The sequence below is a fragment of the Pseudorasbora parva genome, chromosome 6 (genome assembly GCF_024679245.1).
Source record: "Pseudorasbora parva isolate DD20220531a chromosome 6, ASM2467924v1, whole genome shotgun sequence".
Classification (NCBI taxonomy): domain Eukaryota; kingdom Metazoa; phylum Chordata; class Actinopteri; order Cypriniformes; family Gobionidae; genus Pseudorasbora; species Pseudorasbora parva.
This window is the reverse complement of record NC_090177.1, coordinates 35,022,491-35,094,579: the sequence shown is the minus strand read 5'-3', so window position 1 is coordinate 35,094,579 and position 72,089 is coordinate 35,022,491. Positions and strand designations below refer to the sequence as shown.

General features: G+C 40.1%; 2 protein-coding genes across 7 annotated transcripts in view; both read left to right on the top strand.

Annotated features, from left to right (window-relative positions):
- Positions 1-8,980, top strand: part of LOC137078940 (complement C1q tumor necrosis factor-related protein 7) — a 13,939-nt gene extending 4,959 nt beyond the window's left edge. For both annotated transcript variants that reach the window (XM_067446792.1, XM_067446791.1), the window contains exons 2-3: positions 2,090-2,329; positions 8,158-8,980. In XM_067446792.1, the coding sequence (XP_067302893.1) occupies positions 2,098-2,329; positions 8,158-8,786 (861 nt within the window). In that variant the 5' untranslated portion in view covers positions 2,090-2,097 and the 3' untranslated portion in view covers positions 8,787-8,980. The remainder of the gene's footprint in view (positions 1-2,089; positions 2,330-8,157) is intronic.
- Positions 8,981-31,276: 22,296 nt separating this feature from the next.
- On the top strand, positions 31,277-69,612 carry cc2d2a (coiled-coil and C2 domain containing 2A). Of its 5 annotated transcripts, XM_067446778.1 has the most exons (41): positions 31,277-31,437; positions 31,643-31,735; positions 31,821-31,896; positions 34,923-34,973; positions 36,538-36,618; positions 37,092-37,209; positions 37,368-37,459; positions 37,547-37,648; positions 38,278-38,370; positions 38,625-38,855; positions 39,574-39,733; positions 39,810-39,946; positions 40,075-40,206; positions 44,697-44,906; positions 44,995-45,101; positions 45,193-45,333; positions 47,421-47,577; positions 48,087-48,334; positions 50,072-50,249; positions 50,331-50,484; positions 50,602-50,749; positions 50,840-50,978; positions 52,459-52,662; positions 53,124-53,216; positions 53,688-53,779; positions 54,160-54,174; positions 56,954-57,121; positions 57,208-57,313; positions 58,427-58,536; positions 60,284-60,380; positions 60,478-60,576; positions 62,660-62,836; positions 63,030-63,044; positions 64,692-64,895; positions 64,980-65,069; positions 65,155-65,268; positions 66,302-66,436; positions 66,673-66,795; positions 66,883-66,941; positions 67,179-67,356; positions 69,071-69,612. In XM_067446778.1, the coding sequence occupies exons 2-41, from the start codon at positions 31,710-31,712 to the stop codon at positions 69,257-69,259; spliced, it is 5,049 nt and encodes a 1,682-aa protein (XP_067302879.1). In that variant the 5' UTR covers positions 31,277-31,437; positions 31,643-31,709; the 3' UTR covers positions 69,260-69,612. The 5 variants fall into 5 exon arrangements, with proteins under 5 accessions (XP_067302879.1, XP_067302882.1, XP_067302880.1 ...); XM_067446781.1 differs by lacking the exon at positions 34,923-34,973; XM_067446779.1 differs by lacking the exon at positions 54,160-54,174.
- The last annotated feature ends 2,477 nt before the right edge of the window (positions 69,613-72,089 follow it).

Here is a 72,089-nt window from a genome sequence, read left to right as displayed (position 1 = left end):
AAAGTTGGGGTCAGGTGTGGTGGTATGGGTAAGTTTAAGGGTAAAGTTAGGGACAGGTGTGGTGGTATTGGTAAGTTTAAGGGTAAAGTTAGGGTCAGGTGTGGTGGTGTGGGTAAGTTTAAGGGTAAAGTTAGGGTCAGGTGTGGTGGTGTGGGTAAGTATAAGGGTAAAGTTAGGGACAGGTGTGGTGGTGTGGGTGAGTTTAAGGGTAAAGTTAGGGACAGGTGTGGTGGTGTGGGTAAGTTTAAGGGTAAAGTTGGGGTCAGGTGTGGTGGTGTGGGTGAGTTTAAGGGTAAAGTTGGGGTCAGGTGTGGTGGTATGGGTAAGTTTAAGGGTAAAGTTAGGGTCAGGTGTGGTGGTATGGGTAAGTATAAGGGTAAAGTTAGGTGTAAGGGAAGTGTCAACTGTGTAATTATGAATGTAACTACAGAAATTAATTAAAGATGTAATTACATGCAGGTCATTTTTTTAAATGTAAGTTCATTATATCCAATTATGAATTAAAATGTTAGTACAGGTTAAGGTTAGTTAAGGTCACCTAATATAAAGTGGGTCAACATTTTTTTTTAATAAATAGGGTAAAACGGGGCTAAAGACAAATCTTAAGAAAAATTTGCTGTTCACTTCTCCCATAGTGTATGATTGTAGAAAAATATAAGTTTTATTGAGTATTGATGGAGCACAGATTTTATGTGAAAATAAATCATACATTTTTTTTATTTTGTTTAAAAATCTTATAAATGTATGGGGTGGCGAGCTGGGCCTTTTAAACCAGCAAGTGACATACATAACATCATATTTTTAAATATGATAGTTTCCTTATAAATATGCTTGACTTAACTTAACACATACATATGTGACCTGTTCTGGCAAAATGAGTCGCAATGAGCAAATAAAAAAAATAATTCTCTATTTTAAAAATAAACTCCAAAGTTGCGTATGATTGGATTTCTGTTTGATTTCGGTGTATGATTTCTTTGAATCTGACAAAAGATGACTGAGCAACACCTGTTTAAAGTTGATAGAGTCAGCAAAGTAAATTTTGAGATTTACTTAAGTAAATTTACTTAAGACATAACAGATCATGTTTGCGTGAATACTCTCCAAGACAGATTTTATAAAGTACTGTAATTCTGTGTATATGTGTATATCGGGATCGCTGTCTGATGCGTCTTTGTGCTCTCGCGTTGGATTAGTCAGCACGAGTGAGATCATTTTCATGGACAAAGGAAAGGTTTTGCCTGTTTTTCGACATTAACCCATGTGCATTCCGGGTCGGGAATGCAACTTTTGCCCTTTTAGAAAGTGCGGAGGCAAGTTTTTGTGCCATCTAGTGGTTTAGAGAAAAATAAAAGAATTTAAAGATTTCTTGTAGGCTATATTTTCGCTGCTAAACAAGACACTTTTTTTTTGTAAGAGAAAAAAATTGTAGTATTTAGCAGGGTCTTGCAGTCATGTTGCTTGCCAACACAGTTCAGTGATGTTATGGCTCTGGAATGAGCTGGATCAGAGCCTCAGACTTCTTACATATCATTCAGAGAGGTCTATAAGATCACTCCTGTTACATGCCATGCATCTGTCAAAACACACAGCCCTGCAATAGTTCAGAGTTTATATGTGCATACTTGTGTTTGGATAAACGCACGGTTTCGGCTACTCACATGCCCGTGCACATCTGAATTAGTTAGCACACATTGTGTGATCTTATTGGAATACTTGGCAGGGTTACATGTATAATCATAATCAAGTGCTCATGCCGTTGTTTCCCATAGAAAACACGTGCTGAAAAGCCGTGCAGTTTGTTTTTCTCTCCTTTATAACTTACCGTTCTTCCTTTTTAAGAGTTTTGGAATTGTGTTTTTATTTCTATTATTTAGCATGCACACATGGCCTTCGGTAAGTTTCCCCTTTGGATCTGTATCTCTTTATAGATGTTTCAATTTAATACCATTCTCTTTTGTTTTATTTTTACTGATATGAGCCAATAAAAAGCTACATTACAATGGTTGCATAAAATGTGTATTTTTGTTTAAAAAAAAATTGCATTCATTTAATTCACTTTACTCCCTTGCTTCTATTTTTTTCTTAGGTCTAAGGATGTGGACAATTGTGGGTGTGATCTGTCTCTCTCGGTGCATTATGGGTCAGCTGTTGGAGGCCAGGTCCAAAGGAGCCCTGCCTCAATTCATTTGCAGCATTCCAGGGTTGCCAGGGCCACCAGGAAAGTCCGGCCCTCCTGGGCCTCATGGGGAGGATGGCCATGTCGGAATCCCTGGAAGAGATGGGAGGGATGGACGGAAGGGAGAAAAGGGAGAAAAGGGAGATCCAGGTAGAGGAACTACCTAACCCAGGGGCGTCCAATCCTGCTCCACTGTTCACTGTCCTACAGGGCCACTTTCCTGCAGAGTTTGATCACTCGTCTTGCAAATGTTTTGAAGCTAAACTCTGCTGAGCAATGGCTCTTTGGGATCAGGACTGGACTCCCCTGACTTAACCAATGAAATGGTTCCTCAGGCAAAGCTAGCCAAGGGTAGTGTGAAAGATCACCAATTGTTTGCAGCTGAAAATGGTTCTAGGTTCTCAGTCTGCCCTTTGGTGCAATTTTAGTCTCAGTCCTAGACAGGCCACAATCTGATGCATATTGCAAAATTATTATAACATTATACATAATAACATGGGGCTCAACCAATAATGGCGTCAATAGAGGAAACCATGAAAATAGGGATAAAATAAATGATATTACCTACCATGCATTTAGACTAGACCAGTGGTCTCAAACTTAGTTCCTGGAGGTCCTTAGTCCTGCACAGTTTAGCTCCAACCAACAAATGCCTCCTTGGAAGCTTCTAGTAATCCTGAAGACCTTTATTAGCTGGATCAGGAGTTTGATACCAGTTGACTAGACAGTGATCCTTTTAAAATACCAAAGAGCCAGTGCTCCATATTGACATTTTTCCAGGAATTACATTTCCTTACAGTTATTTGTACCTGAATCCCATGCCAGGAAAATAAAAGCAGAGGCTTGGAGCTTCATCTACTTGGCAAAACAATATATACAATATAGCTAGACCTAAATCCAGAGGATCGCTTGTATATCTATTAAATATTATACCATCATTATAATGGCCCGGTTTCACAGACAGGGCTTATATCAAGTCAGGATTAGGTTCAATAGGTTCTTAGTTCAATTAGGACATTTTAGGAAGAAACAAAAACAAACACATTCCATAGAAAAAAACATTACAGGTGTGCACATTGAGATGAAAATGGCACTGATTTATTTTAAGATACAGCTCAAACATGCTTTTTAGTCTGGGACTAGCTTAAGCCTAATCTGTGACTTTTTGTAAATCTGCTTTAAAACAAAGTGTATTGTGAAGCACTGTACAAATAAATTTGACTTGATACTTCATAATTCAAGATGGGATTTGTTGGTGAAATCTAGTTAAACTTGCTTTGAGTACCTATCCTCTTGTTCGAACATTTGGGTTTGCCTTAGCTAACACTATCTAATCGTCCCACTTTAATAAATGATGACAAAAACTTTACAGTTGAGCTTGCTGTTTCTCGAGGTGGCAAGAACAAGAAGAAAGTTCGTTCTGGCCGAGATATTTCATACTTAATGAGAAAAGCAGGTGCTGAACATGTCTGTATCTCTGCATTAACCTCGCCCACTTAAAATTTCTGACCAATCACATAATAGTTCTCGGACACCCACAAGAAAAACAGTTCTGCTGTGTCAAGAACAAGCTGCGAGAACTCCCCAAACCAGGGCTATGAGAACAAACTGAGGTCATTTTGTTCTCACAGCCCTGGCAGCGAGAACTTTTTTTCTCTGTTCTTGTAGAGTATGTAATGGCCTTTACACAAAATATAAGATGCCAAATATTTAATTGATGAGTAGTCATTTAAATCTGCTCCTGGTGAGCTACTGTCCTGCAGATTTGAACACTACCTGAACCAGCTAATCAAGGTGTTTAGAGTTATTTGGAAATTGCAGGCAGGTGTTTTGGAACTGAAGTTTGGATCTGAAGCCTGCAGGAAGGTAGCATGGTTGAGCATGGTTGAGATCCCTTACCTAGGGTGTGGTTTTACCCCAAAATTCAACATGCATGACACAAAACGGCAAATGCAAACCCACATTCGTTGTTACTGCTAATAGTAGTGACCCATTTGCTTGTATTTTCTGTAGCTTTTGATAGTCTGTAAACAGATTGAAAGGCTGATTTCTTGTTGAACTTATTTGTATAGTCAATCACACAACTAACAACTCTTTCATGTTTTGGATGTGTTTTTGTGACATTCAAACTAAACATCTGTCTAAACGCTGTCATCACTCACTCTTTCTGCACTCATTTGGTGTAACCACAGTGACTCCCACCTATCCTTGATGTCACATGCATAAGATCAGTCTAATTGCATGAACAAGATTGTAAAAGTTCAGAAACTTTCAGGGGTGGGACTTGGCCGCTGAACATGCTGATTGGTTCAGTTCATGCAGCATTTTATTTCAACCTAAAAATCAGTTGTTTTGCGTGCAGTAAGAGTTGTTTGATAATCAAATCAACAATGGAGTTTTAAAATACGACCGATGGACCGAAAATGAGGTTCAGGCGTTAAGTTTATTTGCGGATGACGAAATCCAGAAAAACATGCGCACAGTCCTACGTCACCGGACTACACTTCACGGTACTTTAGACTGCAATGGAAACGCAGACAGGAGCAGGTCTGAGAAAAAAAGAGTTCCTGGGATAAAAGTTTCTGGGAAAAATTGTTCTGTGTAATTTCGGTGGAAACGGGGCTGTTGATTAGCTGGATCAGTTTAGGGGGAATCCAAAAGGAAGCCAAACTCTGTATGGGCCCTGTCCCAAATGGCACACTTCATGTGCACTTTTGGTCTTGTGGACTTACAATGGCCACTACGTCTGCGTGTCCGTTAAAGGGATAGTTTATTTAATGTAATAAACTATGTACACATATCTATGATCACGCCGGATTTTGACCTTCTCCGGCGGAAGTAATGGCGTTGGGAATACTAGATGAGTTTCGCCCACTATGAGGTAAAAAAAAATAATAATACTGAAACTACAGAAACCAATTGTTTCATATTTTAAGACATCAATGTATCATCACAAGCCACAGGGTTTAATATTGATTTGTATGTATATGTTTTTTACTCTCATAGTGGCTCTCATATAAAAAAAAAACCATTGACATGCATTATACGGCAATGGTTAGATTTAAATATCTTAATTTGTGTTCTACTAAAGAAACAAACACACCTACATCTTGGATGCCCTGGGGGTAAGCAGATAACCCTTTAAGTCTAAGAGACCGCAGGGTGTCTCATTTGTAATTCTAGGTCTCAGAAGGGTGCTCGTGAGCGCTCCTTTTGAGGTCGATATGAGCCCTCGATGCGCACTTCTGCCGAGTCCGCACTGCTGCGGGCTACAGTGGACTTCTTCCCGGCAGTCAAAGAGGCATTACGTCGTGAAAATACGGATTTAAGAGGAACACAGTGAGGGTTTAGTGTGCCATTTGGGACAGGGCCATAGTGGCCCTCCAAGAGCTGGATTGGACAGCCCTGCTCTAAATGTAATCCCAGAGGACATTGTTTGGATGTTTCCTTCAGTAAACTTTGATGACAGCTTATTGCATTGTGATAAAGCACACATAGATACATATTCTTTTACGGATGAGAAATAACTTGTAGAATAATACATTGAAGATATTTGTATATGATATGAATGAAATATTTCTGGTCATGTGAGTTCCAGAAACATTTTCAACCTTATTCACATTAAAATATTATGTGACATTCTGAGTATGTGTAACAGTTATGTTTAGTTATTTGGACTCTGTTTCCCTTAGTTCATGTATTTCCTTTCTATTTATTAGTTTTGGTTTTCAATGGTTTCTGATTATGTCCCTGTTTGTTTCTATGGTTACTTATAATTTTCACCTGTATCTTTTTTAGCTCCTTATCTCTTGCATATATATACTCCACGTTCAGTCCTCTGTCGGTTAACGCCTTTATTTCATGTGTTGTTTATCGCCTGCACTCTGTACTCCTAGCGATCTCCTGCATTTATTATTAAGGACTATTTTAAGTATTCCTTTTTCATAAGTGTTGCCTATGCTACAATCCTTATAGAATAACGGATCAACAAATGAGTATAAGTATAAAAAGAAAGATAGATTTACCAGCGACCTTCAGAAACCTCCACTACAAAGGACTCACTCTATGGGAATATTCGCTCCAATTTTGTGAGTTGGATAAATTATTTAATTTGGATTACACAATCCATCTATTGGGTCAGTCTGCAGAGTGGCCAGTTGGTTGATTTGCCAGAGATGGAAGCTACACTGTGTGGAGTCTGCTTACCTGCGTGTAAGAGGTTTCTCTGATTCCATGCCAGTGCCCATGCCCATAATGGAACCAAAGACAGAGCCCATGCCCGCTATGAACCTAGTGCTTGTATCCACTCCTACCAGAGCCTGCCACCAGGGCTGTCCCAGAGCTTGCGGCAACTGCCCAGTCCATCCTGGAGCTGAGAATAGATTACAGCTTGATAGATTGGTGGTCTGTGGATCCAGGTCCCACCCTAGTCCCCACCCTCAATCTTTCTACTTTTCCGTCAGTCCTGTCTGGATATCTAGATGGTTTAGCCCCGTCCAGAGTATTTGCTGGTCCATTGTTCCTATCCTTTCTGCAGGCCCTGTCCGGTCCCCTAGATCCGCCGCCTCCACGGGTGTCGTCCAGCTCCTCAGCTCTGCCCTCTATGCAAGCTCAGTCCAGCTCTTTGGCTCTGCATTGCACCTCCTGATCCCTGGGCTCCCTCGTCCCTCAAGCTCAGCTTCAGTCAATCATTGCTCTGCCTCCGCCATGATCTTCCGGGTCTCCGGCTGCACCTCAATTCTGCACCTTTTCAGCTCCATCGGGCTCCCCTTCCCTGTTGTCCTCACTCCCTCTGTTGCCCTGGTTTGCCAAGCCCTCATCTTCACCTCGATCCGACAAGCCGGTGGCTCCACCTTGGGCTTCCAGGCCATGGATGTCATCCTAGTCTGTCTGCTCCACCTGGGTCTCTACACATTCCGGCCCTGTCTCCGTCGGCTCCTCCCCCATGGCGTTTCCTTCTGCCAGCTCTTCCAGTTACATGTACTGGTTTCCCACTGAAGCTAAGCAGGGCTGACCCTGGTGAGTACCTGGATGGGAGACCAACTGGGAAAACCACGTAGCTGCTGGTAGAGGTGTTAGTAGAGGTGTATGGGTCCTAACACGCCAGTATAGTGATGGGGACACTGTATTGTCAAAGAGCACCGTCCTTCAGATGAGACGTTAAACCGAGGTCCTGACTCTTTGTGGTCGTTAAAAATCCCAGGATGTCCTTCGATAAAGAGTAGGGGTGTAACCCCGGCATCCTGGCCAAATTTTCCCATTGCCCCCTGTCCATCATGGCCTTCCAATAATCCCCATATAATGATTGGCTTAATCACTCCTCTCCACCAATCAGCCAGTGTGTGGTGAGCGTTCTGGAGCAATATGGCTACCCTCACATCATCCAGGTGGATGCTCCACATTGGTGGTGGTTGAGGAGATTCCCTCTTCTATGTAAAGCGCTTTGAATGCCTTGAAAAGCGCTATATAAATGTAACACAGCCATGGTTTCTGACTATATCCCTGCTTGTTTCTATGGTTACTTATAATTATCACCTGTATCAAATTTAGTTCCTTGTTATTTCTTACTTGTATATTCCCTGTTCCGTTCAGTCCTCTGTCAGTTATCATCTATATTTCGTGTTGTTTATCTCCTGTGTACTCTTACACTGTGAAAAAAATCTCCAATTGAAAATTTTCTGTGAATTAAATTGAATAAACTCACAGAATTTCAATTCTGAAACTAAAATTTAGGTGTGATCAGTCACTAGAAAATGTTCAATCGGAAACATTTTTTTTGTACAGTGTAGTAATCTCCTGCTGTTATTATTAAAGACTATTTAAAGTTTTATTTTTTGTTCATAAGTGTTGCCTGCATTAAAGAATGTTGGTTTTTACGATTAATGGGAATCGTTTCAGACTGGCCCAGTGCATGTGCAATGTTGTTTGAGAGGGTTTTGGCTAAAACAGCATCTTTAAGAGGCTTGTGCTTGTTTCAGGACTCAGAGGTCGAGTCGGGCCGACAGGAAAACTCGGAGAGCGCGGAGAGAGAGGTTTCATTGGGAAGCGTGGACCTGACGGTGATCCTGGAGATTTAGGGCCTCCTGGTCCTACAGGACGTCTTGGAGGGAAGGGTGACAAGGGCCAACGTGGGCCTCCGGGAGAACCTGGTATCTGCAGATGTGGAAGTTTGGTTCCCAAATCCGCTTTCTCCGTAGGCATCACAAGTAGCTACCCTGTTGAACAAGCACCGATCAAGTTCAACAAAGTCCTGTTCAATGAAGGTAACCACTACAACCCTGAGACGGGAAAATTCATCTGTGCTTACCCAGGAATATACTATTTTTCTTATGACATCACTCTGGCCGACAAGCACCTGGCCATTGGGCTGGTCCAGAACGGAGAGTACCGGATAAAGACTTTTGATGCCAACACCGGAAACCATGACGTGGCGTCTGGCTCAACCGTGATGTTTCTCAACCCAGAGGATGAGGTATGGCTGGAGATCTTCTACAAGGACCAGAATGGCCTGTTTGCTGACCCCGGCTGGGCTGACAGTCTGTTCTCTGGGTTTTTAATTTATGCAGATACAAACTATATGGATACATTGGCAGAAGACTACAAATAGCAGCTACGGTAACGTAAATAAATGGTGCTACTTATGTCCAGTCCATCCCTGTCTGTGTATTTGTGTCGTACTGTTTTTTTCGCACCTCAGATAGATTGATGCTGACAATGTTGCATCTCCAGACACTGTTTTAATATATAAAAATAAATTTATAAAAAGCAGTTGTTAAGTAATCCTTAAGAACTTCTTCAGAAAGTCTTGAAGTCTTGAGTCTAAATTCTGTTCCGTCAGCTGTTTTTGCACCATGTACATTGCTGACACAAAATACTTTCTGATGAAAATTATGCTGTTGCCAATTGTACAAACAAGAATGAGATCTCTTTTGATAGTATTGTATATACTGATTACCAGTGCTTTAAGTGGTCCAAAAGAAGTGCCGGTACTCTAATATTTTTATTTAAATTTTTTTGCTGACTTCCCTCCTCCCCTGAGGTAACAACAACTATATTGAAGGGGTTTTATATACAACGTAGAGTTGGCAACTTCTGGAAAAGAAAATAAGGGACACTCAAAATATGTGTACTGTACCACACAGTGTATGCCATTTCAGTGTCTGCAGTTAAGTGTGTGTATAAAGGCTCTCAGACAAACACATTCTAGTGATTACTGGTATGTGTGAAAAAGCCAATCATGCAATTATGATCACTAATGTCACACTTTTTGATTGAACATTTTTTTATTCTAATGCTAACGGCTTCAACTGGGAATTTAACAGTTTTCAGGCTGAAAATGACATTTATTTGGAATTAACATTTTTTATATTTTGTATATATATGCAATATATGGCCCACAACATATTCAAACTCATATAGATCCCACGTAAAAACTGTTTGTATAGATCAAGCGCAGCATTAGTTCTGGCAGGTCATGTTACACTGCAAAAAAATGCTTTTCTTACTTAGTATTTTTGTCTTGTTTCTAGTCAAAATTTCAAAAAAATTCTTACATTAAGAAACATTTACTAGACAAGTAAAAAAATATTGTCTTGTTTTGGGGAAAAATAACTTAAAATTAAGAGTTTTTGCCTAAAATAAACAAAATAGTCTGCCAGTGGGGTAAGCACAATAATCTTGTTTTAACATTCTTTTGCTTAACCCACTGGCAGATTATTTTGCTTATTTTAAGCAAAAACTCCCTTAATTTTGAGTCATTTTTTCCCAAAAGAAGACAATAATTTGTACTTGTTTTTCGCATGAGCTGACTCTCAGCTGTTCACACCTAGTAATACAACACCTATTGCCCGCAACCAAACTACCAGTCCAAACTGTATGCTATAATTGTCAATTATCTTTGATGATAGTGGTCCTGATTTTAAGTGAGGATTATGTAGTTACTATATAAAAAGATTTTACGAAATATTCCTTCATTTCGTTTTTGCGAAGTGTTCATGTGACATATATTGTTAAATAGTATATTATAAAAGAGTATATTCATTTGTGTCAAATGAATAAAAAGATTTAAACAGAAACTCCCTTGTTTTTATTGTGTCAATGAGCCACTTTCAGCTTAATTTGTCATGAGAGAGTTCATCTGCTGTCAGAAGAGAAAACAGCTCAACATTGTTTTGTTTTATAAGAAGAAGAAAAAAATCAAACATTTGTTTCAAGGTTGGTTTCAAAGATAATAAATTAATTTAATAAATGGGAAGATTGGACGAATATATCCCTGTTATTTTGCACTTGTATGAGCATCAGTGTATTGTTTTTTTGTTAAATTTGTTATGGCCAGACAGATGATTTTCTCAAAGCATTAAAACGTAAAAATATTTCACACTAAATATCAGTGTGCTCTATTACTGCCTTCATATGAGGAATGCAAAGCAGTGTTTTCCATTTGGAGGGAAAAAATAAGCTCTGATTATAAAAACCCCTTTCTGAATTCTGATTACAACCATCTGAGCAGGATCCAATAACATACAGAACAAAAATTGCCAATTTATTATGTATGTACACCAATCAGGCATAACATTATGACCCAATGTGTTGGCTCCTCTTTCACTGGCAAAACAGCCCTGACCCGTCGAGGCATGGATCCAGTAAAACCCCTGAAGGTATGCTGTGGACGTGGTAACTGCAGTGGTGGAGGAAGTACTGAATCTCAGTACTTAAGTAAAAGTACAAATAACCAGAGCCATATTTACTTAAGTAAAAGTAGAAGTACTACAACGACAATCCTACTTAAGTAAAAGTAAAAAAGTACTTGATTTTAAATGTACTTTTAGTATTAAAAGTAAAAGTAGTTGCATAACAATTTATTCCCTTAATGTCTATATTCTAATAATTAAAAAGAAGAAAACAGTATGGGCTGTGGCGTTTTAATTAAGTTAGTTTTGGATTAATGTAGGCTAATTGTGCGTATCTTCTGTCGCCCAGTTTACATTCTGACTCACAATATCACGGTGATCTGCAGAGTTAAATATCAATATTCAAAAGTAACATTTTCATCAGCTTTGATGTATGTAAATCTTCATATTTATGAGGATTAATCTTAAATATAGGATATGCTTCAGCTTTCCTTTTATATTCTTACATTTGATCAATAAATTAAATTAGAATAACGCTATAGGGTTGTTAAATTAAATAATTTACACTGACAAATTACAACTGCATTAAATAATGTTATGAGATTGTTTTAACTATATTTTTAATACAATAAGAAATGTTGGAAAGAATGTTTAAACATGAAACTAAACTACCAGTAGGTGGCGGCAGGTCTTAATGAGTGAGTCATTGAGTCGGTTCGTTCAAACGGCTGATTCGTTCATGAATGAAGTCGTTTACGAACAGGTCATTGAATCTTTGATTCAACCGATTCATTCAAACGCTGAATCATTCATTACCACACTATTGCTGTGAGATGCGTTGTGGTTCTGATGTGGAAATATGATCTGATCTTGGAAATATTTTGGCTGCTGTAATAGAACAATAGCAGTTTATATTGCATCTAAAATGTAAGTGACTAAATTTAATTAATTGTTTTTGGAACTGTCATGAAATCAGTGTCACATTTTCAGTCGTGATGGTATTCAGGAAAACAGCACTCTTGGTCGTATAATGTGATGTTTTTTAACTGTATTATACGTTGTAAAATATAAAAACCTTCACATTTTGAATATTTACTGCAGTATGTTACTGGCATTCTCTTTACGAGCGGCATTGGCTTGTTTCCATTTCTCCTCAAGAGGCTCAGTTCATACATTAGCCTATTATTATCCATTAATTATCCGAACAAACCTTAATCTCGAGTCCTGAAACTGATCAGAAAATGTAACGAAAATGTAACGAAACGTTGTAGAAATATAGCGGAGTAGAAAGTAAAATATTTGCTACAAAATGTAACGAAGTAAAAGTAAAAAGTATATACACTGTAACAACAACGACTGTGAGCTTAATGTCTCGGGGAATAATTAACTCAAAAGGGATTTAATATTCAATATTCATGAATTTATGAATATAATTTGCTAGTCGTTCATTACGTATTAAAATTTTCCGATAGGGAAAAATGTTTAATTAAATACAAGTAACCCTTTGCGGAATTGCTTGAAATTATCTTACTAAGTTTGTCCTGCAAATTAGTTACAGACTTTCAAATCAATTCTCAATAAGGGATTACTGCTTTACGAGCGCATAAGAAACATTAACTTTACTGATCAGGACAAAGTCAATATTTCAAATGGTCGTACAAGTTACTTTTAGAGCTGCAACTAACGATTATTTTTTCTGTCGACTAATCTAACGATTATTTTTTCGATTAGTCGACTAATCTAACGATTTATTTTTTTACCCTTTGAAATTTTTCCAAATTCTGTGGCACCCCCTCACATAAGTTACGCTAGAGGTGTAACAGTACAGACTGCTCACGGTTCGCTCTGTATCACAGTTTTGGGTTCACGTTTCAGTACAGTTCGGTATTTGCTATGTTCAGGGGAAAAAGGACTACTGTCAAATGAAAATAAAGAAAATAAGAACAGATAACTTAAATAGAAGCAGCAGCACAAATAAATACTATTGAGCAAAGATGAGAATAAAATAAACAATGCTTTTCAGGTAGGTCCAACATTAGTTTTTAGGTAGAGAAATGGAATGAAGTAATCAAAAGTAAATAAATAACCACACATTTAACTGTTTAAAATTAAAAAAAATAATCCTTTTTAAACTTACAAAAGCTATTCAGTCAGGAGCAGTGAGTGATGTCTATCTTTTGTTTGACATTAAACAGACAGCAGTAACGGCTACTGCCCCTTTAAGACCCACGGATAGTCGTCGTATTTTTTTTATAAAGTTCACTTAAGGCATAGAGTAGGCTATGACATTTTGACATACTTTTTGTGAGTTTGTCCGTTTTTAGCACAGGATTTGAAAGATAACTCAATATTTTTTATGCGCGCTTTGGGACGAGTGCACAAAGACAGATCTTCTCATTCGAGTCTCCTGGCTACACGGGGGTGATGACGGTGAAAATGACTGCTCATATTCGGACGTACAGCAGCACTCGTATGCGTTTTATAAAGTTTACAAAGAGAGACCGGTTTGCCCACGTTTTTCTTTTATTATCGCTGTTGTTGTAGTGCATACCTGAGGAGTCAGCACGTGTATCCATCGACAGAAACATACATACAGCATTATTTTCAAGTTACAACCCATATTAAAGAAGCGTGATCAGATGTGAGATGAACCGAAGTGTAAGTGCGTCCCCGCAACTTTTGCTCGGGATCCCGGTTGGGAAACACTGGTCTGTATTGATTGACACCGCGCTGGTTTGTTTAGAATTATATGAGCGCCGTGACCGCGCGCTGCCTTGTTTTACGGTCGAATGCAACGCGTGTGAGTGAGTGAGTGAGTAAGAGACGCGCAAAAGGGCGGAGAGAGAACTTAAGGAAATGCAGTTAAACGAATATGCGTGCGTCTTTTAAATAGCGTAAAAATGAATGAGTGACGAATGTGGCGGCCGTTATTGATTATGTGGCAGTCCGCCACAAATTAGTCTATGTGTGGGATACACTGTTTGGCCTCTGTTTTAAGTATTCCCATACTTTTGATATTCGCGGTCTAGGTTTTTGTGATAGAACCAGGAGCAGAAGCCAACATTACGCGAGATGAACGTCTGACACGACGACGCGTCGACGCATTTCAGGAACGTCGACGTATTTCCGTAGTCGACGTCATCGATGACGTCGACGCGTCGTTGCAGCACTAGTTACTTTACTAAAATAGTAGCATGAGCAGTTAGGTAACTTTAGATCGCAAGTTTCATTGACTTCGTGTATGTGGCAGAATAACAGATTCAACTCATTAAATGTCTTTTGGAGGTTTAATAAACACAGACTAAAAATAACACTACAATTCACACAGAAAGTACACACTAAATATGCATCAAGAGAGTAGAAATATAGATAGTAACGAAAGAATACATAAACGAGAATAATGAATAGACGAGAGAGAGAGAGAGAGAGAGAGAGAGAGAGAGAGAGAGAGAGAGAGAGAGAGAGAGAGAGAGAGAGAGAGAGAGAGAGAGAGAGAGAGAGAGAGAGAGAGAGAGAGAGAGAGAGAGGGTGGGTGGGGGAACAGCTTCCTTCAGTTCATCAAATACAACCTTCACGGAGTTAACTTGTCCCAACGGGAAAATAACACACCCTCTTAACAGCAGTTTGAATTTGGAAATAAGAATACTTGCTTTAGTTTTGGCTTCTCGCGTGTGCGTGTGTTCCGAGTTCAAATGTCCTGCGTGTCCGGCGGTTCTTTCCGAGGTCGGGGTGGGGCGGGTGGTTGCTCTAGAGATGCTCTGTGTTCTCCCTGAAGAAATGCCCTCAGGGGTAGGAATTTGATGCGATGCAAAAGCAAAGCGAGGAGGGAAGAGGAGGAAGAGACGAGGGGAAGAGAGAGCGTTGGGGCCTGCTTGGGGGGCCTGCATTGGTGGCCTGGCTCAAGGGCCAGCCACGATGACGTGTTGGTTCAGCCAGAGAGAGAAGAGAGAGAGAGCGGGGGAGGGCATCCGAGCACCTCTTTTTAAGGTCTGGGAGTAGTCCTGCCCTCCTGGGGTAGACTTAACTAATGAGATTGTTGGGATTTTCAAGCGGGAAATGCCTCTGGAGATTTTATGGCTTAAATTAGTATTGATCAACATGCAAAGTCATTGATAATCATGTGCTTGAGCGAGCAACAAAAGGCAGTTGGTAGTAACCCTTGCTGCAGGTAGAGAAGTTAGTCTAGAGCCCAGAATGGAGTGAGTATATATATATATATATATATATATATATATATATATATATATATATATATATATATATATATATATATATATATATATATATATATATATATATATATATATGGACACATTACTATGTGTAATGTTTTTGAAAGAAGTTTCTTCTGCTCATCAAGCCTGCATTTATTTGATCAAAAATACAGAAAAAAATGTAATATTGTGATCTTATTACAATTTAAATATTTGGTTTTCAATTTATTATATGTTAAATTACAATTTATTTCTGTGAAAAGCTGAATTTTCAGTATCATTCCTTCACCGTCACATGATCCTTCAGCAATCATTCTAATATTCTGATTTATTATGAGTGTTGGAAACAGTTCTGCTGCTTAATATATTTGATGAATAAAAGGTTTAAAAGAACTGCATTTATTCAAAATAAAAACATATTTTTTAAATAATATAAATCTCCTTTACTATCAATTTAACACAGTGTTTCTCAAACTTTTTCAGCCCAAGGACCACTTTATCTTCCAATTTTTTTTCTGAGGACCAGCTACAGAATCCCACTCTAACACGCCCCCCAAAACCAACAAAATAGGAAGGATAAGCTAAATTTAAGTTTAATATGCAACTGTTTTAAGTCAAAAACGAATCATTCAAACATAAATGCAATAATTTGATCAGAAATTATTATATACATTTTATATATAAAAAGTCTTCCACATAAACCTGTATTTAAATTTTACAAAAATGTAACAAAAAAAAGTTAAGGGTTAGTTACTTTCAGATTCAAATAGATGGTTGGGTTAGGTATGGGGACAACTTACCGTTAAAGGAGACTTTCAGGTCCAAATCTCTGGAAAAAAGAAGAAAGAAGAATGTGACGTGCTAAAGATGTATAGATATTCTTATGCCTCTCCCTGATTGGGTAACGGTAGTACAAGACAAAAACATTCAAACTGATCTAATATGTATAACGTTAGCTTCATGGAGCGTACACACATACACGCCGGTGGAACGACGGACTAACGGCAGTTCGCGGTTAAACTAGTGTCACAGGCCGGAGCGGACCGCCACATCGGCGCGAGTCCCGCTCCTCCCCTAGTTTCCACCCCGAGGAGGTCCCAGAAACACCCCAATGACCAGACGGACGAGGAACAGGGTAAGTTAAGAACCAATATTTATTTATCTTTAAAAGAGATTTATGAAGAGGGGAAGGGGGAGGGGATACTAAAAAGGGGAACACCAGTCCTCCAGGACTGGGGCCTTGGTTTCTCGAGTCGCTCCTGGTTTTCGACAGATCTTCCCAGCTCTCTCTCTCTCGTCGTCGTTCACGCCTAGGTTTACAGGTGAGTGTACAGGCGGTACACTGGGCTCTTAGCTTTGGGCATGCAGGTGAGTATACAGGACCATACACTGGGCTCTTAGCTTTGGACGTGCAGGTGAGTATACAGGACAGTACACTGGGCTCTTAGCTCTGGGCATACAGGTGAGTATACAGGACAGTACACTGGGCTCTTAGCTCTGGGCATACAGGTGAGTATACAGGCGGTACACTGGGCTCTTAGCTCTGGGCATACAGGTGAGTATACAGGCGGTACACTGGGCTCTTAGCTTTGGGCATACAGGTGAGTATACAGGACAGTACACTGGGCTCTTAGCTCTGGGCATACAGGTGAGTATACAGGCGGTACACTGGGCTCTTAGCTCTGGGCATACAGGTGAGTATACAGGCGGTACACTGGGCTCTTAGCTTTGGGCATACAGGTGAGTATACAGGCGGTACACTGGGCTCTTAGCTCTGGGCATACAGGTGAGTATACAGGCGGTACACTGGGCTCTTAGCTCTGGGCACACAGGTGAGTATACAGACGGTACACTGGGCTCTTAGCTCTGGGCACACAGGTGAGTATACAGGCGGTACACTGGGCTCTTAGCTCTGGGCATACAGGTGAGTATACAGGCGGTACACTGGGCTCTTAGCTTTGGGCATACAGGTGAGTATACAGGCGGTACACTGGGCTCTTAGCTCTGGGCATACAGGTGAGTATACAGGCGGTACACTGGGCTCTTAGCTCTGGGCATACAGGTGAGTATACAGGCGGTACACTGGGCTCTTAGCTCTGGGCATACAGGTGAGTATACAGACGGTACACTGGGCTCTTAGCTCTGGGCATACAGGTGAGTATACAGACGGTACACTGGGCTCTTAGCTCTGGGCATACAGGTGAGTATACAGGCGGTACACTGGGCTCTTAGCTCTGGGCATACAGGTGAGTATACAGGCGGTACACTGGGCTCTTAGCTTTGGGCATACAGGTGAGTATACAGGACAGTACACTGGGCTCTTAGCTTTGGGCATACAGGTGAGTATACAGGCGGTACACTGGGCTCTTAGCTTTGGGCATACAGGTGAGTATACAGGCGGTACACTGAGCTCTTAGCTTTGGGCATACAGGTGAGTATACAGGCGGTAGTACAAGACAAAAACATTCAAACTGATCTAATATGTATAACGTTAGCTTCATGGAGCGTACACACATACACGCCGGTGGAACGACGGACTAACGGCAGTTCGCGGTTAAACTAGTGTCACAGGCCGGAGCGGACCGCCACATCGGCACGAGTCCCGCTCCTCCCCTAGTTTCCACCCCGAGGAGGTCCCAGAAACACCCCAATGACCAGACGGACGAGGAACAGGGTAAGTTAAGAACCAATATTTATTTATCTTTAAAAGAGATTTATGAAGAGGGGAAGGGGGAGGGGATACTAAAAAGGGGAACACCAGTCCTCCAGGACTGGGGCCTTGGTTTCTCGAGTCGCTCCTGGTTTTCGACAGATCTTCCCAGCTCTCTCTCTCTCGTCGTCGTTCACGCCTAGGTTTACAGGTGAGTGTACAGGCGGTACACTGGGCTCTTAGCTTTGGGCATGCAGGTGAGTATACAGGACCATACACTGGGCTCTTAGCTTTGGACGTGCAGGTGAGTATACAGGACAGTACACTGGGCTCTTAGCTCTGGGCATACAGGTGAGTATACAGGACAGTACACTGGGCTCTTAGCTCTGGGCATACAGGTGAGTATACAGGCGGTACACTGGGCTCTTAGCTCTGGGCTTACAGGTGAGTATACAGGCGGTACACTGGGCTCTTAGCTCTGGGCATACAGGTGAGTATACAGGCGGTACACTGGGCTCTTAGCTTTGGGCATACAGGTGAGTATACAGGACAGTACACTGGGCTCTTAGCTCTGGGCATACAGGTGAGTATACAGGCGGTACACTGGGCTCTTAGCTCTGGGCTTACAGGTGAGTATACAGGCGGTACACTGGGCTCTTAGCTCTGGGCATACAGGTGAGTATACAGGCGGTACACTGGGCTCTTAGCTCTGGGCATACAGGTGAGTATACAGGCGGTACACTGGGCTCTTAGCTTTGGGCATACAGGTGAGTATACAGGCGGTACACTGGGCTCTTAGCTCTGGGCATACAGGTGAGTATACAGGCGGTACACTGAGCTCTTAGCTTTGGGCATACAGGTGAGTATACAGACGGTACACTGGGCTCTTAGCTCTGGGCACACAGGTGAGTATACAGGCGGTACACTGGGCTCTTAGCTCTGGGCATACAGGTGAGTATACAGGCGGTACACTGGGCTCTTAGCTTTGGGCATACAGGTGAGTATACAGGCGGTACACTGGGCTCTTAGCTCTGGGCATACAGGTGAGTATACAGGCGGTACACTGGGCTCTTAGCTCTGGGCATACAGGTGAGTATACAGACGGTACACTGGGCTCTTAGCTCTGGGCATACAGGTGAGTATACAGACGGTACACTGGGCTCTTAGCTCTGGGCATACAGGTGAGTATACAGGCGGTACACTGGGCTCTTAGCTCTGGGCATACAGGTGAGTATACAGGCGGTACACTGGGCTCTTAGCTTTGGGCATACAGGTGAGTATACAGGACAGTACACTGGGCTCTTAGCTTTGGGCATACAGGTGAGTATACAGGCGGTACACTGGGCTCTTAGCTTTGGGCATACAGGTGAGTATACAGGCGGTACACTGAGCTCTTAGCTTTGGGCATACAGGTGAGTATACAGGCGGTACACTGGACTCTTAGCTTTGGGCATACAGGTGAGTATACAGGCGGTACACTGGGCTCTTAGCTCTGGGCATACAGGTGAGTATACAGGCGGTACACTGGGCTCTTAGCTTTGGGCATACAGGTGAGTATACAGGACAGTACACTGGGCTCTTTGTTTCAACTCACAGATCCGTAGTCAGGCAGAAGTCGGCCTTAGTGCTTCCTCTGATACAGGGCTTTCTCTTCGACCTAGGGAGGGATCGCTGACAACGTTTGATAATTCTTCGGTGGACACACATCAAAGGAAAGACTCACCCACTGCACTCCACACACACTCACGGTGAATTAGGGTCAGGATCACCACATTGGGCCGGGAGACAAGTCCTGGGTAGTAGAACGGATCAGTGCAAAAGATGACCATATGAAAACGTCAAGACCACAATCTTTCCACACGCTCCTTCCTCTTTTCAATACATTCCCAATGCCTTCTTAATGTAAACAATTTCTCCAAGGCAGTAACAATACATATCAACACAGTGGTTTCAACCATGAACGCTTCCAACACTTAGCTCATGTTTTCTTCAGCCCAATACTTCATTCTCGCTTCGCCCGGTCTGTATCATCCGCCTCGGGACGTCCCTCTGATCCACCGGTCGCTTCGTCTCACCCACCGCGATCGCCCAAATCAACTGCGCTCACCCTGCAGCGTTGGCCCGAATCAACTTCACCCCCCGCCCCCGTTTGCCGGGATCACTCCACCCTTTGCAGGGATCAACTCCCTCCTTGCCCGAATCAACTCTCTACTCCTGTTCTCCCAGTGCCTTCTTTATATGCCTCCTTTGCTCTGATTTGTCCACCCATCGATCGCCACGTCCAATACACACACCTGTTCCCAATAACACGCTCTTTTCGTTGCCCGGAGTTACCGGAACTGATCGTGTGTTCCCTGTGCAATGGTCCGGGCGGACAATTTCCGCCATTTTAGGTTCCGCCATTTTAAGTTCCGCCATTTAAAGTCACTCCGTGACACTAGTCTGCCCGTAACGTTACACTTAACGGCGGTTCGCGGTTAAACTAGTCTGCCCATACGTCTACACACACAAATAAGAACGGCGTTTGACGGTTAGCTAGCACTAACTCCGGTTCGCGGTTAAACTACGTTAGTCTGCCCATAACACATAATTAATTAACACAATACGTATATGGACCAGAGTCAGGCACACTCAACATTTATTTAGGAATTTTCTAGTTATAAAATGTGACTTCAAAAACTTTGCTTACCGTCTGAGCTGTTATGCCCAAATTCAGTCGAATCGGTCCAGGTCAGAACCATAGACAGTAAAAGAAATGGACACAGCGACCCCATTGACGTCTACGGCGAAATAATGAAGTCAACCTAGGGGCACTCACTTCCTGATGGCTGAGCGAACCGCGCCGGCTCAGACTGAGCTTGAGGACGTAGATGTGACGTGAGCCTCCTGTCTGACAGCTGTGAGTCTTCTAGTAGATGTGGAAAGGGAAAGCTGAATCACGTTGTTTAAATATTTTCTCCCGTTGCTTTTGGCTCACTATGGGCTTCTACCCATTCTTCCCCCTTGACTTTATCAGACTAGTCTCCAGGACATGTCTCCACGTCCCCCCGACCTTCTCATAGACAGTAAAAGATTGCCTGCGAGCGTCTCCTCTGGTCTATACGGTAATTTCTCAACTGTGCGACAGGGTCGCGTTGGTTATGACGCAATCGTTAGCCTATTTTTACAAAAACAGCTTCTGCGGGGCGATAGTGTAAGAGGTAATGGAGCCTTTTATACATTGTCGTGTTTCTTTAGAAATAAACAATGGACAAATGGAGTCTTTAAACGTCTCAGATGTAAAGTTATTCACTGTCAAAGTGACTCAAAAATGAATGGGAGTCAATGGGATGCTAACAGCAGGTGATGGCTTGGTTAGCAATGGCAGCCTCTAGGGGTGGAACGCTTTCCGAGCGCTAGATTACCCCCTTGGTCAGAACCATAGACCGTAAAAAAATATGGACGACTCGACATCATCCGTTTCCGCTTGCCATAATTGAAGCTTTCAGGCAGCCTTGCACGGCGCGGACATCTTGGGACCGAGTCTGCGCAGTAGCGATTTCGGGACCGGAGTTGCGCAGTAGAGCGCAGGAAGTAGAGCAGGAAGTACAGTCGCGATATCAAAAGCCCGCCCACACTCTCGCAGATGCAGATGTCAGAACCTGCGAGGCTGACGATGACGACACAGACCCACTTCGCGCACGCGCAAGCAGGTGTTGTGTGGAACCGTCAGAGCCTATTGGCCTTTGTGTGATGGACAGTCGCCATCCTCCAATCAAGCCATACATCTTGTATTCGTGTGTGTGTGTGTGTGTGTGTGTCCATATATATATATATATATATATATATATATATATATATATATATATATATATATGTGTGTGTGTGTGTGTGTGTGTGTGTGTGTGTGTATGTTTGTGTGTTATTTTTTTAATTTTAAGCGGTCTGTTAATTTTTTTTCCAGAGCTGTGTAGGATATATATATAGCTCTGGAAGAAAAATTAAGAGACCACTTAATATAAAAATTAACTTAATATATACAACTTAATATATAAAAATTAAAATGCACCAGAATGCAGGAAATCACATCTACAAAATTTAAAATTGTATGGGGGAAATGTATATCCCCAGACCCCCACACAAACAGCCCCACATATACACAGCCGCCACTGCATATATTGTTCTTGTATGGAATGACTAACCAAAATGATCAATCGGACTTGCTGTCAAAGTAAGCCATAAGATGTAGAAAGTGCTCAACAAACGTTTAATTCAGAGTTGATATTTCAACGTTGTATCATTATTCATGTATCAACTCTTTTTCAACAGTTAATTGATCAGCATTGTTTGGACGTTGTTCCAACGTTATTTTTCTACTAAGATATTTCAACAAAAATTTTAAAAGTCATGGTTGTAAAAATAATGTTGATTTGACGTACAACTCAAAACTTGTTGATATTTCTATGTTGAATTCTTAGTGAGTTAACAACATCAATTCAACTATTTGGTGTTCAACGTTGTTTTGACGTTGAAACAATTGTAGTAGGTTGTGGGAGTGGCTATGGTTAACTTATGAGCTACTCGTAATTAAATTAATGTGCACAGGTGATGCGGGTGAACCCTGATTATTTATGGAATGGGTGCGGGACGTTCGAGAGGGACGGTGTGATTTGCGTGTGCGAGGAGCTCTCATTTGTGGGGAACGCTAGACGGCCGCTCGGGACAAATAGTGTCTCCGGCGGTGAAGATAGTCAGTTAGTGGGGGGCAAATGAATTAGAGAGTTAGGGGTTCAAGCGCTGGATAGGAGAGCTCTTTAAAGACACAGAATTACCTGCTAAGTGATCTGACCTGCACCCGGACTGTGGAGGATGCTGAACCGGAGAGAATAATTTAAGCCTACTATGATGCAATCGACAAGGGGAACCCCCGAGTGACTTCCCTGCTGACGTGATCCCGTCCCTTACGACTGCACCCATAACCAGGGGGCTAACGTGTTTTATAAAGTGTTGTGTTTTAATTAATAATAAAGCAATTGATTGTAAACTGCCATCCTGGTGTAGTGTTCTCTGCCTCCATCATATTCGGTTGTTACACTGGTGGCAGCGGTGGGATTAATCCCTACTAATAATAAAAAAAAAACGGCTGGATTATGGAGGGTAGAGATGCGCACCGGGATGGGTCAGTGGCTGCCTCATCTACACCAGCAGCTATTGCATCTTCTTCAGTAGCCACAGCTGCGTCTTCAAACTTGTCTATTGCACGTCCGGTATTTATGCCGGAGACCTTTACTGGTACGGGCCGGGAATGGTCCGATTGGAAGGAGCAGTTTGAAATGGCAGCTGTGGTGAACAATTGGAATGATGGAATGAAATTAAAGTTTATGGCACTTTTATTATCAGGGCGCGCTCGAGATATTTATAGTGGCCTTCCATTAGAGGCCAAGCGCAGTTATGTTCTATTGAAAGATGCTTTAGGGAAATGTTTTGAACCATGCGAGACCGCGGAATGGAATCGGGTTAGTTTTTCGTCACGTAAGCGTATGCCGAATGAAACTTTGCGTGAATTTGGTAATGCGCTTCGGAGGTTGGCTACTAAAGCATATCCTTCAGTGGGTTCAGATACGCAAGATCTATTGGCTAGAGATCATTTTATTACACATGTGGGAAATGGGGAAACTCGTATGCGATTACGTAGTGTTAAACCTATCACTTTAGAGGAAGCCATTAATATTGCAGTAGAATTTGAACTTATTCAGGGGTTAGAACAGTGCACGGTCCCTTCTGATGCTAAAATACGAGGCCTGCAAATGTCTGTGGCAGAAAGTAAGGTAGATGCGCTAACGCAGGTGGTGGATGCGCTTCGTAATGAAGTACAGACGCTACAAAAATCTGTGCAGCAGCTCCTAGAGGCGGTCCCATCATTAAAAGCCGCGCCACCTGTAAGTAATGTTGAGCAACCAATTATTAGTAGCGCTGGGAATAGGCAGGTGCAACCCTTAGGGGGTGGTTGTTGGGAATGTGGTTGTAATCGGCATATTAGGAGAGACTGCCCTTATGTGCAGGGAAACGGGAGGGGGCAGGCACGATAGGCCAAATGCCTGCCCCAAGTCAAGAACGTTTTTGTCAGTTGGCCTCATCGTTTCAAGGCAACCCTGGGATTTTCCTTGCGGCTAAATTAGGTGGGTGTGATGTTAAATTGTTACTTGATACAGGCGCACAAGTTTCCATAATACCGAAACAAAAATGGCTTACGATCACAAATGGGGGGGGCCGGCTCGAACCTCATGAGGGCGTGGTGAGTGTAGCTAACGGAGGGAGGATGCTGATTTTGGGGCGTTGGCAAACTGTTTGCCAATTTGATTCTCTTGCTGTCATCGCAGAGTTTCTTGTGGCGGAGTTGGAGCCTCAAGAGATTCTGCTTGGCGCGGACTTTTTGTTAAAATTTGGCGCTGTTATTAATCTGGATCAAAAGAGCTGTCGGTTGATGGGAAAGCAAGTTCCCCTCCTGTGTACAACTAATAATGATATGCAGTCCTGCGATGTGATTGTGCACGCTGATACATCTGTTCCACCCCGTAGCGAGGTTTTGATTACGGGGGCGGTGGACTGTGCGTTTGACAGTTTGCAGGGCATGCTAGAACCGTCGGCCTCTTTGGGTAACCATTGTGACCTTTTAGTTGCAAGGGTGGTATGTAGGGTGGAGCAGGGTTTGTTGCCCGTTCGTGTAATTAATGTCACTGATGATACCCATATTTTAAAACGGGGAATGAAAGTTGGTACGTTATTTTGTGATGCTGTGGTAGAGGGAGGTTGTGTGTCTATGGGTAACGCGCTCTCCGTTGACTTGCTTATAGAACGGCTAAATCTGCACGAAAAGGGGTTTGGTAATGCTGAAATGCGCGCGGTGCGCGAATTATTGTGCAAGAACATGTCGGTGTTTAGCATAAATTATGCAGATTTAGGGAGGACGCAAGTAATAACGCATCAGATTGAGACGGGGGATGCTAAACCCATTAAATTACCTCCGCGTCGTGTTCCTCTCCATTTACAAGCTGAAGTGGCTGACCATATTAAGGATATGCAGGTAAATGGAATTATTCAGCCGTCATGTAGTCCGTGGGGAGCGCCTGTGGTCCCTGTACGGAAGAAAGATGGGACACTTCGTTTTTGTGTCGATTATAGGCGGTTGAACGATGTGACCCAGAAAGACGCGTACCCTTTACCGCGTATCGATGATGCGTTGGATAGCCTTGCTCATGCCCGATGGTTTTCCACTCTTGACCTGGCCAGTGGTTATTGGCAGGTCGAGGTGGACCCTCAAGATAGACATAAGACCGCATTTATAACACGACAGGGGCTATTCGAATTTAATGTCTTAAGTTTCGGATTATGCAACGCACCAAGTACGTTCCAGCGCCTTATGGATTTGGTGTTGGCGGATTTGCAGTGGACAACTTGCCTCGTTTACTTAGATGATATTATTGTCTTTGGCAGGACATTTGGGGAACATCTACAACGGCTTGAGGAGGTCCTCTGTAAATTACGCCACGCTAATCTAAAGGTTAAGCCGTCGAAATGCGCATTGTTTGCCACTCAAGTTAATTATTTAGGACACGTTATATCAGGAGAGGGAGTACGAGCAGATCCAGCTAAAATTGATGCGGTGAGGCAGTGGCCCGTACCGGTAAATCAATCTGAGGTACGAAGTTTTGTGGGGTTGGCATCATATTATCGACGTTTTATTAAGGGGTTTGCTGAACTTGCACGACCATTACATCGCCTTACGGAGAAGGGTCGAAAATTTAAGTGGGACGATGAGTGTCAACAAGCGTTTTTACAGCTTAAAACAGCTCTTGTGACCACCCCAGTTCTCGCATACCCAGACCCACATAAGGCATTCATTCTGGACACTGATGCAAGTGATGTGGGGATTGGTGCAGTTTTATCACAGGAGGTGGATGGCTTGGAGCGGGTTGTGGCGTATGCGAGCCGAGCTTTAACGAAACAGGAACGCAAGTATGCCACTACAAAAAAAGAGTTACTTAGTTTGGTTGTATTTACTAAATACTTCAAACATTATTTGCTCGGGAAAGAGTTTGTATTGCGTACGGACCACAGCTCTTTAAGATGGCTTCATAACTTTCAGGGCCTAGAGGGGCAGCTGGCTAGATGGGTTGAACAGTTGGCCAATTTTCAATATATAATTGTGCATCGGCCTGGGAGAAAGCATGTTAATGCGGATGCGCTTTCACGATTACCATCGTTTGGCCGTAAGCGAAGAGACGTTTTAGATCCGCGTTTGGATGGTAGCGCATCTGTCTGTGCTGTGCGGAGATCGGCTCCTTCTGAGGAAGTCGAGATTGAGGATGAGTTGGTAGGGGCACAGAAGACGGATGACGTTTTACGGCTGGTGGTTCAGTTGTGGTTGCGGGGGGAGGAGGGGCTTGCGGAGGCACAGACTAGAACGGAGGTGAAAGGATTTTTGCCTGTGTGGAGCCAATTGGCGCTTGAGCGAGGGCGGTTGGTGCGTAAACCACCCTTGAATACTGATGCGGCGTCAAAAATTCAAGTGATCCTTCCAAAGGTAATGGTCCCAGATGTATTGCAAATGTTGCATAATTCGGCAACAGGTGGCCATCTAGGAGTGCAAAAACTACAGCCAAAGGTAAAAGATCGGTTTTATTGGCCTGGGTGGTTTGGGGATGTAAAGAAATGGTGCAGAGATTGTACCGAGTGTGCTTCTCGTAAGTCCTCAGGTCTAAATGTCCGTGCTCCCTTACAGCTTTCTTACGTTTCTCGGCCTTTTGAACGGGTAGCGGTAGATATTTTGGGGCCTCTGCCTATGTCTGAGGGGAAGAATAAGTATATCCTGGTTATTGGGGATTACTTTTCGAAATGGACAGAAGCGTTTGCACTCCCAAATCAAGAGGCAGTATCTATAGCTAAGGTTTTTGTGCAGGAGTGGGTGTGTAGATTTGGGGTCCCACGCAGTATTCATTCCGATCAAGGTCGTAATTTTGAGTCAACATTAATGACGGAATTATGTCGTCTATTGCAGATGCATAAAACGAGAACGACAGCGTACCATCCGCAATCGAATGGCATGATTGAACGTTTTAATCGGACCTTGCTTTCTATGCTGTCGCTGTTCATAGATAGTAATCAAATGAATTGGGACATACTCCTGCCCTATGTTATGATGGCCTATAGGAGCAGTACGCATGCTACTACAAAGTTTTCACCGTATAGGGTTCTTTTTGGACGGGAAATAGTTCTGCCTGTTGACGTTGTCCTGGGAGTGGGAGAGATGGAACGTTTCGATTCCGTAAATGAGTATGTGGGGAAAGTAGCTGAAAGTCTGTCTACTGTAGCAGAAGCTGTGAGGATACACCAATTTAAGGCATCAGGACGGCAGAAACAATGTTTTGATTTAAAGGTTTCTCATCAATTTTATACAGAAGGAGAATTGGTGTGGGTAAACAATATGGCCCGTAAGCGGGGGCTATGTCCGAAATTACAAAGGCATTTTGTGGGGCCGTTTGTTGTCATGGAGCGAGTCACGGATGTTTTGTATCGAATAGCCCCGCGAGAGAAAGGATCTGAACGAGTTGTGCACTTTAATCGTCTTAAGCCATATGTCTCCAATTCTTTCGTAGGGATACCTGAAAAGCTGACTGATTCGAGCCTGTTGTTGGATCCTGCGTTCACCCCTGACTCTGCGCTGCTTGACTCTGCGCTGACTCCTGATTCTGCACCGCCTTCTGATTCTACCCTGTCGTCGGGTTCTGCGCTGACTCCTGACGCTCCATTGCCTCCTGATTCTACCCTGTTGTTGGATCCTGCGCTGCCTCCTGACTCTGCGCTGCCTCCTGACTCTGCGCTGCCTCCTGATTCTGCGCTATCTTGCGATCCTGCGTGGCTGGGTAATACTTTGCGGGATGGTGTGCCGCCTTCTGCCCCTATTTTTCTCTCTGTCCCTAGGCTGGATATGTCTGCTGATCTCGCTGGGGATGGTGCTACGGAGTCTGTAGCCCGTGAGGCACAAAATGGACTGATTGAGGGACGGTTGGTGCGGGCCAGAAAGTTACCAGCTCGGTTGAGGGATTATGAGTTATCTGTTTGACTCGAGGACGAGTCTCTTTTGTCTGGGAGGGGGATAGTGTAGTAGGTTGTGGGAGTGGCTATGGTTAACTTATGAGCTACTCGTAATTAAATTAATGTGCACAGGTGATGCGGGTGAACCCTGATTATTTATGGAATGGGTGCGGGACGTTCGAGAGGGACGGTGTGATTTGCGTGTGCGAGGAGCTCTCATTTGTGGGGAACGCTAGACGGCCGCTCGGGACAAATAGTGTCTCCGGCGGTGAAGATAGTCAGTTAGTGGGGGGCAAATGAATTAGAGAGTTAGGGGTTCAAGCGCTGGATAGGAGAGCTCTTTAAAGACACAGAATTACCTGCTAAGTGATCTGACCTGCACCCGGACTGTGGAGGATGCTGAACCGGAGAGAATAATTTAAGCCTACTATGATGCAATCGACAAGGGGAACCCCCGAGTGACTTCCCTGCTGACGTGATCCCGTCCCTTACGACTGCACCCATAACCAGGGGGGTAACGTGTTTTATAAAGTGTTGTGTTTTAATTAATAATAAAGCAATTGATTGTAAACTGCCATCCTGGTGTAGTGTTCTCTGCCTCCATCATATTCGGTTGTTACACAATGTTTTTTCATAAACTGACATTATTTCAACTACATTTAAACGTTTAATGTCAGTTGAATGCCAGCTGGGTTCTTTTCATAGTGCATCCTGGGGCCATGTGTTCCCCAGGTAAGCGATGCGCACGCACCCGGCCATCCACATGATTTAAAAGAAAACGTAATTCATCAGACCAGGCCACCTTCTTCCATTGCTTTGTGGTCCAGTTCTGATGCTCACGTGCCCACTGTTGAAACTTTTGGCAGTGGGCACCCTGACTAATCGATCTGCAGCTATGCAGCCCCTTACGCAAGGGGGTAATCTAGCACTCTGAAAGCGTTCCACCCATAGGGGCGGCCATTGCTAACCAAGCCATCACCTGCTGTTAGCATCCCATTGACTATCCACAATTTCTGCTTGTTTCATTTTAGTTTCTTTTGTATATGAACACTCTCTGCGTTTAAAACACCGACTAGCTCTTCACTGCAGGGTTGTATTATTGAAAAAACAAGCTCTAGGAGTCGCACGATAACTACGTACACGTTGTGGCATTAGTTTTGGCTTTTGTTCACACAGCGCTCGTCCCGGATCGAACCCCACAATGTTACTAGGTCCCCGACCCGGGTTCAATTTGGTACCCGGGACGTGGTTGCTTTCACACAGAAGGTGACCCGGCAATGTTCCGGGAATATTGAAAAGATTTCACTTTCCACTACAACTGTCAGACAGGTTGCTTACGTCACATCTACGTCGTCAAGCTCAGTCTGAGCCTGTGCAGATCGCTCAGCCATCAGGAGTGCCTCTGATTGACCTCATTTTCCGCCATTAAAGTCATTGGGATAGCTGCTCTGTCCATTTCTTTTACTGTCTATGCCCATACGCAACATACTGCGATGCACTGTGTATTCTGACACAATTCCATCAGAACCAGCATTAACTTCTTGAGCAATTTTAACTAAAGAAGCTTGTCTGCTTGATTGGACCACATGCGCCAGCCTTCACTTTCCACGTGCATCAATGAGCCTTGGCCGCCCATGACCCTGCTGCCGGTTCACCACTGTTCCTTCCTTAGAACACTTTTGATAGATACTCACTGACCACTGCAGACCACACCACACCACACAAGAACTGCTGTTTTGGAGATGCTCTGACCCATAAAGACCCATAAAAAAATAAAAAAAATAAAAAAATTATATATATATATATATATATATATATATATATATATATATATATATATATATATATATATATATATATATATATATATATATATATATATATATATAATTATAATTACACTCAGTGGGTTGTTGCCAGGGCTGTGCACAGACATTTTGAGGGGCAGTGGCCCAAACCAAAAAAGGGGGCACTATAATGGGGTTGAGTCATCTATAGCTATAGATAATGAATATCAATACTTTTACAATCATATTGTAAATTGTTAGGCTTTAGATTTACCAATTTAATTTATGTTGTTGTAATTATGCTTTCAAAAAGTTGATTCTGCGCTAATTTGATCTCTTTTTTTTTCTATTGGAGATTTAAGTAGCAAATGAGAATCACTAAAATTATTGAATATATTTTGAGACAATGGTCTTTTTTATTAGCCTGACAAGCCAGACCCACATCAAGATGTTTGGTCTGGAAACTCACCATTGGCAGCTCAATCTGAGGGGCGGGATAAACGGTTGTCTTTCAAACTCCCTCTGCACGCGATTGGATAGCACTTCAACCAACCAGAGCAACGAAGGTGAAACAGAGCTTGTTGATAGATTAAACATTCACCGTATCCGGTCGGCTAAACTCTGAACACATCTTCCCTTTTAAAGAGTGACTTCAGTGCCGTTCTTTGTTCTTTTCTCAGAGAAAAGCTTAACTCCAAGTCTTCCAGAGTCGCGGTCAAAGCTGATTCAAAAGACCGCCGTTCGCCAGTTTTTGTGTTTACTAGAAGCACACAAACGCAACTCGGCCGTCGTCATTATGGCCCCGCCCACCGACTCTATACACGATGTGATTGGCCCGTCCAGATTGTGAGGAATACAGCTCAGAAGGGTATTGAGAGTTCCTAGACGACACTTGCGGGCAGATTAAATTTGCTGCCGCGAGGGTGCGTCTAGATTTCTAGGCTACTTGTTTATGATTTTTGTATATTAATTCATATTTTGATATTGATTCATATTCATATATTGTATATTGATTCTTATTGATTCATGATTTGGATCGCGTGTCAAACTGCTGAAGTGACAAGTGATCCGAATCATGAATCAATACGCTGATTCATAACCGTTTGAATCTTTATTTGAGGTTTGAAAACAAATGCGGAAGAGAAGACAATGCTGAATAAAGTGTCATAGTTTTTGTTATTTTTAAACCAAAATTAGATTCTAACTAACTAACTGATGTCACATTTGGACTACTTTGACGATGTTTTTATTCCTTTTCTGGACATGGACAGTAGGCTATAGTGTGCATACACTTCCATACGCTGTCAGACTAAATATAAAATATTTGGTGTGGAACGACATTAGGGTGAGTCATTAATGACACCAATTTCATTTTTGGGTGAACTGAATGAATGAATGAATGAATGAATGAATGAATGAATGAATGAATGAATGAATGAATGAGGCATTTATATAGCGCTTTCAAATGTACAACTGTACACCCAAAGCGCTTCACACTCATGTCAGGGGTCTCTCCTCAACCACCACCAGTGTGCAGCATCCACTTGGATGATTTTAAACTAACCCTTTAATATCAGTATGGGTGTAACTGTTTAGAAATTGTATAATTTTAAAAATAAATATATAACATGCTTTTGTTTTTATATTAAAGCTAATTTTAGTCGTATTGTAAACATTTCCGTGCACAATCAAATAATCTTCATAATTAAAACCACAATTACACGTTCACCATGATATATCGCCTACTGGCGTGGCGTCACCAGATTTAGGTGATTGAGGGGAGTCTGGGCCAATGAAAAGCCGCTCTGACATAGAGTGGGTTGGACCGGACGCAAACAGTCGTGTGTTTGGTTGCAGTGAGATTATTTACATCCGTTACCAGGCAGCGAGACTCAGCATGACGGTAAAACTCTACCAAAAATATATATTTATTTGCTGCGCCGTCAGTGATTTAATGCTATTCGCACTTTTGCAGTCTGGAAAGCATTTGCATTATTTTTGTTACTCAGGGTGATTGTTTATTAGCAGAAACATCACGCGTGTTTGCTGTGGAGGATAACAGTCACAGTTACAGTCAGTTCCTATATTATAAACTCACTTTATTACAGTTTCGTCAAGAAGTCCTTTCTGATCTGATATGAATTGGGAAGATATCTGACATCAGTAATTGTATTCATGACCACCAAAATGTCTTCGCCCAGGTAATCTTCCGTTTGAACTATTTCAGGAATAAAAACTGAAAAATGTGATTGCTGTAAGAGTACGTTTTCTGACTGTTGTCTTCAGTGATGTGCGGGAGAAGATCAGGAAGAAGAGGAGAGAACTGCAGGAGTCTTTAGGAAGAGTGAGAGATGATAAACAGGTTATGATAATTAGTATGCAGGACATTATAATACAGGGGTTTTCAACCTGGGTTCTGTGGAAATGTCTGGAAAAAAAAAAAACCTCTAAACAATACGATTTAAATTTTAAAACAAAGTATGTATGTTAATTTAGTTCGTTTCAATCAAATAAAATGAATACAAACAATATTGGTTCATCGATTAAATATATTACAATAGGTTAAAATTTAATAAATAAACAAGAAAACAAATGAATTAATATTACTATCGGTACATTACTATAGGTAGAAATGGAAATCTAAATAGAAACTCATTTTAGATTCATAATATTCACTTTTCAGTGTAAAAATTTGGTGACTATAATTGTCGATAGATGTCAATTTCCAGACGGGGTCCCTCACACAAGGATGATCATATTTGGCTGTCCGCAGCACCTAAAAGATTGAAAACCCCTAATGTTTAATATAATAAACAGTAATTGCCATTTACATTTCTATGTGTTGCTGTTGTTTGTGTAAGATGCTGCACTTTGGGGCAATGGAGTGCAACAGTCCGGATCTGGAACTCCATTCATTTCCTCCATAGCAAAATTGATTTTTAGCAATAACTTATGAACCTTTAACCCTATAAACCCGAAGTGTACTGCTGCCCTGTGCCACCAAGCTCTGAAAAAAATTATAATCATATTTTTCAAAACTTCTGCCTTGATCAACACAAAATACAGGGAGTGCAGAATTATTAGGCAAGTTGTATTTTTGAGGATTAATTTTATTATTGAACAACAACCATGTTCTCAATGAACACAAAAAACTCATTAATATCAAAGCTCAATATTTTTGGAAGTTTTTAGTTTTAGCTATTTTAGGGGGATATCTGTGTGTGCAGGTGACTAATTATTAGGCAACTTAACAAAAAACAAATGTATACCCATTTCAATTATTTATTTTTACCAGTGAAACCAATATAACATCCCAACATTCACAAATATACATTTCTGACATTCAAAAACCAAACAAAAACAAATCAGTGACCAATATAGCCACCTTTCTTTGCAAGGACACTCAAAAGCCTGCCATCCATGGATTCTGTCAGTGTTTTGATCTGTTCACCATCAACATTGCGTGCAGCAGCAACCACAGCCTCCCAGACACTTCAGAGAGGTGTACTGTTTTCCCTCCTTGTAAATCGCACATTTGATGATGGACCACAGGTTCTCAATGGGGTTCAGATCAGGTGAACAAGGAGGCCATATCATTAGATTTTCTTCTTTTATACCCTTTCTTGCCAGCCACGCTGTTGAGTACTTGAACGCGTGTGATGGAGCATTGTCCTGCATGAAAATCATGTTTTTCTTGAAGGATGCAGACTTCTTCCTGTACCACTGCTTGAAGAAGGTGTCTTCCAGAAACTGGCAGTAGGACTGGGAGTTGAGCTTGACTCCATCCACAACCCGAAAAGGCCCCACAAGCTCATCTTTGATGATACCAGCCCAAACCAGTACTCCACCTCCACCTTGCTGGCGTCTGAGTCGGACTGGAGCTCTCTGCCCTTTACCAATCCAGCCACGGGCCCATCCATCTGGCCCATCAAGACTCACTCTCATTTCATCAGTCCATAAAACCTTAGAAAAATCAGTCTTGAGATATTTCTTGGCCCAGTCTTGACGTTTCAGCTTGTGTGTCTTGTTCAGTGGTGGTCGACTTTCTGCCTTTCTTACCTTGGCCATGTCTCTGAGTATTGCACACCTTGTGCTTTTGGGCACTCCAGTGATGTTGCAGCTCTGAAATAAGGCCAAACTGGTGGCAAGTGGCATCTTGGCAGCTGCACGCTTGACTTTTCTCAGTTCACGGGCAGTTATTTTGCGCCTTGGTTTTTCCTCACGCTTCTTGCGACCCTGTTGACTATTTTGAATGAAACGCTTGATTGTTGAATGATCACACTTCAGAAGCTTGGCTATTTTAAGACTGCTGCATCCCTCTGCAATATATCTCACTATTTTTGACTTTTCTGAGCCTGTCAAGTCCTTCTTTTGACCCATTTTGCCAAAGGAAAGGAAGTTGCCTAATAATTATGCACACCTGATATAGGGTGTTGATGTCATTAGACCACACCCCTTCTCATTACAGAGATGCACATCACCTAATATGTTTAATTGGTAGTAGGCTTTCCAGCCTATACAGCTTGGAGTAAGACAACATGCATAACGAGGATGATGTGGTCAAAATACTCATTTGCCTAATAGTTCTGCACTCCCTGTAGATGATATTTGAAAGCTTAGAGTATGAACTTTAAAAATGCTTTTAGAAACTTGAATATCTTCTAAGTAGCTCTGAGTCATTTGCTGATAAATAAAGAAAAGGTTTTTCATAGTTTATGAAAGACTTTTTTTGCACTATGTCCTGTAATATGTCAAAAACATCCTACAGCTCAGATAGTCATCTGTCATTCAGCATTTGAAAGGTCTCATGGAGAAGAATGAAGCTCTGCATGTCCCATATGTAAATAATATATGGATGAAGCATTTGTGTCACATTTTCGCTTGTAACTTCATAAAAAAATGCTCTGATTGTGGAAAATTACACAATTTACAGCAGATTTGATTAAAAACGACCCCAAACTCACCAATCCATCACTTATTAAACATTCTAAATTGTTTTAATTTGACTATGCTGTTTGCAATGCTTCATGGTACATCACTAAACTGTTTTTTTTTTTTTTTCGATTTAAAATCTTTTTGCTTCGAATCAAAGTTTGTGATGTTATGATTGACCTCGTAGCTGGCTGATTTGGTTCTTTGCGTATATCGCTTTAACAAAGAATTTTTTTGTAATCCCTATGGGAGAAATGAATGGGAAAAAAAATACCTCCGAAACCAGCGCCGCTGAAAAAGTGACCGGGCACTGTTGCACTCTATATAGACATGCACTTACATTATTTGCTGTATTTGATATCATTCTGAATATTGTCATACAAGCTGCACTGTAGCAGAATAAAGCTTCAGCTTCACTGAACACATGTATGTCAAGTGTGTGCTGATCTGCTGTAGGCTTTGGTTCCGTCAGACTGGGCTTTGTCTAAGGATCACACTGCGGTGGAGGTTGGTTCTGTACTCACATTTTCAACTTTCTGTAGTGCCCTAACACTTTCCCTCTGGTTTGCTTAATTCTTAATTCTCTCAAATATATCTCCCTTACCAGAATGTATCTTTTTCACACCATGAAAGTGGATGGTAATTTTATACTGCCAATAAGGACAAAAAGAGCACCTCACCTGTAAATGTGTCTTAAAGGTGCACTATGTAGTATTTTTGCAGTAAAATATCCAAGAACCTTTTGTTCAGTTGTGTTCTGACAATATCCCAAATGTTTCCAACTATTTGTATATCGTGAGAAAACTGCTGTTTAAAAGGGTTAGTTCACCCAAAATTGAAATTGATGTCATTAATGACACCTTAATGTCGTTCCTCACCTGTAAGACCTCCGTTCATCTTCAGAACACAGTTTAAGATATTTTATATTTAGTCCGAGAGCGTATCTAAGTCTATGCACATTATATTGTCCATGTCCAGAAAGGGAATAAAAACATCATCAAAGTAGTCCATATGTGACATCAGTTAGTTAGTTAGAATCTCTTGAAGTATCGAAAATACATTTTGGTCCAAAAATAACAAAGACTTTATTCAGCATTGTCTTCTCTTCCGCGTTTGTTTTCAAACCTCAAATAAAGATTCAAACGGCCATGAATTATCTTATTGATTCATGATTCGGATCGCCAATGTCACGTGATTTCAGCAGTTTGGCAGTTTGACACGAACAGAGTAATGTCATAACATTATTTTAAACACACTTAAATGTATCTAATATGATAAGCAGAGCTGCGTTACCTCATACTCATGACCGGAAAAGCAGAAATGGTGCCGGTGACTGTGTCCCGTCATAATAAAAGTCCCGCTGCACACGAGTGGCCTTGCTCAGCTCCTCTACACTCGGTCCTGCTCTGCTTCATACTACAGTAACGTTAATAATCACATCCATGAACATGATTTCTGCCCGAGTCTTATCCTGATTCTTTTCCACCAGCTGTGTGGTGAAGAGCACAGTCATGTCCCAAGATTATGTGCTCAAATGACATAGTGTAGCTTTAACTGGTTCAAATGATTCCAGGTTTTAGGAATAACACAATTCGTTCAATGCTTTTCTTCTGGGCTTTTTGACTATTCTTTCATTCTTCTTGTATCCAAGCATGTAACTTCCTTAACTGCTTTTATATATTATATTATGTTATATTATATTATGTTATATTATGTTATATTATATTATATTATATTATATTATATTATATTATATTATATTATATTATATTATATTATATTATATTATATTATTCATTTGAACATTATTGAAGTATATCATATGGACCTATTTTTTATATTTTTTTGTTTACAAAGTACAAAAATTTATATTAGTTTAAAAAAAATAAGTTTTTGTTCTATACTTATTTTTAATAATTAACCAGAATTTTGAAAATCTACAAATTGAAAAACCCACATACATAAATATAAAGGTAAAAAACACACACGCACGCACGCACGCACACACGCACGCACACACACACAATTGAAATATTAATATTTATTAATTCATATTAATATGTTATATTAGGAGCTGGCGGGTGGAGAACAGGACCATGGTGAGACACTCAGACGTTCGGTGATGGCAAAAAGAATGAAAAAGAAGAAGAAGGTCAGGACTGTGCTAACTTTATGAATAGTGTATGCTTAGCAATATTGAAAAATAATTTTATAATTTTATTATCAAACAATAATGACTTCTACAACAAAAACCTAGTGCTGGGGAAAATGTATTGTGATTAATCGCATCGAAAATAAAAGTTTGTGTATGCTTTACATAATATATGTTTGTGTACTGTGCCTGACTTTATATATTATATGTATATACTGTATATATAATTGATCTTATATATACATATAATTTTTTTAATATTAATGTAACATTTTTCTTAAAAATATAAATTTGCATAGTTTTACTACAATAATCAAAAACATGATATTACTTTATGAATGTTTCATTGCTATTTATTTATTCAGAAAATTTTGTATTGGTACAAAATATCAGCCCATTTAGAGGTTGTTTCAGAATCACCTCAGACCTCATTCACATGGATTTGCTTTGTCTGTAATGTCTGCATGTTGTAGCTGCTTAAGGAGATGATGGTGGAGTCTCCTCCAGATGAGGAGGTGACAGCAGTGCAGGAGATGAGAGAGGAGCAGGACAGACGAGATGATGAACAGCGAGGAGGAAGCTCACCGAGAGGTGAGGGAATTCTCCAGTTTATAGACTTCTTTAAAAGTGTAGGTTTAGCTAGGGTTGGGTGCCATGACTCTATAGCATGTGCCAACTAAGTTCATACATTTCATAATGTGAAGCTGTTCTTCTTAGGAGCACAACACTCATCCTCACAATCTCTCTAGATCTTCCTCCTCGTCCTGTGATGAGACCAGGATCCAGCCAATCAGAGACCACCATGAGGCAGCGTATGACTGAGAAGCTGAGAGCAGCGAAGGTAAAGGCCGTCCTGTGAGAGGAAAATACAACATTTATTACAGAATATATTTCAGAATACTAATTCACAATTGTGCCATCCCTTCAGTCTAAAGCAGCTAGTCTTCTAGAACAGGAGAGCATCATTGAGCCTGCCAGCCGTCTACAGAGTCTACGGGACAGAGATACCCTCACTAGATTCGACAGAGATGTAAGCACCATTTTTAAACAGGCAAATGACAGTGTTGATAAAAGAAATGTCAGCATCTTTGTCTCATTTAGTTTCCCTGTCACTATAAATCAAACGCTGTTATATATTGCACATTATATATATATTATTAATTATATTATAATTATTAAAAATAAGTATAGAACAAAAACTTATTTTTTTTAAACTAATATAATTTTTTGTAATATAATATAATATAATATAATATATATATATATATATATATATATATATATATATATATATATATATATATATATATATATATATATATATATATATATATATATATATACACACCAAACTGGCATAACATTTTGAGGGGCAAAGTGAATAACATTGATTATCTTTTCAGCATGGCACTTAAGTCCTGAAATTTGATGTGTTAGAAGCAGGACAAATGGGCAAGCGTAAGGATTTGAGCGAGTTTGTCATTGTCCAAATTGAGATGACTAGACGACTTCAAAAATAGTTTGAACCGTAGTTCAATATAGATACAGATGATTTTAGTACATTTTGTAATTAAAAGTAAAACACTCTAGTCTAGTCTAGTTTATGAGTTTGAAACGTTGTCTGATTTGCTCACATCCTATCATGGTGTCCTCCTCCAGACGGATCCAGATGTACGGGCTGATGAAGACTCATCCTTTGTTTCCAGGCTGAAGTTTCGTGATGTGGCCAGACGGGTAACCAAAGACAAAAGGGTAAGGAACTTATTCTTCTCCTGCGAGGATGAAAAGCATCCTCAGAAGGTAAAGAAAGCAATAGATATTACATAAAAGGATAAATTCTGACTTTTTAACATTTTTCACACTCTAGTCTACATTGGGCATAGTGCATGTGTGTATAAATAAAGATGATATTATTCGTATAAATGAACAGAATTGGCTGAATTATTTAAGAAATAACCTTAAAATCCCCAGATCCTGAAATAGATGTGTGTTTGGTTTCTGAGCAGACTGAGGCTGATTTGCCGACCGCTGAAGAGGCGTACAACTTCTTCACCTTCAACTTCGACCCAGAGCCTCAACAGCAACGCCGGAGTAAGAAAAGTCGTTCCAGGAGAAGAGGAGCGGAGGAGGAAGGAGATGGGGAATCAGGGGAAGAAGGAGAAGAGGATGAAGAAGAAGAACGGGAGGAAGAGCGGGAGTTGGAGAGAGATTGTGAAGGAGAGGAGTCTGAAGCCAGGGTGACTTGTATTTATGTGATTAGAATAAACAAAAAAGACCTTGTTGTATTTGTACTTTATTAAATTTATGAACTCCTTATATTATAATTTGGTTATTTGCTGTCCTTTTGGAGGCTCCAAATGTCTTTTTTTGGAAAGACACCTACATTTACCTTGAAAAAACGTAATATAGCAAATGATGACAAAATCAACGTATTAAACAAGATAATAATTGCATCCAAAATAAAAGTTTGTGTTTGCATAATATACTGTATGTGTGTACTGTGTATACTTATTATGTATAAAAATACACACACACATGTATGTATATATTTAAGAAGTGTTTTATATATAAAATAAATTTATTTATATATAATATAAATTATATAAATATATATAAAGTATATACGCACAAATACTGCATTTCTTAAATGTATACATGTATGTGTGTGTATTCAAATATACATAATATTTATACACAGTACACACACTTATGCAACATACATTATCTAAACACACAAACTTTTATTTTGTATGCGATTAATCGCGATTAATAGTTATTTTAAGTTATCAGTGCATTCTCTCAATTTATATTAGTCCATAACAATTGTATTTATTGTAATTTTATTTATTGCAATTTAAAAATGTTATTACAAAAAGTTTTAGATTGAATATAGCATGTGTCTCTACTTGGAAATTTCATATCAACTACCCTTAATGCTATTCAATCCCTGTTTAGGATGAAGATGCCCCACTGGTCAGAGATGAGGAGGAGGATTTGTTCATCATTGACCAATCAGCACAGGACTTCCTGGAAGTGAGGAGGGCGGAGTATATGGACTACAGTAGGCGACTGCAGAGGGAGCGAGAGACACTGTTTGTTCCCAGCATGAGGCCAGGTACAGAAACGGAAACACTCTTTATCTTAACCCTCCTATAGCAGGTCAGATGATCGGTATTCATTGTGTCACCCAGTCCCAGCTTCCAGTAAGCTGGCAGAGAATGTGCGTCCCCGTTACCTGGAGGAGGAGGGGTTATATGTGGGGGAGAGGCCACCCGTCTGCCTGGCAAATCAGAACATTTTGGAAAACCGAATACTCAAGCAGGTCGAGGTAATTAAAGAAAAATCATGATTGGGCAAGAGCACCAAACTCATATGCTGACTTCTATGAAATGTATACTGTAAAAAACAAACGTGTTTACAAATGTTGTTATCTGTAATGTGATATTATTTCTGCAGGGAAGGAAGTGGTTTGGAGACGATGGGCGTATTATGGCTTTGCCCGACCCGATCAAAGAGTCCTCCTCCAGACCGCCTCTCTTCCACCTGGAGGATGAGCTGGACTCAGCGCTGCAGACTGTCTACAGAAAGGTGAGAGATCCAGTTATTGATAACAACAATTAGATTATATTTTGTGTGTTTTTGTGCCTGGTACCTTGGCTAGTTTAGGCCTGTCGTGCACAGCTGACTCCCAAAGATTTTCATATTATCTGTGGTGGCAGTGATATTTTCCATGAAGTGACAATACTTGCCTGTTAAATTGATTTATGGGATTATTTTTACCTTCAGGTGTGCATCATCTTTTATGTTAAAGCATATTCAATAAGCGAGCAATTCATCACATTTATTCAATAATTCACACTCAAATAAAAACTGAGTTGCCTATAAACACTTAAAGGAAACAACACACAGTTTCTGCATATCTCATGTTAATCTTGAGTACCTATAGAGTAGTACTGCATCCTTCATATCATGGAGGTGTGCACTGTGAAGAACTAAAGAAACACACATACAAACACACACACACACACGTTAGGTTTTTGTGAATTGTGGGGACTTTCTAGCCTAGAAATCTAGACGCACCCTAGCGGCAGCAAATCTAATTTGCAGTGAGCGTCGTCTAGTATCTCTCAATACCCTTCAGAGCTGTAAAAGCCAAACTCTGGTCGGGACAATCACATCGTGTATAGAGTCGGTGGGCGGGGCTTAACATAATGACGACAGAGTTGCACTTGTGTGCTTCTAGTAAACACAAACTGGTGAACGGCGGTCTTTCGAATCAGCTTTGACCGCGACTCTGGAAGACTTGGAGTTAAGCTTTTCTTTGAGAAAAGAACAAAGAACGGCACTGAAGTCATTCTTAAGAACGGAAGATGTGTTCGGAGTTTTGCCGACCGGATACGGCGAATGTTTAATCTTTCAACGAGCTCTGCTTCACCTTCGTTGCTCTGGTTGGTTGTAGCGCTATCCAATTGCGTGCACACCGTGCAGAGGGAGTTTGAAAGACAACCGTTTTTCCCGCCCCTCGGATTGAACCCTGCCAATGGTGAGTTTCCTGAACAAACATCTTGATGTGGGTCTGGCTTGTCAGGCTAGGGACTTTCCATAGGCGTAATGGTTTTTATACTGTACAAACCGTATTTTCTACCCCCCTACACTGCCCCTTCTCCTAAACCTACCCATCACAGGAAGCATTCTGCATTTTTACATTTTCAAATAAACATCATTTAGTATGTTTATATATCCATTTACATTGTGGGGACTGCTGGCTGGTCCCCACAATATAGTGATCTCAGGTAAATTACATTGTGAGGACATTTGGAATTATATATTACATTACAGAAGCCTTTGGCTTCTGTAACCCAAGCAAAGCTAATTGATGACCGTGCTATTGCTCTCACTCTGGTTGGTGTGTGTGTGTGTGTGTGTGTGTGTGTGTGTTCTTGCGCTCACCCGGGAAAAGTGTCCATAAAAGGAATTCCGCCCTTCATGATGTCATACAGGGCCATACTCCAATTTCTTGTTGAAATATAAACACTACATTTAAAGAAAAACACAACATTTATTGTTTGAATTTCATAATAAATTTGGCAGAATTTAATTAAGTTTTTCAATGGTTGGGCTTGGTGAAAAGAACTCCTAATGCTTCAGCATACCAAGACATTTTGGACAATTTCATGCTCCCAAATTTGTGGGCACAGTTTGGGGATGGCCCCTTCCTGTTCCAACATGACTGCACACCAGTGCACAAAGCGTCGGTCCATAAAGACATGGATGAGTGAGTTTGGTGTGGAGGAACTTGAGTGGCCTGCACAGAGTCCTGACCTCAACCCGATAGAACACCTTTGGGATGAATTTAGAGTGGAGACTGAGAGCCAGACCTTCTCATCCAACCTCAGTGCCTACCTCACAAATGCACTTCTAGAAGAATGGTCAAAAATTCCTATAAACACACTCCTAAACCTTGTGGAAAGCCTTCCCAGAAGAGTTGAAGCTGTTATAGCAGCAAAGGGTGCTTTCTAGGAATTGTTTTTCTTCTCTGAAGCTTTGCATTTTAATGAGCTGGTAAAATGTTTAAACTCAAATCAATATTTCATGTGTTATTTATGTGGCAAATAGGCTTGTACTAAGGAGCTCCTTAATAAGCGATTTGCGTCGGTTTCCTGATCACCCTGTTTGACTTTATTTTGTGATAACAACCAGCTGGGATGAATTAGATGCACAGCATTATTCAATGTGTTGACGTAATTTCCACTAAAACAGAAAGACAGGGCGGGGCATATTGAATAGCTCCTCCCCTTCTTTAAAAATAAATTCCTTCTATTCTCTAACCGTTTCTTCTTCATATCTCTTTATAATACAGCATTTTGTGGAGAACGGGTCCTATACGTTTTATAGACTTAGCCGACTCGATCACATGATTCGCTCTGTGCTGTCGTGTCTCTGGACTGGAGCTGTAGTGGTTCACGTGACACTAACATGAAACCAGACATTATTTGCCTCAGTGGAAAGCATATTTACATGTTCCCTATCCCCGTTAAAGGAGTACTTCAGCGCTGGGAAGATCATCCAATCATTCGAATATACTCCAGGGTTTCTACTGATACAAAGCCATATGCTAATCGCTGAAGTAACCCTTTAACTATGTGCCATTCACTATGTAGAAAACAGCAATTGTGCGATTTCAGCCACAGCTTCAGCGCTTATTTATAATGTGGGGGCAGGGCTTCAGATTCTAGAGGCCATTTTATTGGACAGAAAATCTAACGAGAATCTGAAATGTAGTGTTAAGTCATCAAAATCATTGTTTCATATTGGCAGAAGTGAGAGACAAAGTTTTGAATACTCTGTCAAGTGTGAATTTTGTCATTGTGTTGGAGCACACTAGCTTATAGATAACATTGAGGATATTCATACTAAAAGCCAAAAACTTCCATTTTGATTTTAGGGGGACTTTAAATGCACTGGTTTTGGATGACAGTTTGGTCCTAAGGCACCAGACCTCTAACGTTTGCCTAGAGATGAGGAATTAGTTGTTGCTTTCCCACATACAATTATTGAAATACAACACTTGGAAATATCAGAGAATGTTAAGATTGTGACTCGTAGGTCTGGAAACCATCATGGAAATTAATCAAATCTCATGGCAAGTTGCGAAAATTTCTATAGTGAATATTTTTTTATTAGCTTAGCTTATCTTAGCTCTAAAATATTTAATGCGCTAGACATTTCTCTTTGTGGGTGACTTTTAAAAATCATGCTAAAGTGTCAAATCCTCCATGCAGCCTGTTTCCAGGCAATATGAACTGCCAATAATATTTGTGGAGATGAGAGGTGTGAGAACGGAGATGGGATCCAGATGTGTGATGATGTCACAGGTTCTGCATTAAGACGGGGCAGTGAGGTCACATATGTGCCGGTCACGCCTTACAGAACTCAAAATAGGAGATATGTAATGGACATTAGGATGTACACACACACACACACACAATGGAGTGATGACACACCCATTCAGCCATGTGTGTTTAATAAATCAAGAGTTGCTTGCAAATTATGATTGCTACATGGAAATAGAAGAAGAACACATCATGAGGACATTGAACATTAAAGTGCTCACAGACATGTGGAACTAATTGACACAAAGTGCTCTTTTAATGCAATATATTAAAACATAAAAGAGTGAAAATAAGAAACATGAAGTAGACATCAGGCATGCATGGCTGATAACCAATAAGAAAGAGTCCTCTTGCACAGCACAGGCTGTAGAGGAGTAGTGTTATTCGTCAAGCTCAACCATTCCTCCCTGTTACCTAAGAAAGAAAAACAACTACAGGCACTTTCATGGTACGCTACAAAATAGGACCTGAAATGCTTTTTTTATTTTTTTATTTTTTTAATTTTTGTAAAAAAAAATGTAACAAGTGACAAACAAAAATGCTGACATGTCTACCTACAGACATAACTTGAGTACATGCATTTCTTACTTAGTGTTTTTGTCTTGTTTCTAGTCAAAATATCTAACAATTCTTAAAACAAGAAGTATTTTCTAGACAAGTAAAAGTAATTGTCTTGTTTTGGGAAAAAATAACTACAAATTAAGAGAGTTTTTGCTTAAAATAATCTTAATTCAAACAGAAAACAAGATTACTTTTCTTACCCCATTGGCAGATTATTTAGCTTATTTTTAAGCAAAAACTCTCTTAATTTTGAATTATTTTTTCCCCAAACAAGACAATAATTTGTACTTGTCTAGTATACGTTTCTTAATCTAAAATTGTTTAGATATTTTGACTAGAAACAAGACAAAAATACTAAATGCATATTTTGCAGTGTGAGTCTAATGCATGTATTGTGTACATTTGGATATACTAATAGTAGTTGTAGGTTGGAGCTATTCAGTTATAATGTGGTGATTTGATGATTCTGATGCCTGTAAGGTTTTTACATTTATTTATCAAGTTAATTGGATGTCAGTAATTAAGCAGATGTGTTACTAGATTGTGATTCAGGACTAATGAATGATATGTATTCATACTGAATTAATGACATATGGTGTTTCCACTGTTGTCTGCTCTTTTAAGGCTCTGAAGTCAAAGCATGTGAACCTCTACATTGCTGGAATGGGTGATCCCCAGGCAGACTACCAGTTAGATGTAGACGTATCGGGCCTCATCTTCTCCCATCATCCTCTCTTCAGCCGTGAACATGTGCTGGCAGCCCGTCTCGCCCAGCTGTACGACCAGCACCTGACCAGACAGCACAAGAGCCTCACAAGACTCCTGACAGATAAGGTAACCCATAAGATTGGCATCAAAACCAAGCTTCCTGTTATCTACTTTCAATTCTTAAAACTCATTCTGAATGTGTGTTTTTGTGTAGTTGAACGGTTTGAGGAACACAATACATAATATGCTGGAGCTACACAGAGGAGAGGCTCTGAGTCAGGTGACCCAGCAAAGGATGGCAGAGTACAAGCAGGAAGTGAGGTAAAAAAAACAACTTTAATCACCCCTACAGTATATATTTATGATATCTGTCACATTTAAATCTGTCCACTGTCTTTCACTGTATAATTAGACACACTCGTCAGTTGCGTGATGTGGAGCAGGAGAAGGACAGGGCTCTTCTCAAAAGCATCATTAGAGTGTGGAAGGAGCTGAAATCTCTTCGAGACTTCCAGAAATTCACCAACACGCCTTTCAAACTCTTCATCAGGAGGTATGTCATCATATTTGTTGATTGTCATGATATCTGTCATTAATTACTCACCCTCATGTCATTCCAAACTTTCATTCATCTTCAGAACACACATACAGAGTTTTTAAATGAAATCTGAGAGCTAGTCCAAATTTTCTGAAGAGACTCAATCACAGATTTAATTTTGTTGATGATGATCAGCAAACATAAACAAGATGCTCAAACAATCCTCTTGCTGAAGCTCTAAAACGTTGCTTAAAACACAAGAATGAACCTCAGTGGTTCTTGAGGAAGCTCAAACGTGCTACGTAACACGAAAATGAACCTCATTGGTTCTTGCTGAAGCTAAAACGTGCTGCGTAACACGAGAATGAACCTCATTGGTTCTTGAGGAAGCTCAAACGTGCTGCGTAACACGAGAATGAACCTCATTGGTTCTTGAGGAAGCTCAAACGTGCTGCGTAACACGAGAATGAACCTCATTGGTTCTTGCTGAAGCTAAAACGTGCTGCGTAACGCGAGAATGAACCTCATTGGTTCTTGCTAAAGCTCCAACGTGCTGCGTAACACGAGAATTAACCTCATTGGTTCTTGCTAAAGCTCAAACGTGCTGCGTAACACGAGAATGAACCTCATTGGTTCTTGAGGAAGCTCAAACGTGCTGCGTAACACAAGAATGAACCTCATTGGTTCTTGCTGAAGCTCAAATGTGCTGAGTAACACGAGAATGAACCTCATTGGTTCTTGCTGAAGCTCAAACGTGCTTAGTAACACGAGAATTAACCTCATTGGTTCTTGCTGAAGCTCAAATGTGCTGCGTAACACGAGAATGAACCTCATTGGTTCTTGCTGAAGCTCAAATGTGCTGAGTAACACAAGAATGAACCTCATTGGTTCTTGCTGAAGCTCAAATGTGCTGAGTAACACGAGAATGAACCTCATTGGTTCTTGAGGAAGCTCAAATGTGCTGAGTAACACGAGAATGAACCTCATTGGTTCTTGCTGAAGCTCAAATGTGCTGCGTAACACGAGAATGAACCTCATTGGTTCTTGCTGAAGCTCAAACGTGCTGCATAACAGAAGAATGAACCTCATTGGTTCTTGCTGAAGCTCAAATGTGCTGCATAACAGAAGAATGAACCTAATTGGTTCTTGCTGAAGCTCAAATGTGCTGAGTAACACGAGAATGAACCTCATTGGTTCTTGCTGAAGCTCAAATGTGCTGCGTAACACGAGAATGAACCTCATTGGTTCTTGCTGAAGCTCAAACGTGCTGCATAACAGAAGAATGAACCTCATTGGTTCTTGCTGAAGCTCAAATGTGCTGCATAACAGAAGAATGAACCTAATTGGTTCTTGCTGAAGCTCAAATGTGCTGAGTAACACGAGAATGAACCTCATTGGTTCTTGCTGAAGCTCAAACGTGCTGCATAACAGAAGAATGAACCTCATTGGTTCTTGCTGAAGCTCAAATGTGCTGCATAACAGAAGGATGAACCTAATTGGTTCTTGCTGAAGCTCAAATGTGCTGAGTAACAAGAGAATGAACCTCATTGGTTCTTGCTGAAGCTCAAACGTGCTGCGTAACACGAGAATGAACCTCATTGGTTCTTGCTGAAGCTCAAACGTGCTGCATAACAGAAGAATGAACCTCATTGGTTCTTGCTGAAGCTCAAATGTGCTGCATAACAGAAGAATGAACCTCATTGGTTCTTGCTGAAGCTCAAACGTGCTGCATAACAGAAGAATGAACCTAATTGGAACATGCTTGAGCTTCCATTTACCACAACTGACGTGTGAGTTGAGGAATGTTTATATCTAAATAAAAGCCTAAATTCAATCTTGCGATCTAGTCTCCTCAGAAAATTTGGACTTAACCGTTCAATTCATGTCGATTAGTTTTACAATCTCTATGAACTTTTTGAAACTTTTTGTCAGTTGCGTAGCTGTCAACGGAGGGACAGAAATCTCACATTTTTACTTCTCACAAAAAGATCTTCATTTGTGTTCTAAAGATGAACAAAAGTCTTCTGGGTTTGGAACGAAACAATGGGAGTATTTTTGGGTGAACTAACATTGTAATGGGACATGTGACTTTACCTCTGCAGGGATAAGGTGGAAAGAGAGCAGGACGAGCAGGAGTATGAGAATGACATTATGGCGGAAGTGTCAGAGCTGCAGGCGGAGACAGAGGAAGATTATCAGAAGAAGATGAGTGAATACAGAAGACAACATGAGGAATGGAAATCCTGGAAGAGAAAACAGGTACTATTACGCAGATTATACATTGTTTGCTTTCTCATTTGTACTTGCTGTGTAACTCATTAACTTTCATTTAAAGTGGATTTTGTCTCTTTGTTCCTGCAAATCATGGTCAATGTTAATATTATGTTATGTTATGTTATGTCTTAACCACTTATGTTATGTCTTAACAACTACTGTTATCAGAAGGAAATTCACCAAAGTGTTCATCTTGTCCGAGTTTAATGTCCATTAGACATGTTTTGCTGGACTGGAATACTTCTACCCATTTGAGAAACTTTTAATTATGTGGATACTTTTGAAAAGGTTTTTAACCAAGTAAAACCTCAATGTAGTTTTGAGGTTTTTAGAAAAAAATGAATCTTAAACATCTTAATTAGCTTTTGAATAACTAAACCTGGCTCTCGCCATGAAAAAAGGAAAGAAAACAACCTACTTGTTTATGCATTCATAATCATGTTTGAAACCAGATTTGACAGGAGATATTCACAGCATGCATCTGATTCTCTCAGAAAGCCTTAAAGAAAAAGCAGAAAAAGAAAAGACAGCAGGAAGAAGAAGAAGACGAAGATGAGGAAAGTGAGGAGGAGCTAGGCGAGGAGCCCGAGAAGCCAGATCCTCCTGAGAAACCAGACATGGGCACCCTGGAAGAGCAAGTGCGTGAAAAGGCTGCCAGGATTCGCAGGAAACCTGGAGAACCGGTTCTGATTCCAGAACTTACCATCTCTGGGCCTGTCACCCCCAATGAGCAGTGCCCACGGTGAATGAACACACACACACACACACACACACTGATACACTTACCTCAGACCTAATAAAAATGAGGGCCGGTTCACACAGGATGCGTTTTTCCTTTTCACCGTTCTACTTTTCCATTGTTGACACCTATTGAATCGTAGGCTGCAACACAAGTTTGTATTGAAGAATAAAACATCACCTGCTTGAGCTAATGCTAAAGAAACAAAGCAAGATGAATCACATTTTGGCAATTATGATTTTTATGTGCACTGAAAAAAGAGGAGGGAGCGTGAGAATATGGATGCGGTCATTGCCAGGGAAAAGAGGCTTGGTATGCTAGTTTTGCAAATGGAGCATGATCATTTTTATTGGCTTGTCAATAGATGCAGGTCGTAGCAGTAAACACACTTTGAGATGATCATGACACTTTCAGAAAATGATTGCAGGCTATTTTTGGTCGCAAGACCATGACAATGGCCATCTTTAAACCTCTCTCACTGTATTTTGTTCAGTGTATTGTGCTCAGTGTTGGGAGTAACGCATTACATTACATTATTTTAGTGATAACTTTATTTATTTATCAAGTAACGCAATTACAATTGCTGAAATTTAAAAGAGTTTGTTACTCTCTTGTGAAAAATGAACGAAAGAGAAAAGAAGCTCAAATCTAGGCCTAGCCGACCACATTGTACACATTGTTGCAGCCATTAAAATAGTTCAGTTTTTAATGTCAAAGTAGTTATATTTCATTTTGTTTCTTTAAGTTAATTTAGATAAATGTTTGGAGCATTTTTTTGTTTGTTAACAAGTGACGAGCAAGCGAGTTGACTGAGTTAACCCAATGCTTTAGCCTCTCAAATCAACACTTGACTTGTCTTGCCTATAAAAAAATCTATAGATATCAAATACTTAAAGCTTCACTACGTTAGTTTAAATGAGTGGCGTACTATTATAACCACAGAAAAAAGGCATATTTGATAAGTTGAGGTTATGCTGATCATAGGCGCTCGCAAACGAAACAGGCTACACAATCTTAAAAAAATTAAAACATTTAAATAAAAATCATGCAGGTTGCCTTACCTTACGCCTCTATTCAAACTGAATGTAAATCCAATCTTCAATTCCCGCGCTATATGCACATTTCAACAAAAGCAACAGATAAAAGAATTGTATTCGTCAGCTCATTTCAAGATCAAAGACTGCAATATGAGAGAGCGAGATACGCACTGGTATGAGCATTTAGTCTCATTTGCTTTAATGAAGATGATTGTGTTTTTGAGCATCTAAGACTTTCAGTTTCACTTGCGGCAGTTTGCGTGTTGGCTTGGTTTATTAATTTGCGGCGACGAGGGTTGCAGTAGCGCCATTATATCTGACTACATGTCATAGGCTATAGCCTATAACATGCTCTCATCTGTTGATTACAATAAATAGGTCTAAAAGAATTTTGTTGTGTTTGGCTGTTCAGTACTGTTTATATTTACATTTAAAAAGCAGACATAAAAGTAACTTAAAAGTTACTTTCCCTAGTAAATAATTACTTTTGATATACAGTAATTGGTAAAGCAATTCAGTTACTTTTAAAATAAGTAACTAACTAATTACTAATTTCCAGTAACTTGCCCAACACTGATTGCGTTTGACCACCGTTTAGAACCCACGACCACAGAAAGCCTATAGATATGAATGAACCTTGTGGACATAAATTGGGCAAAAAAATCCTAATATGTAAACAAGTTTTTGTTTGTTCCTCGTCTAGTGCCGAGTTTGCTCGTAGAGAGGATGTGGCCAAACGTTCCCTCTTCATCAAGGTCCTGTACAACGATAAAGAAGTTTCCAGAACAGACAGTCGAGCCCTCAACATGGATTTCAGAGTCCACTTTGGTCAGATCTTCAACCTGAAGATAGTGAACAGGCCAGAAAGCATCAAACTGCAGGTATGGTTGGGTGAAAATGCACAGTTCCACTGCCATTTGTCTGTATGTGTTTTAGAGATGTTCTGGATGTTGTCTTTGCAGGTGTTTGAGAGTGTCGGCTCACCTTTCACCCAGCTGGCTGAGGTGTTTGTGCCGGTTCCAGAATCTTCTGTCCTGACCGGCAGTGCACCATCTGAGGAGATGGAGTTTAGCAGCAACCAGAGAGTCACCTTCAACCACGAGGGTGTCGGCAGTGGTAATCACTCTTAAAAACCTACCTAAACAGATTTCTGTGCGTCACAATGATGTCCCCTGAAAGAAGGGCTGTCTCATGATGCAGCCTTCAGGTTGTTTTATTTTTCCTTTGTGGTAGGTGTTCCGTTCTCTTTCGAGGCTGACGGCACTCACACACAGACCCTGTTGACATCAGGGAAGCTCTCCTGCTGTGTGTCATGGGCTGTAGGGGAAGATGACGTCCCCCTCGCACCCCCGTCCAGTCAGCCTGGAGGAGGCATGTACAGGTCAGAGAGCCAAATGGAAATCCAGCCCTCCATTAGTGGGTTGTTTTCAGAGTTGTGCTAGATTAAATGGACTGTTTTCTCTCTCATCAGTGGTATTGGGAAGATGGACGCTATAGCCTGTATTGGGGCATCTGGTCTAAATGACATGAAGAAATTGGGGAAGTGGGCGGCCGAGTCTCGCCTCGACCCCAACGACCCCAACAACACCTCCGTCATGCAACTACTCTCGGTACATTTCCTAGAATTCTATCAAACTCTTGAAAGCACCTTTGTGAGTCAAAAGTAAGTGTTGTAAGTGTTGGTCGTCATGCTTAAAGGGTTAGTTCACCCAAAAATGAAAATTCTATCATTAATTACTTACCCTCATGTCGTTCATAGTTTTTGTACGCAAAAAAAACGAAATAACTACTTATATAGTGATTTTAAAACACCGTTTCGTAAAGCTTTGAACCATTTTGAATCAGTGTATCGAATCAGCGGCCGCCAATGTCACGTGATTTCAGCAGTTTGGCAGTTTGACATGCGATCCGAATCATGAATCGATACGCTGATTCATTAAGCTCCGAGGCTTCAGGAAGAAGTGTTTTGAAATCGACCATCACTATATAAGTTGTTATTTAGTTGTTTTTCTTGCGCACAAAAACTATTCTCTTCACTTCATAAAATGATTGTAGAGCCACTGTAGTGAGATGGGCTTTGTAACGACGTCTTTAGTGCCTTTATGGGTCTTGAGAGAGGAAATGACATTGGTGTCAATGAAGGCCTTTCTGAGCCATCAGATTTCAACAAAAATATCTTCATTTGTTTTCCGAAGATGAACAGAGGTCTTGCGTGTGTCGAACGACATGAGGGTGAGGAATGACAGAGCTTTCATTTTTGGGTGAACTAACCCTTTAAGCTTGACATTGACTAGTCGCTGATCATGGCCTATAGAGGGTGCTGGAGGATAATAAATATTTAAAGTCCATCTTTACGCTCTGTTTCCAACAGTCTGTTCCAACTGAGAAATCAAAATTCCCTTGATCTTTTGACTAGGGCTGGGTTACTTTTTCCGTAACGACCAAATTGCCTCGATACTATGAAGTATCGCAAAAGGTCTTGCCGTTCGATACCAAATTTCGATACCTAGGGGGTTAATCTTGTCAACGTCAGTGAGCCAGTAAGCATGCAGCATGATTGGCTGTGGCGGAAAAAAACATTTGACAGTGCACAAATAAATTAAAGAGCAGAAAGTTTTCACAGCATTGGACTGCAGAATTGCAGCGCAATTGTTGCGCATTACAGCGCAAGCTGAAAGTCAGCATAATACCAAAATAAATCTATTATTCAAGAGTGCTGTCTTTTATCTTGGTGCCTCTCCCTCTTTGGGCCCTATCATACACCCAGTTCAATGTGACGCAAGTGTTTTTTGTTTCAGCCTGACGCGGTTTTCATTTTCACGTGCAACTCCACGTTATTTAAATAGCAAATGCACTGTTCACCTATGGGCTGGTCTGAAACCCAGGTGTGTTCAGGCACATTGTTGGACACACCCATTACTCATTAAGAGACTAGGTACAACCCTTCTGGACCATGCACCTGGCACGCCAACCTTTTTTTCCGCCGTTAAACTAGCAAAATTGTATTTGGACACGCCCCACGTGCACCTGCTCCATGGGCTTTCAGACCATGCACTCAGATCGTTAAAATAGGGCTCTTTGTCTCTCTAGGTGGTGAGTGGTGGAGATATGGCGGTTCCTGAATACTTTCGTCTGGAGCAGCTTCAGGAGGAGTTTAATTTCCTGACTGATGAGGAGCTGCTTCGTTCCCGTCGCTTCCGTCTCCTGAGGCTGCGGAGTCAGGAGGTGGCCGAGTTCCGGCACTTTAAATGCGTCCCCTCCATGGAGCGGGAGATATCCGAAAAAGTGTTCCAGGTGAGGACACTTAACCTGAAAACTCCCTGTGTCTGACAATGTTGTAACAGGCATGCTAAACAGTCTGCGAAGTGGTCAAGTCACCTTTTTTTGTATAGTGTTTCTTACATTGCCGATTGTTTCACTGTGAAAATACTGCAACAGAATTTGAAGTGATGTGTCCTAAGATTGTCCAGACTAGATGAATGGCCTTGAAAGAGATATAAAACTGGTAAAACAGTCTAGGCAGGAGTCAAACGTTGCATTGAAAGATTGAAAAGAATACATAAAACAATGGTGAATTCTGTTGTATTGAGCAGCACCTAGTGTCAAATAGATGTCTGTGCAGGATGTCATGGCAAGTCTGTGAATCATGAATATAGGTTTCCAGCAGCTGCAGTTATCTTTTGAGGACATATGTACCTGTAAGTAGTTCATATGTTAGAATAAACAGGTGGGCTTGTGTCATGATTTTGTTTCAGGATTACGAGAAAAGACTAAAGGAGAGCGAGATCATCGATACAAAAGAGCACATTGATTCCCATCGAGCCCTCGTGGCCAAATATCTGCAAAGAGTGAGTGATGAGTTATTTTGCTCTCTTTCGTACTTGGACTATCATTTAAAATATTATGGTCGGAAGTTTCTTACTAAATATTTTCTCTTTAGCTCACCTCAGCTGCATTTATTTAATCAGAAATACAGTAAAACAGTAATATTTTGAAATAGTATTACAATTTAAAATAAGTGTTTTTAACAGTCTTTAATAAAGTTAAAAAACAGCATTTATTTTAATTAGAAATCTTTATAAATCTCTTTACTGTCACTTTTGATTAATTTAATGCATCCTTGCTGAATAAAAGTATTAATTTCTTAAATTTCTTTTACTGATATTTTTAATGTTTGACTTCTTTATGTTTTAATTATTTAAGAAAAGTGGGCATTAATGTGAGTTATGTATAGGATAAATGTGGTATGTATGGATTGGTCAGCAAAGGGCCCTTAAAATAAAACTCCCTCTCAAATTCTCTGTTTGTCTCTGTCTCAGGTTCGGGAGTCAGTCATTAATCGTTCCCTTATAGCGAAGCATCATTTCATCCTGTCTGATGTGGTTTCGGAGGACGAGGTTCCCAGCATCGGGTAAACGGCTCTTATTGTTGATCTAATTCACTTCTGCAGACTGAATATAGGCATACTGAGGCATCCTCATCTTTAAGACTCTGCCCGCTACTATCGATTGCATATTCTGATATGGTTCGGTACACCCACCCAGTAACAAATGCTGACATCCAGTCTAGCACTGCAGTTAATTAAATAACTATTTGATGATGATTATATGGAAGATTAAACATGTTTGATAGCAGTTTATGGTATGTTCAGGCCATGAGCAGGGTAGTTTGAGCACTACAGACAACAGAGCGTGTGGTTTTATCTAATCTTAGACCTGTATAAAGTGATCTTTATTTGACAGTTCTTGTCTTTTATTTCTCTTTTTTTCTCCTGTATGTTTGTATATTCAGTGGTCCAGGTGCTGGGTATGTTCTGAGGTTTTTTTCTGTTATTTTTTCAGTCTTCCGTATTCCTTTATTTTCCTTGTGTTCCTCCCCTCAGATCTGTGTGTTCACGAGATGCCATTTTCTTTAGAATTAGTCAGTGTAAAGTATGTTAGAGGAGTCCAGTCCCACACTGAATTTTGTGTGTGTGTGTGTGTGTGTGTGTGTGTGTGTGTGTGTGTGTGTGTGTGTGTGTGTGTGTGTGTGTGTGTGTGTGTGTGTGTGTGTGTGTGTGTGTGTGTGTGTGTGTGTGTGTGTGTGTTAATGTGGAAATCACACATTCAGAGAGTGTTTGTGTGTTTCATCTGCTGTATGGTGAGTACTGATAGTGTGTTTAGAGCAACAGTACTAATGTATTTATTTACTTACCCTCATTTTGTTGCAAACCCATATGACAGTCATTATTTCTTTGTGGAGCATAGATTTCACAACCATAGTAACATTTAGAACTACAGCATGATTGCGAGTATGATCTGAAAACCAGGTGTGTTCAGGCTTATTGTTGGTGCGTTACTATTTTGAGGCAACTGAAAACAACATTGTTGTAACAGTATTTTTTGTGATACATAAAGGGCGTGTTAGTAATATGTGCCTATAGGCGGGTACATAACGCGTGCGCACTCTAATTATTAAACACACAGGGACGCACAAACATGTTTAAATATAAAAAATAAAATGATTCCTCTCTGGAGAAGCTTTCAGTCTTTCCTCCATGTAAATGGAGACCCAAAACAGAGCCATGACTCATTAACAGACTAAGTACATCTCTTTTTAGACCACCCGGCCGCCAGGCACGCCGACCATTTTTCCTATCGTTAAACTAGCAAAAGTGGATTCAAATTGCTAAGTGCACTTGCACCATATGCTTCATAAATAAAGCCCTTAGTGTTTTTGAAATGAATCAGATGAGTGAATGATTCAGTGACTCACTCATAAAGATAGTGGGTTTCATTCATCAATAATTATGCCAATTGTTTGTATTTTCGTGCACAGGAGAACTTCTCAACAAAAATGTTTGCCTAATACACAACTTGTGCCTTTACTTTACAGCCTTCTGTATGACGGTATATTTACTGCAAAACAACTGAACACGTGTGTATTGGCATTTACTGTCCCTTTTCAAGTTTCATGGCAAAGCATGCTGGGAAATAGAAATCCTAGCCCAGTTTCGGTCAAATTTAAGTTTGTCTAAATTAAAAGAAACCAGTTCATAAAACTCGAAACACTTTTTAAGTAATCTTAATTACTTTTTTAAGTAATTTAGATTACCTAAAATTAAAAAGAAAGTTATAAATACTCATAAAAGTTCATTTGTTTTAACTAATTTGTTTAATTTAAGTTATCTCTACTCAAACTAATTAATTATTTTGAGCGTTAGAGTTTACAATGCATGAAATTTATCTTTAACTTTTTGTTATGGTAATAAATTTTGTTAAAGGTGGGGTAAGTGCTATCTGGTAACCGTTGTTGATATTTCAAATCACCAAAACAAACACGCCCCTACCCCCAAAAAGGGTCTCGGCCCTATTTTGATAGCTCCGCCCTACACATACGTAACCCAGGCAACGAATATGCCAGAATCTGTGTGTAACTAATCCAGGTCGAATATTTAATGAAAAAGTCACCCCTTCCATCACAAAAACACAAACCGTTCTCATGAACAACTCGATAGTACACGGGCATGACAGTCCAGCTAACGACATATTACAGTTATGGCAAGATTAGAGTTATAGCGATCACAAAACACAAACAGTTCTCATGAACAACTCGATAACGTTAGTATAAACTCGATACTCCAGCTAACAACATATTACAATTATGGGTTATATAGATGAAAAGAGGAAACAAACATATATTACGAGTATAGTATCTTACCTGTCGCACACATTTTGTGAGCTGACGCTTGAAACACTGAGGGGATTTAGATGCGTCATACGGTGTGGAAATAAACGGGTCTTTATCATCGCTGAAGTGAGCCACAATACGATCGCAAATGGACAAACAAGCGAACGTGACACACGAGCATATTCAAGCAAAAGCAGCATATATTAGTTCTTTCTTGGCTAATGCCCGTCCTGTGTCACTGGTGTGTTTTTAATAATGACGCGCACTAAGCCTCTCGTCTCATCATAGACACGCCCCTTATCTGCTGATTGGCTACAAGTTTGTTATTCCACTCGGCCCGAGTCCTTTTTCTAAAACGGTTTTGAAATAACACTTACCCCACCTTTAATTATATTTTTAAAGAGTGCTTATATCCCATATTCACATTAAACAATCACGCCTAGAATAAAACAATATGATGGTCTTACATTTATTTATTTTTGCTAATTTAGAAAATAATTTGATAGATTATGATTCTGTTACCTGCAAAAAAGTGACAGAATCCCCATCACTAATGCACAGACTGACAGTCTATCAGTAATGTCCGAACACAGACAAGAAGAGGGATACAAACAATGAAAACTGTGTTGTTGGACTTCCTTATCAGCACTCTTTGAATGCCGCTCAACCAATCAAATTCAAGGGCCGATCAGTTATATAACATGTTGTGTGTTCAACATCAGCATCTGTTAGTAGATGTTTGTTTGTGTGTGTTCAGGATAGAAGTAGAGACTTTAAACAACTAAACTATGTGAGGCTGATAAAGTCCTTGTCTCAATGTCTATTGTTCAAGCTGAACGTTAACTCAGATCCCTCACTAATACTGCAGTGTGTTATGGGATATCGCCACACTGACTCTCAGCGGATGCTCTTTCAGAGTTCTGGGCTGGAACCTGTTCAAACTGGCCGAGCCCAAACGGCCCCTGAAGCCTCGCAGGAAGGAGAGGAAGAAGGTGACGGCTCAGAACCTCTCGGATGGAGACATCAAACTCCTGGTCAACATCATCAGAGGATACGACATCCCTGTCCGCAGACCTTACGCCAGGTACCTGTGCACACCCAGGAGAGCTGACCAATAAGAAGACACTAAATGACATCATTCACTCATGGATTTTTTTGTTGACTTTTCAGCAAGCCCCCAGTGTCGGCTAAGTCTGGACGATCATTCACAGAGCCATATGCAGCTCCTATGCCGCCCCAAACATCCCAACACGGCAGTGAGTGGCCCTTCGGACAGGTAACACCATGACGGCATCACTGCACCACACCTGTACCTTTAGCCGGGCGTACACGGTGTGTTTTTCACCACTGTCCCTTCTTGCCAAGTCATACACAACAGCGTCACATAGGCTAGATCGATGAGTATTATTCGGCTGTAGCTCAAGTGGCTGCGACCTTACAGCATGTGCATTTACTGTCACTGTCACTGTCACACACTCTCTCTCTCTCTCTCTCTCTCTCTCTCTCTCTCTCTCTCTCTCTCTCTCTCTCTCTCTCTCTCTCTCTCTCTCTCTCTCTCTCTCTCTCTCTCTAACCCTTGATTTCACCCTGTGCTACAAAATACACCCATCGTTCAGCTCTTCTGTCGGAAGATATAATCGGCTTAAAGGGATACTTCACTGACTTTTCATATTAAACTATGTTATTCCCTTAACTTAAACGAGTTGATACATACCTCTCTCGTCTCAGTGCGTGCACTTAATCTCTCTGACACGCAGTGACGATCTGATAGTATTTAGCTAGCTCCCTAAGCCCAGTTCATTCACTATGGTACCAAACAGAGATCAAGTTAGAAGTACCAAACACCTCCACGTTTCTCCTATTTAAATACAGTTACACAAGTAGTTAAGAACGTGCATGTAAACACACTCGAAGTGTTATTTATCAAAATGTTCTTTTATATATTTGTGTGATGTTCTGTATTTCGATCGGGGCTTTAAAATGTTATGAGAAAACGTTTTACGAATGTTTATCCACCACATTACCTTTTATTTAAACCTAAATAAGAAAGCCATTGTCAGTTCGTCTGTCATTTGGCAGGCGGTTTTAATCGCTTTATTAAAAGTTGTTGCTGTGTGCAGTGTGTAAAGGAAAATAAAAATAGTTTGGCCCTCCTGCTGACTGGTGTCGTGCCCCTCCCAACCCCTTCACACACACACATAGATGATTCGACTGTCAGTCGACTATAGAAAGATTCGACAATTCTGATTCGAATGTGTGAATCCTTAGTCGGGGACATTCCTAATTTTCACATTAGGGGTTGGTTTACATGTTTTCCCACAGCGTCTCTCAGATTTGGCCAACTGCACCTTTAACTATAACTGTGTGTATTCTTGTGTGTGTGCTTTAGCCTCTGATCAGGCCGTTTGTGGAGGTGTCTTTCCAGCGTTCAGTGCTTCAGACGTCTACCGCCGAGGGGCCAAACCCCTGCTGGAATGAGGAGATCGTTCTGCCGTTCAGGTCAGGCTAGAACATACAACATAAGGATTTGAAAGCCAGTGTATCATCACATCAACATGTCACTATAGCGCTGTTCTAAAACCTAGTGAGCTGCTTGCTGTCTTCAGGCTCCTGACTGAAAAAAACCCTCATGAGAAACACTGTACAAGCAAATACCATAAAAAAATGTCTTGACATTCTGCAGTATTAATTAAAAAAAATACTTTTTAAGTAAATGTACATTAATATTTATTATTTTTCTTTATATTTTCCCCCCAAAAAATGGTAACTTCATAACATGGTTGCATTAGTTAACATTAGTTATTGCATTATTTAACATGAACTAACCATGAACAGCACTGTTCTGCGTTAGTTAATCTTTGTTAACGTTAGTTCATAAAAATCCAGCTGTTCATGGTTTGTTCATATTAGTTCACAATGCATTAACTAATGTTAACAAGATTTTTATAATGCATTTGTACATGTTGAAATTAACATTAACAAAGATAATTAAATGCTTTTAAACACAGTTCGTTCTTAGTTCATGTTAACTAATGTAATTAACTAATTAACCTTATTGTAAAGTGTTAGTAAATGTAGATCAGTATTATTTTAATATTTCCTGACAGATGTTTTTCACTAATATTATTTTTTATTAATATTGTCTGGTTTTGAATGAAGCACACATATTTACATTAATAATATGTATTATTTCTCTTGACACAATATCTTTTTATTGTGTCAAGAGAAATAATACATATTATACATAAATATTATTAATATATATATATATAATATTTCATTAATAATATATATAATTTCATTAATAATATTTATTATATATATTACATTAATAATATTTATTTCTCTTTTCACATTATTTTATTTCTTCTGAGTTTCTTTTATTCCATTGAGCAAAGAATTTATTTGACCAAAAATTAGGTGTCTAACAGCCTTCATATTAAATTCCCCATGAAATGCAGTTTTTGAAGTGTTTTGACTTTTAGTATAAATATGTTAGCCTCACTGTTATCTATAAGCTAGTCTTCTTCAAAACAATGACAAAATTCACATTTAGAAGATATGAGTATTCAAAACTTAGTCTCTCACTTCCGCCAATAAGTATGGCTTCACGCTACACTTCAGATTCTCATCCGATTTTCTGTCCAATCAAATGCTCTCTAGAATCTGAAGCCCCGCCCCCTACATTATAAACAGATGTTAGTGCTGCGGCTGAAATCAGTCACTTGTTCACACATTTACTATTTTCTATATCGTGAATGGCACATAATGCACTATGTAGAGGAAAGGGAATGATTCAGACAGTGTAAATATGCTTTCCATTGGGGCACATGAATTTTGGTTACCCGTTAGTGTCACTCGAACCGCAGTGAACGTGAATTCTGTGCAGTATTTTATGCTGTATTTTAAAGAGATTTGAGGGAGATTATGATGAGAAACGGTTAGAGATTAGAAGGTAACTGCGGCTTTGGCCAAGCTCAACGGCTCTGGCCGAACTGTGATGTAGACTAAATGCATTTGGCTATTTTTAAAAAGGTAAAATGCTGTTCGATATGTCCCGCCCTGTCTTCCTGTTTCACAGGAAATTACGTCAACACATTGAATAATGCTGCGCGTTTCAAGCAACTTTGGTGGGCCTTTAAAATGCTGGTTTGGTAGGCAGTTCACTAGGTGTTTAGTCAGACGTGTTATTTCCTCAGTTGTATTTTTATCATGATGTGAATCCGCTGTTCTCCCTTGATCTCAGTGCTCCAAACGGAGACTACAGCTCCACCAGTCTGCAGTCGGTCAGAGATGAGGTCTTCATCAACATCTTCGATGAGGTTCTGCATGATGTGACAGAGGTGAGAAACATTCAGATTCAGAACATGCCACTCCCAGCCATTTTAATTTTCATGATGCGATATTAAAGACATGAGCGTTCGGTCTTAACTCTTTCAGGACGAGAGGGAGCGAGGACACACTATTCACACCCGTATAGAGCGCCACTGGCTCGGCTCCATCAAGATTCCCTTCAGCACCATCTACCTGCAGTCTCGGGCAAGATACTAAACGCTAATACATTTATCATCTCGTTTTGGGTGTGTTCACCCATGTCATGTTTGGTTGGATTTAAACAAATTCTGGTACAGGTTAGTACAGTTCATTTGCATAAAATCCGGTTCACTATAAAGATAACTATAATGTGCTTTTTTGGCGTAAATGTGCCTTAAATGTGAACGCTGCCATCCAAACCTTGGTGTGTACCAAAAAATTGGACCTAGACCCACTTCCAAATGCACTCTGAAGGAAAAATGAACCCAACATGGACCAAAGACATGATGTGATGTCCTTCAAAATGACAAAATGCTCAAGCATACCTGCTTTTTCTCGCCATAGTCTCGATGTTGCCTATCACAGTTCTGTACTGGCTTCAGAACCGCGTCTCTTCGCAGCAGATCTTGGTTTGTGTGTGTGACGGAGGGACCCCTGCCGCTGTTTTAACCCCTTTACACATTTTATAAGCTCTTCACGAGTTTTCATACCATCACAGGCACATACAGCAAGCACATTTATCCCATCACACATTGTTTTGGAGATTTGTTGAGTTCTGTGATGAAATATACGTAATAAAACCTTTTTGTTTTGTATCTTTAGGTTCAGAGTTTAAAATGACAGTGTGAAGGCTAAGCAAACCAGGACTAAATATGTGACGCTAGACCACAAAACCAGTCATAAGGGTCAATTTTTTAAATTGAGATTTGTAAATCAGACAAAAGCTTAAATAAATAAGCAGACTTTATTGATGTATGGTTTGTTTTGATTGGACAATATTTGGTCGAGATACAATCAAATCTGGAATGTGATGGTGCAAAAAAATCTAAATATTGAGAAAATCGCATATTATATATATATATATATATATATATATATATATATATATATATATATATATATATATATATATATACCGTATATATATATACTTAACCCATTTCCAGACACCCTCCATTTTGGCAAGTGGGGCATTTTGACATACACAAAATGAAAAGGCTGCTGCTCACAAGTCATTCTGAACATAACCAACAAATATTTAGAAAGCCAACACTTGAGAGTTTACAGTTTTCTTAGAATTACTCAGACTGTTATTAATATGAAGATATATAGGGTCAAACCTAAAAATAAATAAAAAAAAAGAATATATTTTTAAATGTACAAAAATATTATGTGAATATAGTATGACAACTTTTGACCACAAGTGTGGTCATGCTTTATTACAAACTTAATATCTCTACAATTATGCATTCTACGAAGCATTTTGTAAGACCTTGTCTGGAGTTTTTACAGAAGGCTGATAAAGATGCTAATTAAATACGTTATTGCCCTGTAAAAAACTCATTTGCAGTCTTTTGTCTAATATCTGGTGAGGTGAACTTGCCCTATTGTTCTCAATCGCACGTATCACACTTTCTGGCAGCATAAGACCTTAATCCTCATTATTCTTTTATTGTTATTCTTTTGTTTGTATGTATTGAAAGACTTCACATATTATCTGAAGTCTTTCTTGAAAGCAAACAAACTAAAAAGCATATTCTTGAGACCTTATGTGAATTATTGTAACAAAATAGATTGTGAAATAGATTAGCTCCTGGCGCAAGTGGTGCTTTAGAGCTACAGTTAGCATCAAACTACATAACACAATATAAAATATTAAAATTACACTTTCACTCAAAACTCACTTTAGACCACCACTGAGTGTCTGTATTAGCTTCGTGTCGTGATCTTAAGGGAATTTCAGTCATATGATGTTAAAATATGTTATATTTAGCATTTTATATGGCATTAATTGCTACACCGGCTTAGTTTTTATAATGTAAACATCCATTATTGATATAAAAATATATCCTAATGATTTTTGGCATAAAATAAAATGTTATAATTTTGACCCATACAATGTATTGTTGGCAATTACCACAAACATACCGTGCAACTTATTTATGTTTTTAGTCCGCACCAAAATAACCAAGAGAACCGAACTACAAGCGTGAACACACCCTTTATTTGATTGTCTGTTTTATTTCATTAAAGCTAAAAAATATCCAGGTTATGATCTTTTAGTTCATTTTGTACGTTTTATGTTTAGATTGACGGGACGTTTAAGGTGTCCACTCCTCCTGTGCTGCTGGGATACAGTAAGGAGCGAAATTTGGCCAGTGAAGGTGGATATGACACCATCCGCAGCCTGAGCGAAGGAACCTTCCTCAGCCTCTTCATCACTATTGAACCCCAACTGGTGCCTGGAGACACCATCAGAGAAAAGGTACAGGAGCCAAATCTGACAAATCATCATGTGTTATGTGACGATACAAATGAGCATATTTACCTCGTATCTTAAAGAAAACAGCTTTTTGGAGTGAAGTAAGATTTGTATGTTTTTGTTTGTTTGTTTGTTCAGTATTGATTTTCTCTCTCTTTGTTCTTTCTTTCTTTCTTGTTTGGACTGCTTTTAATAGATGAAGGAAGTAAAGGTAACAGATTTGGAGTCTGATATTCCAGATATCCTAGTTGTATTAAGCAATATTCTGGGACCAGTACAAGTACAGCATCTGTGAATTGGTAACAGATGAAATATTTTCAACTTATTCCTCAATTACAATGAAATACACACATATCTGTGTTCATATACACACATATCTGTGTTAATATAACATCAATGTGATAAAATGCATTAGTAGCATTGTCTGTGTAAAGTTATAATGGCAGTAAACGTGGAGATTTTCACAGGATATGCACTATTTCAAGAAAGGGACTGTTTACGTGGAGGAAAATCCATAGGAACCCAGAACTGTGGTCATGTCGCTAAAAAGACAATTTCAAAACTTTACAGCTCAAATAAAAAGCATTTGACGTGGATAAATTAATTAAAGTGCTTAACAAATACACAAGCCGCACATTTCTATTTGAAACGTTTTAAAATATATTTGCGCGATGGAATTTAATTGTGTGCAAGCCATAGCATTACATGATTTGTGTTTGTTTTCTCTAATAAAGAAACATTTTGAAATAATTTTTGAATAATTATGTCGTAATCGACAGCAACTCTGAGCATCATAGAGCTTTACTTGTAATGATTGTAGCTTAACCCAGAACATTCCTATAAGTGTTGTGTGTTTAGTTGAGGTTTGTTTACATCAGATTTAGATTAATACCTCTCCATGTCAAATTTACTTGTTTATACACTACCATTCAAAAGTTTAGGGTCAGTAAGTAGTTTTGTTCAGCAGGGATTTCATAAAGAGATAGTAAAGTGTATAATGTTGCAAAGATTTTGGTTTGAAATAAATGCTGTTCTTTTCTGAACTTTCTGTTCATCACAAAATCCTAAAAAAAAAAACGTATGATGGTTTCCACACAAATATTGTATCAGCACAACTGTTTCCAACATATTTATAAGAAGAAGAAATAGTGCTCGAGCAGGATCATGTGATTTCTGAAGGATCGTGTAATGATGCTGAAAATTCAGCTTTGGTCACAGAAATAAATACAATTTCACAGTAGAATGGAATTAGAACTAAGGTTGCTTGTTTCCGCCACTGAATAACATTTTTAAAAAAAGGTAATTTCGACTCTTTATCTCATAAATCTGACTTTTTTTTTTCTTGTGATTGATATAAACTCACAATTGTAGAGAAAAAAGTGAGAATTGCGAGAGAAAGTCAGAATGTTGAGACATAAACAATTGCTAAAGAAAATCAGAATTGCGAGAAAAAGTGAGAATTGTGTGAAAAAAGTGAGAATTATGATAAAAAAGTCTGAATTGTGAGATAAACAATTGTAAAAGTCAGATTTGCAAGATGAAGTCAGAATTGTGATATAAAAGAAAAACAAATAATATTCCGTGCCGTAAACAAGCTTCCATAGAAAACATGTATTTTAAATTGTAATAACATTTCACAGTATTAATGTTTTTACTGTATTTTTGATAGGGAAGCATAAGAGATTTATTTCAAAAACATTAAAAAATCATGCAGACCCAAAATGGTAGTGTATGTACTGTATCTAAGATTTGCGGCATTATGCTCAAATTCATTCATATAAGAGAAACTAAAAAAATAGCTCCCAGATAAGTGTAAAATCACTGTGCTAAATGTCCCCTGACCTCTTTCTTCTCTCAGTTTGACACTCAGGAAGTTGAGCGTTTGCTGATAGCGAGCGAAGTCTTTGAGAAGGAGGCAAGTCGACGTTTCCCCGACAGGCCGTGTCTCACCACCGTCATCGACATCAACGGCAAAACCGTCTTCGTCACGCGCTTCATCCGGCCTCTGAATCCCCCGCAGGAGCTGCTGGACGCTTTCCCCAACAGTCCTCAGGACACCGCGGTCCGTCCGCACACACACATCCTCTCTGCGTCGCTGTGTTCTCTGTTGACGTTCTGTTCATCCTCCCGTTCTGTCTCTCCTCAGGAGCTAGTTGCGCGATACGTGTCGCTCATCCCTTCTCTTCCAGACAGCGTGTCATTTGCGGGAGTCTGCGACTTATGGAGCACGTGCGACGTGAGGCGCTTCTTCTCATCATTTGATTCTGTTCTTTGAGTTTGTGTCATTTATACGCTCATTGTTTGATCTGTGCTGTTTTTAGCAATTCCTAACATTGCTAGCTGGAGATGAGGAGGAGCATGCATTGCTGCTCTGTAACTACTTCCTGTCGATGGGGAAAAGGGCGTGGCTGATTATAGGCACCGCCATTCCTGAGGTAAGTCACAGGCCTCTCAGCTAATTGGCTAATTTAGGTGAAATCCAGTACTTTCAATAGGAATCCACACCATCAGGAATGTCACGTGAGGATGAAGGATTTCCACACAAGATTTTGCATCAGGTTCAAGTTGGTCATTTTGCCACAGTGACCAACAGAAAGCTGCTTGGTTTGAACCACAGTGACTTGTGTGTTTGCTTCATACATCGGTACACTATTGACAACAGACATGGCCCTTTTTTGCCCACAAAATTTAGCGAAAATGGCACATTGACACGTCTTACTTGAACCTGATGCGAAACCAGTGTGTGAAAATCTTTCATCCTCGTGTGACATTTTGCAGATATTTTGCTAATGTGACCACATCTGAAAACCACATCTTTCTCATCTCTGTCCCTGTTTACACCTGGTATTAAGATGCGTTTTGTTTGATCGGTTCACAAGTAGACAAGGGAGACATTCCTGTTCCCACCTGGTGTTTTAATCCTCTTTTGTCCACTTTCATCCACTTCTGTCCTGATTTCTTTAAGGGGAGGGTCTATGGGCGGGTAAATCTACAGGCGTTTTCAGATCTTTCAATCTAATGGACAAACTAAGCTCACACAATTTACAAATGAACATGAACGGAGATGATGGAAAAACACAGAGAGCATCAGCTCTATATTCTGCTCTGACAGACACAAGACCAGCCGAACTCTGTAAGTGTGTTAGAAATCAGAAATGGTGAGAGAACATTGTGCTTGGGACGTTTTTCATCTTCAAACCAAATTTGGGTCTTCAGCCGACAAAGTTTTAATCCCGACTGGCTTGCGCGTGTCCCATAAAGTAGGTGGAGAGATACGGCCTTTTATGGCTACTCAAATGCATTGTTTACACTACAGAATCAATCCGGTCTAATGTGTTTTCAACTACCACTGGAAGTGCTTGAAAGTGGGCAAGGTCAAACAAAACCTGTGTGTTTGTGATACTATGACAACATAAATCGCTGTAGATGGATGTTTTATGCCTGATTGGGTTTGTGTCATTGTTTCAGGGCGCCACAGCGTACGTGTTGACGTATGAGCAGAACCGCTATCTGATCTGGAATCCCAGCACTGGGCAGCACTACGGACAGTATGACATATTCTGCCCCCTACAGACCATCGGCTGCCTGATCAACTCAGATAATGTTAGTAAAACCAGATAAAAAGGCGTAGTTATCTTTCACAATGTTTTATTTTGTGGCGGAAAAGAGCTTCCAAACAGAAGAGACTTCTTTCAATTTGTTACAAACTTTTGACCGGTTTGCGCAAAAAATGCAATTTCTGTCAAAGCTGAACTGAATTTGATTACAGTGTGTTTTGGCTTCTAAGTAATTTTTTTAAAATGTATAATTACTTGTATATTTGTGTCCATGTGTCTCAGGTGTGGTTGAATATCCAGCCATACGCTGCACCCGTGAGAATGAGTTTTGATGTCTCTAAGCCAAAACTCTGGAAACCGTTTTTCTCAAGAGCGTTCCCTGACCCGGGCCTCTCTAGTGTGCAGGTGAGGACGGCTCCCACATTCACAGGCCTCCATTTAACAGGGTCACAAATTGTGCTGTCAGAATTAATTTTGAGTAATGTTTTTCAGCCGGAGGGACTAGTGTACAGACGCACGGACAGAGCAGCTGCTGTGGAGTTACAAGACAGGTTAGTTGTAAAGGTCTCGTCTTTCGGACACACACCCTTTCAGGGGTGTGCACAATTAAGCAGTTAGGTTATAGGTTTAATGTTTTTCGTTAAATGTGCAGAAGTTCCGATATTTTACATCACAATAATCAGCAGTTTTAACAGGGGTGTGTAGACTGTTTATATCCACTGTAGGTACACATATTTTAGAGCATTTTATGAAATCATGCAGTAAACTTCTGTGCTCCTGTGATGTAGGATAGAGAAGGTTTTGAGGGAAAAGATCATGGACTGGCGTCCCCGTCACCCCACGCGCTGGAACCGCTACTGCATCTCTACGCTGAGACATTTCCTGCCAAAATTAGAGCAGAGCGGAGGACGGGAGGTGGCTGAGGAACACCGCCTCGAGCTGCAAAGCCTTCTGGGAGAATACAGGGTGAGTGCTTTTATATATTTTTTTATGATTAAACACCCTGTAATTTACTATTTTGCCTTTATATGTTTGGAAACTTGCACGTCGTTATATTATTCAAAATTTTCTGAAATCAAGCTCAAATGGAGTTACAGGCCTTTTCACCAGTGAATGTCAGAGATTTGTGTTTTGTCTGACATTACATCAGACACATTTGAGGCAGTAAGTGCATCGCATTGAGTTTATATAAACGTGCAGGTTAGGAAGACAGTCGTTATTTAACTGTCTTTTAATACACTGAAAAAAATTATAAACGCCACACTTTTTTTTGTCCCCATTTTTCATGAGCTGAACTCAAAGATTTTAGACTTTTCCTATGTACACAAAAGGCCTATTTATCTCAAATATTGTTCACAAATCTGTCTAAATCTGTGTTAGTGAGCACTTCTCCTTCGCCAGGATAATCTATCCACCTCACAGATGTGGCATATCAAGATGCTGATTAGACAGCATGATTATTGCACAGGAGGAGTCCCTTAGGCTGGCCACAATAAAAGGCTACCATTTGCCTCACGCAGTGCAACACATCTCCTTTGCATAGAGCTGATCAGGTTGTTGATTGTGGCCTGTGGAATGTTGGTCCACTCCTCTTCAATGGCTGTGTGAAGTTGCTGAATATTGGCAGGAACTGGAACAGCTGTCGTATACGCCAATCCAGAGCATCTCAAACGTGCTCAATGGGAGACATGTCCGGTGAGTGTGCTGGCCATGCAAGAACTGGGATGTTTTCAGCTTCCGGGAATTGTGTACAGATCCTTGCAACATTAGGCCGTGCATTATCATGCTGCAACTTGAGGTTGAATGGCACAACAATGGGCCTCGGGATCTCGTCAAGGTATCTCTGTGCATTCAAAATGCCAGCAATAAAAAGGACCTGTATTCGTTGTACATGACATACCATAACCCCACCGCCACCATGGGCCATTAGATCCACAATGTTGACATCCGCAAACCACTCACCTACACAACGCCATACACTCTGTTTGCCATGGTGCCAGACTCCATCGGATATGAGCATTTGCCCACTCAGGTTGGTTACGACGAACTGCAGTAAGGTCAAGACCCCAATGAGGACAACGAGCGTGCAGATCAGCTTCCTTGAGACGCTTTCTGACAGTTTGTGCAGAAATTCTTTGGTTATGCAAAGATTGTTGCAGCGTCTCTCCGGGTGGCTGGTCTCAGACGATCTTGGAGGTGAAGATGCTGGATGTGGAAGTCCTGGGCTGGTGTGGTTACACATAGTCTGTGGTTGGGAGGCCAGTTGGATGTACTGCCAAATTCTCTGAAGCTCCTTTGGAGATGGCTTATGGTAGAGAAATTGACATTCAATTCACAGGCAACAGCTCTGGTGGACATTCCTGCATGCTGCACGCTCTCTAAAAATTTGCAACATCTGTGGCATTGTGCTGTGTGATAAAACTGCACATTTTAGAGTGGCCTTTTATTGTGGCCAGCCTAAGGCACTCCTCCTGTACAATAATCATGCTGTCTAATCAGCATCTTGATATACCACATCTGTGAGGTGGATGGATAATCTTGGCAAAGGAGAAGTGCTCACTAACACAGATTTGTGAATGGTATTTGAGATAAATAGGCCATTTGTGTACATAGAAAGAGTCTTGGATCTTTGAGTTCAGCTCATGAAAAATGGGGGCACATGTTAACTGTTCTGTTTCAGATATCTGGGTTTCCCCTGCACCTTCCTTTCTCTGAGGTTCGGCCAATCATTGAAGCCGTTCACAGCACAGGGGTTCATAAGGCCGAAGCGCCAAACGTAGAGTTTGCCCTGGCGGTCCACGTGCACCCGTACCCCGGTAACGTGCTCTCCGTTTGGGTCTACATCGCCTCCCTGGTCAGTGCACACTAGATCCCAGCACAGCAATCATCAAAAGACTTCTAGATATACTGCATATGAAATGTCAATTTTTATATACATGTGCTTGCCAGTGTGTTTTAACACTAGTTCTCTTATTTATTCTTAAAGAAACTGTAGTGTCATTTATGTGCAGTTTTAAAACTTTTATAAAATTTGATTCTGTTTTTCATGTCTTTACTGGAAAAATATGTATGAAATGTTTTAAGCAATTGTATTGCACTAGACTGCTACATTTTTGGTATTGTTATTTTAGGGTGAATCTCAAAGAATCTCACCCAAGAACATGAAAACAATCTTTTTATTTTATTTTTAAAATGAGGTAAAATATCACCAATGATATATATATATATATATATATATATATATATATATATATATATATATATATATATATATATATATATATATATATATATATATATATATATACATTCTTTACAGTTTAATACTTTATAGATATTTTTATATTTTACTTGTACTGGTTTAAGCTGAGGTAAGCACACTACTAAACCGAACCAGTTAATTATTGAGACACACTTAAGTGTGGGAATTGCACATTACAATATTGGTGCCACAGAATAAACATTGCAGATGCTTTTAACTTTTCTCTGCTTTGCATGTGAAATTGTAAATCTTTCAAGAGACTTCAGCACTGCAGAGATGTTATCACTATGGGTGACTGATGTATTTGTCTGCCTCAGACAGACAGACACGGATCTTACAGATCTGTCAGCAGTTATCAGCTGTTTGGTTAGGACTTGTTGGGTCTTGCAAGTGTTTTTTAGTTTGTTAGGTATCAGTATGTTGATTTCACATGCTGTGTATTCGCCACCTCTTTTTCCAAGCATCAAAATCCCCTATTATGCATATATTTCCTTCTTGGTGTGTAATAGCTGATTGTGAATGTATGTGAAAGGTCTGCAAAGTCCACAATAAATAAAGTTATTGTCTTCTAAAGGGACTATTTTGAACTGCCAAAAACGAGGTGTTCTCAAACACTGTAGTTGTAGCTGAGACCGGGTGTGACGCACATGTCCTGAAAAGTGAAGCCAAAGCATTTTGATCGCCTCCAGGTGGGTGGATGTAGTATAGCTCATAAACCCCGCCTTCTCCATGTAAACAAATGGGATAGGAGCCAAAATAAACAATTAAATTACACTTCAATTTTTTTTTTTCAAAATATGGTTTCTGTCAATTTAATTTTGTTACGCGGATGTAAGTTTAAGTTTTGGGTTTTTTAAAGTTTGGTTTGAGTTAGGTTGTGGTGTGACGTCATCAAAATTGGAGCAGTCAGACTTTCTTAAAAAAAGAGAGTGAAGTTGTCCATCTTTTTTTTACAGTCTATGGCTGAGACTGCAATAGTTTGGTTCTTCACAAATCACAACAGACTGGACCATCTGACCAAACAGAGCAGAACAGAACAGGCTTGTGGAAAGGTGGGGTTTGGAGAGACTGAATCTTCGAACAAACTGTTTTCAGACATTGTAAGAAATAGGGTAATGTGTTAACTCTGTTGTAGGTGAACTCCAAAACAAAATAATAGCGTAAAAGTTGCTGAAATGTATGTGACACATTATTGAGATTTGGGGGGTATTCCAGAAAGCAGGTAATGTGATATAGCAGGATATGTTTATGGGTAAGCAAGCAGATAACCTCGACTTTCGGTTCCAAAAAACAGCTGTAACTTTCAGGGTATGTTAGTAACCATGGCGACTCAGATCATAATCTCAGAGCATAACCTGCTCCGGCAAATGTTCTAGGGTTAGTTTGCTTAAGAAGTATTTAGATGTGGTTAAAATAATTAATATAGTTATTATTATAACCAAATTTGTTTCAGTTATATAATATACAATATTATAAAATGAATTCTAAAGAATTAGAATAAAAAAATCTTCAAAATAAGATTAATTATTTATTTAATTATATATATTGTCACATACATATATAAATGTCACACATGGATCTCCACTTCAATTAATTAGCTACAAAAAAACAATATAGTACTTATGAGTATCACAATAAAATATTGAAAAAAATATATTGCATAACCACCAAATAGATGGCGATGTGCACGAATATGGCTATGTAAATCGCCATTTAACAAACAAAGAAGAGGCAGTAGATTAGGATGCTTGTTCTTAGCATCTGTTTCAATGCTGAATCACTGATTCGTCACTCTGTTGAGAATGTCTTGTAAGTTAACCGGAAACATACTCTGAGTTGTCTGAACTTTCTCCCGGACGCAAAGCTTGGGTTAAACAACTAAAAGTTCAAGGTATATGTGAAGGTAAGTTAAGCTTGCTTTCTGGAATACCCCCCAGACTGAAATGACGGATTTGCAGAGCTGTAGGTGCGACACAGTCTGAAACAGCACTGGCTTTGACAGCATTTGACCTTTTATTCTGGTGTTTAGGAATAACCGTGTCTGTCCTGCTTCCTCTTTATTACCTCAGTGAGGAATATGTAATATTTATGTATTCATGTGTCTGACCACAGAACTATTTGGAAATTCAGAAAAGGTTGGGGTTTTTTTCCTCCAAGGAGGACATTTTGAGAAAGTTGCAGCTGTTTTCATAGCACAATATACTCTTTACTCTGAAGATCAAGGAATCTTTTGATTCTTCATGACAAAAGCTCTTCAAAGATGTGACCTGCGCTGGAATGTTTTCGAGCTCTGTAGAGATGCATGCTGCTTTCATAATGTGCTCTAAATCCTCTCGTTCTCTCTTCAGCACATGAAAACATTGGAACAAAATCTGCAAATAGAAGCACAACAACATGCAAAAATAGCCAGAAAATAAACCTCTAGGGATCATTGCGC

Excerpts from the sequence above, each read along its gene's own strand:
- cc2d2a (XM_067446778.1), top strand. The coding sequence starts at position 31,710 with ATGACCACCAAAATGTCTTCGCCCAG. Across the intron at positions 58,537-60,283 it reads GAGATCGTTCTGCCGTTCAG|TGCTCCAAACGGAGACTACA; the intron begins GTCAGGCTAGAA and ends CCTTGATCTCAG. Across the intron at positions 65,070-65,154 it reads ACTTATGGAGCACGTGCGAC|CAATTCCTAACATTGCTAGC; the intron begins GTGAGGCGCTTC and ends TGCTGTTTTTAG.